Source organism: Watersipora subatra, chromosome 9 (genome assembly GCF_963576615.1).
Source record: "Watersipora subatra chromosome 9, tzWatSuba1.1, whole genome shotgun sequence".
NCBI classification, from domain to species: Eukaryota; Metazoa; Bryozoa; class Gymnolaemata; order Cheilostomatida; family Watersiporidae; genus Watersipora; species Watersipora subatra.
Genome location: NC_088716.1, coordinates 59,171,752 through 59,230,571, shown reverse-complemented (window position 1 = coordinate 59,230,571; position 58,820 = coordinate 59,171,752). Strand labels below are relative to the sequence as shown.

The window sequence follows — 58,820 nt, the reverse complement described above, 5'->3', positions numbered from 1 at the left end:
TTAATGTCACTACTACCAACTCTTGACTAGTCAGTGCGTAGGTAAATAGACTAGCTGAAACAAGGACTTCAATCCTTTGTTTGGTTTATCGACTTTCTTTGTTCATTATTGCTTGCAAGATCATATGAGGGTGATTATTGAAATTGTAATACATAATTGGGCAGAATTTGACACACTACTCAGCCGAGTCAGTTGCTCTTCCTTTTTATGAAACAATTTTGGTTTTATTAGATCATTTTTCCCAGAATCCATTGACACATGTTTTTATTCCTGCAAGAGCCAGGATGATCAACATATACTAAAATTTGTTGTTATCTCCCTTGAATCGCTGTGACAACTCCAAAATACTTCATGGACCCTAATTACTTGCCGTTTAGTGCACTATGATACAGCATTACAATTAAAGAAACTACATGTAACAGCTTTGAAAGTCCACAGTTACAAGTTTATAAGAAGTAACAAAGTAGAGCAGTGTTACCAATTAAGTCAAAAATATTAAAAAGTTGTTATATGTATCGTTAGTACCACTTCATAAAAACCTGTAGAAGACATAATAAAAAAAATCTAAAATACCCTTACAGTTGACTTGAAAATAAGCTTATTAAACTTATAGAAAACTGTGCACATTTTTGTTGACCACCAGAGGTGTTATTTGCTTGTATGAATAATAATGATGATAGAAGTATAATAAATGTAGTTTATTTACTCTCAAGTATTCAATGAACTGTCAATCTAAAACCTTAATTTATATACCCATAATTTAAGTTGCTGAACCAAGCTTAGCAAAACCAAGTAATGATTGTCATGTAATGTAGCATAATGTTGGCGTTCAACTCTATCGCGATTTTTTTAGCAATATGTCAAGAAGCCTATTTCAATATTTAATAGAATCTTTTGTATTTTGCTAGCTTAATATGACTCATTGATTTTATTTACTGTATGTTTCAAAGTGTGACTTTCACAAGGTGTGAACTGTGTTTGTGATTTGAAACTGACAAATAGTGTTTGAGTGCGACACTTCGACTAATCATATAACATGAGAGTTTGTCTTTCATGCAAGCAATGAGATGCACAAAGTTATAGAGTAGGAGTAATGATAGTTCCGTGTATTTATATATTTACAAAATTAGTCATGCTGAGCCTTAAAGCTGCTACCCTGAACATTGATGCCATATTTGTGGACTGTTTGTTAGAGTTTCAATTACTATTCTCTATTTCTTGTCAAATGAGTTCACAACTCTGATCAACTCTCCTTTGCAAACTACGTAAACTATTAGACTACACAACAGCGGTGACAGTGCACAATGTAGTAGTATAGACTATAGGCGCACTTGCCTTAGTAGTAGGACAACTCCAATTTTCAAATACAGTAGTAGCCAAGCCGTGTAGACGACTATTGCTAGCTATCGCGACCAATTATACAAGCGGATTTCAGAATCGATCCAATGAACGCATATAACCAGCGATCTTTCGCAGCTAGCAGTAAGCCGCCCGAACCAAGTCATATTCTCTTTGGCGCGATCACCATTCGTGAATAATGTACAATAATCGTCGGTAGATGGATTTTAATGCTTTTATTAGTTTCTTATATGCTTCAGATATCCTCTTGAAAATAGCATGTCAGACTCGTTAGTTTCTGCGGACTGGGAGTTAATAGATCCTACACCAAACCCAGTAGCGTTATTTGCTGCGTATAACAACAGATTCTTTTGGGGAAAGCTCAACAGTGTCGTAGTCTCATGGAGTCCCAGAATGACATCGTAAGTATTTCATGAACGAAAGTAAAAGCACTTTCTAGCAAACTAGAAATTGTGGAAAAATTATGTTTATTTAACAAAAAATTAGCAGCATCTTGAAGATTGAATTTTTAATGAGCCAGCGCATTGAATAACATTAACAATTGTTAGAGTTATAATATACAAATATATTACATGAAACCGCTTTTAAACTACTTCTTTCTTGAATGAGCAGAATGACTGACCAGAGTGTGTACATCATTGAGCAACCTTGCTTTCGTATCACTGTGATTATGACCTTTGTTATTAAATAGGCAAGTAGAGAAAAAGGTAAGACCACAAAGTTATTCTACATTTCTAACCTCTGACATGCAACATTTTAGATGTGCTGGAATATGCTGCTACGAAGGGAGGGGAGGACTTTGTTCTATTAAGCTCAGCACTCCTTTGCTAAAGCTTCGGCCACGAAAAGATCTGGTTGAAACATTGCTACATGAAATGATTCATGCTTATCTCTTCATAACACAAAACAATAAGGACAGAGAAGGACATGGACCAGAGTTTCAAAAGCATATGCGCAGGATTAACGCTGAGGCTAAAACTAACATCACAGTAATTAGTCTTGATAATATTTATAACTACCACCTAAGAGAGAATTACTTTTCCATAAAGATATGCTGCCACAAATATACTCATGGCTACTGATTATTAAGGAGTGAAAATAAGTCTTAGAATAAAAATAAATTATTATTTAAAAAAATGTTCTTGTGCTGCTAGTAAATCAATAAATGTAATATCATTTAGCATAAAAACACGACAAATTATTTCAAACGCTCGACTCCTTTACTGCATGTGGTCTGTGTACACGACTGTACATTCTGTGAAACCGAAACCCCGATGTAGACAATATACATGTATATCAAAATATCTGCTCAATAGTGAATATATATGTGAACGAGTTGCATGCGCTATACAATAAGACGGTGCTGTGGAAAACAAAATCTTTTTAATTTACTACTCAAGGCGGGCGGTGCGATCGACTCGCCTTCTCTGTTGACTGACATGAGAGGATTAAAAATTATTTTTTTTTTTATTTACTGTCTGGTATGCCCAAAGACACCATTTATCAGTAATCATCTGACAAATGGTTTTATTGAAGGAATTTACATATTTGTAAACAACATTTTTCCGATTAAGAACAATCTTCAAATTGTAGCATAAATATGCACTTATACTTTCAAGGTCAAAGGGACCAAAATAGACTTAGAATAACGGTATAAGCTCTTGTGAACAGCTCAGGCTAAGAGACCTGGTCAGCATCATTTATAATTTTTACCTTGGTTTGCAATATGTAGCTCTGTAATTTTTGCTGTAGATTTATCACTCCTTCCATAATGAAGTGCGGCATTATCAAAATCATGTCTGGAAATGTAACGGACCATGTCGAAATCGAAAGCCCTTCTTTGGAATGCTTAGAAGGGCGACGAATAGAGCTCCTGGTCCTAATGACTTCTGTACGTGTTCTACTCTGTCTCACCCAATCTGGTAGCTTGACCGCTCGATCAATATTAGTGAAAATTGCATTCTTACAAAATATATAGTCTCAAATACTTCATAGAAAGTATGTTAAAGAGTGTACAGAGTTTAAGGCGTAGTTGTGCGGACTGTTTCAGGGTGGAAGGAGCATCAGTCATCTTGTGGAGGCACCTATATCAAAGTTGCAGAACCGACAGAGTTTACTGAGCGACAAAACAAAAAAAGTATGTGTCAAAAGAACACTAGCACAACTTGACCATTGTTCTTGTGACTGCCTCCTGTCCCTCAGGCCTATGTAAATATATAAATATGATAGCGAATATAGATGTACACAGTTTTAAAGGAGATGTGACATGAGCGTTTATGGAACTATACAATAATAACTTCTTGTGTTTGATTTTTCAAAAGGAATTCAGTTGTGCCTCACTTGATCTGGCTTCTGTGCGATGCTGCGTTCAAATGCATTTTGAAGTACGAAAACCATGCCTAAATGCAGAGCTATGGATACTGCGAGCAATTAAAAAATCAAAAGTAAAGTGATCCTTTTTTACAAATACTTTAAAATTGAAAAATTATTTTGAGAGGCCTCATACTTCATGGAAAGCCCACTGATATCAACCACTTTGCCAACCCATGCTTTAGAGTCTAAATGTTGAAGTTTTGTTTAAATTTTCACGTAGTCTGTATACATCTGGTTCTACAGGAACTTGGAGACTTGAAGATAATATTTTGAGTGGTTGGACACCTTCAAAATCGAGAACTAACATATTTTACTTATGTTTAAAATACTGCAGACAAGGAGCAGACTATTTTGTAGTCATTCATACCGGAAGAAACTAGGTTTCTAGTCATGCATACTGGAAGAAACTAGGTTCATGTTAGTTGAAGGATTTGTTCATCCGATTAATAATAGACTAACATAGACATCGTTTACCAGAAACCTTTTGTAAAACAATACTGCACAGCGATAATATATTAATACACTTATAGTGACAATCATTATATTTTTCGCTAACCTGCATGATGAATGAATACAAATTATTCTGTGAGGAGCTTACTCCAGATTGAATTAAGTTGCCAATAGGAGCTTACTCGAGATTAAAATTAGGTTGTCAGGAGGAGCTTACTCCAGATTGAATTAAGTTGCCAATAGGAGCTTACTCCAGATTAAAATTAGGTTGTCAGGAGGAGCTTACTCCAGATTGAATTAAGTTGCCAGAAGGAGCTTACTCCAGGTTAAAATTAGGTTGTCAGTCCTATAATTGACTCTCTCAAATGCTTAGGATATCTCACGTAACTTGAACAGAAATTTGTGCACATTTGCTGACACAACAGGGACTTACTAACTCTTGGATCAGTTCTTTTATCATTTACATGTATGTTGATCTTATCCCTCCTCTTTGAAAGACATGCATGAATGTTTCAATTAATTTCAGATGCATTATAGTGAATTAAGAGTGATTTTTAGTTGCTCTATGTTGTGTGGTAGGAGTGGAGACATAGACATGTGATGCGCTTGTACATAGATCTTACAAACTGAAACAATGTTTTTGAAGAAAAGCAAGAAGCAAAGAAAAAGAAAGAGGAATCTAAGAGTACATCTCTGATAACCAACTACTTCAAGAGCCCCAAACATACAAGTTCTCAGGTCTCATTTACATGTTGTGTCTTACTTCAGAACTTTTAAGTTAAATCAGACATTACTGTCATCACTCAAGTATAATGCTTAAAGCATAACTGTCACGTCCAACTTTTATTGTATTTCTTAAATAAATCAGACACGCGATTCCGATTTTGTATTCAAAATAAAGATTGGTCCACTAACCTTCAAGGCCATGAAGGCTTTTTTAAAGCGCTTCAGTATCCGTCTCGAAAGCAACACAATCGGCACAACAAGCTCCGTCCATAAATATGTGACGTAGCCTAGCTTTTTAGGAGCAGAAGTTAGGGATGTTTAGTCCGATTTAGAATAATAGAGGTGGGTGTCTTAAAACCCATTATTACCTAAATTCAGCCTGTACAATAATCTCAGTCTTTTATGAAAGGTAGACAAACTATTTAAAATTGCTCGTAACTTGTTACATGATGTTTAATAGGCTGAATGCCGAGAAAAATGAGCTCAAAAGAGCGCGATTTTATCACAAGCTAGCTTTGTTATCGCGCTTTTTTGAGCTCATTTCTAAATATGTAATGTTAAATAGCTTATCTACCTCTCAGAAAAGACAGATTATTTTGAAGGCTGAATTTGGATAATAATGGATAATAGAGACACCCATCTCTATCATTCTAAATTGGATTGAACATCTCTAACTTGCGTTCCTAAAAAGCTAGGCTACGGCACACATTTATGGGCGGTGCTTGTTGTGCCGATCGTGTTGTTTTCGAGACGGATATTAAAACACTGTCAAAAGCCTTCATTACTCTGAAAGTTGGTAGACCAATCTTTATTTTGAGTACAAAATCGGAATCAGCGTGTCTGATTTACCTAGTAAATACGATAAAAATTGTACTTGACATTTATGGTTTAATCTCTGTAAATCTTAATGTTTGTTGGTCTGTCATTTGTGTGACCAGTTATAGTGATAAAGTTATAGTGATAAAGTTATAGTGATAAAGTTATAGTGATAAAGTTATAGTGATAAAGTTATAGTGATAAAGTTATAGTGATAAAGTTATAGTGATAAAGTTATAGTGATAAAGTTATAGTGATAAAGTTATAGTGATAAAGTTATATGAACAAAAACTCCACTCTGCGCTGGAATTGAACTCGGAACATCCAGGTCTGTAGGCAGATGTGTTATCCACTAGGCTATGCGGCTATATTGCCATACAAAGAACAATTGTAATCATACTCATAACGCCTGTCAAAATGTGCACACTTGAAGCGCTTCCAAAAATTCTATTGATTACTACTAGCTCGCTTGAAGATCGTGGCTGATTGAGTGAGAATTCATTATGCAACAAGTACAAGCACAACGTATAAGCAGAATTATAAGCACAGTTATAGACACAGCTTTTATTGTAGTAAGTTAATTTACTAACTTAAGTTACTCAAGTTCATTCGGTAAAAAAATTAGCTATTGACAACTACAGTACCTGCCACTGTTTATAAACTGTAAGTTTTTATTACTCGCAACGCTGGACATTCATCTAGTCAAGTATAATACTCCCCCACTTTCAATTTGAAAAAACTGGTCTTTTTTTGACATGTTGAAGCATAATGCTCACTTAAGTTTTTAGATTTTGTTTGGTATGCTGGGCTAATTACGCTACTATCTACCAATGTATCGCGGATGTCTGGGCTAAGTTATCAGTCTCTAGTATCATTCGAGCTTTTACTGAACAGGTTGGTAACAATGGTAAATCTGACTCTGATAACGACAAGAGGGATCTACTCTACATCGATCTTGCATGTCGGCTGAAGATGAAGTTTGAAAGATACATGGATGAGGAATGAATAAAAAAAGAAAATGACCTTATTGATTTTTTGCGTGTGTGTTAAAACTGTGCAACGATTTCGTATTTTCGTGTTGATAGAAGGATCCATGTTGCCAAAAAGGGAGTGCAGCGCACGTATGTTGTATTTTAGTGCTCTAACCAAACAATTGTTTTGCATTTCTTTGTTAGCCTAAAACTGGTCATCGTTAAGAGTTATTATCGATTAGTCGAATAAACTTTGATTTATCCTACCCGCCTTTTGTTCACTTATTGCGTCTTGTCAGCTGAAGCGAAGCGTCTTGTAGGTGGACAATGACTGAAATTGACATATTAATTGATGCTGCACTTTATAAGCCGATGCATCTTATAGCCCGGAAAATATGGTCTGCACGCAGATTTTTTGACTGCTGCAACTTTTCTATGCAACTATTATATTCCTTAATAAAATGCCACAAACACTGCAATGAAGTTTATTCCTTACTCAACTATAATGCTCACCCCGACTGTTGATGTTGCGATTTGCTAAGAAAAAGGGTGGAATATACTTTGGTTATTGCGGTAGTGAAAATCACTCAATTACATTGACTTCTATAGGTATGTATGAAGTATTGTTATTCTGTATGTCTTTGTACTGTAGAATGACAGACCCACAACAAATGCTAGACAAAACAAGCCAAAGTTCACAGGATTCAACACTTTAGGTGGTCATAAAGACAACAACATCAGAGACGCTGGTCTAGTGAGTAGTGACTAACTATTAGAAACGTCTAGAGTTTTAGTACAGTTTGTTGACACACTTCCGAGTCTGATCTCGAGCCATCTCTTCTTCTTGTACGACAATTTAGCGCTTTCAAGTTTAACCTTGTATACACAAGCAGGCCCCCTGATCTTAGACCGCATTAACAACTTTCAATCTACTGTGAAAGTACTTAGAATAACACAATGTTTTTGAGCTGGATTTCATGTTGAAGCTCCACGCTTATAGAGCTAAAAAAAGAATATAGCAAATAACGTTTTTAATACCCTTTCAAAGATGTGATGTTTTAAAGGTAACTGAAGAAACATAATGGTTGATGCAGACTGAGCCTGAGGAATGTGTATGTTTTATGAATAGAAGAACAAATAATTTTAGTGTAAAACTCTTGTCACTGAGGAGAAGCTTTTTTGTTATCTTCGTTATTAAAGGTTGACTTGAAACAAAATTCACATTACAGTTATTTGGTATCAAAAGATTCACCATGTCATACTCTGTTGTGTTGTAGGTGCAAAATATGTGGGAATGTGATTATAAGCTCTGAAAAGCTAAAAAACGAACAGTTAATCGTAGCCACACGAGACCGTCGTAGTTTGGATTTTCTTTCCAAAACGACTCAAGTGTGACCCGGTTGTGGGAGATGGTTTCTGCTTGGGAGATTTTTTGCTTTTAAGAGCTTGTAATCACATTCCCATATATTTGTCACCTACAACACAACAGAGTAAGACATGGTGAATCTTATGATACCAAATAACTGTAATGTGAATTTTGTTGCAAGTCAACCTTTAAGATTTTCAATCAGTATGTCATTAGGAACTAATGTTCTGATGGCAGCAATTTATCATTTCTTTTTAGTTAGAAGTGTCCTCGGTATTTTGGTAATTTTTCTAATGAGAAAAATTCTAGAACTAATGAGTCACTTCATATGAAACGTGTGAATTATGCTGACAGTATATGCCCCATGAAGTCATCAAAGTTTGGTAAAGCTACGTGCACAGGAAGTACAAACAACTTATGGTCAGCCGGCAGCAAATTTCTCCTTTTTCGGTCTGTTAAAAGTGTCCCTCTTATTTTGGCGATATCTCTGGAAATGATGGTTCAATCAATTTGGTACTTTTGAATTACTTTGAAAACATATAATGCGCAAAGCCATTCAAGTTTCTAAATTTTACCTAAGCCAAAAATCCCGAATCGCAAACAGAATTTTAGTTCCGTTGTCATCCATTTTTAATTTATCGCTCATATAAAAGTGTTGTTGGTATTTTTGCTATATCTAAAAAACTAATATTCCCGTCGACTTGAAATTTTTTAATTATGCTACAATCCTATACCACATAAAGCTCTCAATATTTCATAATTTTTTCGTAAACTGAAAGTACGTGAAAGCGAAGCGAAACTACGAATCCGAGTTAACTCGGGTGTAGGATCAGGTGTAAACACATATTCCCAAGTTATCTTGGGCCCAGGATTTGAAGTATTACAAAAGTTACCTACAAAGTTCCTACACCGTGGAACTTTCTCCTTTGGAATGCACTTATCATTTATTAAGACAGTCATTAAAATTGCCGTGTTATGTAGGTAAGAAAGATTCCAGGATTTGGTAAGATCCCAGTGCGAGTGCTGATGCATTCTTCCCTAAACCAACCTTCCTCTAGCGGCACTCAGTTAGCGCTGACATCTTTGAAATGTTCTGATCCACCCGTCAATAATGTATTGGCCACAAACTCTGAGAGGTTAGAAAAAACTTTGCAAGCAAATTCTGCTACACCCTTGAAACCATCAGGCAGCAGTCAATTCCCAGCAACCCATTCAGTCACACGGCAGCCTACTGCAACCCATTCAGTTACACGGCAGCCTACTGCAACCCATTCAGTCACACGGCAGCCTACTGCAACCCATTCAGTCACACGGCAGCCTACTGCAACCCATTCAGTCACACGGCAGCCAACTGATAGTTATTCAGTTATACCTCATAGCCAGTCACCTGTAGAAGCAGCTAATCCCAAACTTGTACGAGAAGTAGGCCTTGAATCTCATGTGTCTGATAATTTTGAGAATAAGAAGACAACTCCGTTTGCTCTAACTCAGTCATGTTCAAACCCTTCACTCGAGAAACTGGAGGACTCGTCAAAAACCCCCAGAAACAAATCAAGTAGCTCTATTTTGGCATCTAGTGTGGATTCATCTATACGGAGAGGAAGTCATAGTTTGAAGAGGCCTGCAGCGAAGTCTTCCAAGGTTCCCCTCACAGCTAGCATATCTTTGAGTGACTCAGATGATGATATCCCATTACTATTGAGACCCAGAAGTGAAACAAATTCTAGTTCATCAGGCATACATCGGACATCTTTGGTCCCCTCAACTCCGAGTATGTTTCTTATTTCTTTTGTTCTCATAACTCTGCCCAGTCCTTTATAGCAGTACACACTGTTGTTAATATGATGTTCTCTTCGTACAAATGTTCTCTGTACGTATGTCTTGATACGATAACTCCGGTTCTTATTTCTGGTTGGTAGAACGAGAGCTGGTAGTCTTGTCCGACTCCGATGAGGAATTTGACTTGCTACTGCAAGAGGTGAAGACAAAGAAAAGAATGTCTACGAGTGGTGGGAGAACCCCTCGTGAGTCTGGTTAGTCTCTTCTGTTTAGAGTGGTAGGAGTAGTTTGCACCTATTCTGAATGTTTGATGGATTATTGATCTGTTTTTCTTCCAGCGATTAGATCAGTCAGTTTCTTGTGGTCGTCCTGTTGATGCGATTGATACTGTATAAGTGTCTGACCAGGTTTAGATGGATTGACAGGTGCAGTAAACAAGGCTGGACTGATGACAGAAAAGATCCATTCAAAGGAACCTGCGTGTCATGACGACTCCTCGCTGGTAGGATATCTTCAACTCTTCCTCATCACTGGCCTTTCCCATTAATCTCTTGCTTCCTTTCTCACAGTTTTTTACACCCCTGTTCGTTTTATGCCCATATCAGGCATTCTCTAGGCCACTCAATATGCTACCTCTGTTCTGTTCCTATTCATACATCTTCACTCTTCTTCTACCTTGGAATTCTCTTGTCTGTACTATTTTATTATGGTTTATATCGTTTGTGTTATTTTCCCGATCTTTTCGCGTCTGACTCAGTTTACGGGGTTACCATCCTCAGTATTATGAATAACTGTAGAATTTTCAGCTATCTATTATCTCATTCTGTGAGCAAAGGGTGCCGTCAGTTAGTGACGTCTTGCGTAAATGATTTGCCTGTCAAAAGTGTGAATGACACTGCTGTATTTCTGCCAGCTTAAACACTTTTAAACACATTAATTCCATCCTCCATCTTCACACTGCAGAATCCGTGTGTCCACTGCAACAAAGAATGTTCTTTTCACTTATTCACCAAGTTCGTATTTTAACATAAAAAATTGCTTATAAATTCAACTCACAGGAATCATGATTTACAAATGGTTAACTCTACATTTGTGTTATCAGATGGGCAACGCCGAGTTGTAGAACCTTTATAGTCTGTGTTCTCTAATATTATGATTACACAGAGACAAGCCTCCTCTGAATTTATAGTCAAGTTCTTGGAATGTAAGCGAAGCTCAAATTTTCTTTGCTTACCAATGTAAACGATCGTACATGTCATGCATTCGTCCTCCGCATCGATAATATTATAGCGATTCCTCTAGCGGATTATTGATGAACTTTTACTCCAGCCCGTAGTATAGCCTTCACTTAATCCTGATGATAGTCTATGATTCATAGCTTACTGTATGTGAGTAGAGTTTGTATCATTTTAATAGTGTCTAATTCATGGAAAGCTTTGGCAGCGACTCGGCAGCGCTTTGGTATCTCCTTTCTTTGCGTCAGCATTCACACTCATGTAAATAACTTTTACTCACTCTCCTTATAGTTGTATGAAAAGTTTATCTGTAGAGGATGACAATGGATAATCTGTTACATCTCCACTTCTCATCCCCTATACTGTTGTTTGTTCATCTATTTCAGATGAACACTGCTGATGTTTTTGATGGCTATGTAGAATGCCCGGCCTGCACCCTCACCATTGCCGCTAGAGAGATCAATGCTCACCTTGACAACTTTTGTTTGTCCTTGAGATGAATGAGGACCCTGTTCACATTTCTACTATTTATTTTTTTGTAGTTTAATATTTTTATTGTTACACAAAAATTAATAATATTTGTAGCAAATAAAGAGAGATATATACCGTAGTTGAAAGATTCCTAGTGTTTATGTTACAGGATGGACATTTTACTCTCTCTGTTCTTTCAACCCCTGCATTAAAACGTAATGACAGCAAATAACTAGTATTATAGCAGCTTTACAGAAATGAGTTTCAATCAAAAACCAGGATTAGGTTCTTGATAATTTTTAATGAAATTTGGTAATATTTTGAGCGATGTTTGCGCCATTGTTCTTGCTACAACAAAAAACTGTATTCTCTCATAGCAATGAGGTTGATCTTACATAAATCAGATACAAGCGGGTAACAATGTAGACTCATTCATATTTTGTACCTTGTTTACATATCATAAGTGTACACTGATAGACTATTTTGGAGTTGCATACACTTGAATAGCTTGAGTGGGCGGAGCTAGGTGATGGTTTCTATGTAGTATGCAGGCTCTATTGTAAGTTTTTATTCAACCGAGTAGAAATATAGTAGCAAACATACAGTTAGCTTTGCAGATCAGGTGTGGAGCGAGTCCAGTGTGTGACTTTATATTTGAGACTTTATTGCAGATGGATTTCCCTTGGGTACGTCTGTCTGATCAATAACCAGGAAACAGGTAAGTTTGCTACGATGTCTAATGCAACAATAACATAACATCGCTATCAAGGAAAAGGTTTCTGAACTTTTCTCTCAGAAGATGAACTAGCAAGAAATTTCAGGAGCTTGTACATTGCAATTCATTTTTCTAGTTGGAATGTACAGAATATTTAGTGCAATTCACAGATTTACAAGGTGAAGGTTAACATAGAACTATTGACCGCTCGCTTATCAATACCTTAATGTTGGGCTGCAGTGGTGGCTTAAAAGATATGAAAGCGATCTACTGAGTGTAATTCTACTCTAGTTTTTACACCGTGTTTTAAGAGACAGTTAAGCCAGCATAACATTGATGACTTCTTTTTAAATAATTTCTTACGTACTTAACACGATATCCGCTGACTATGACTCCGAATTATTTAGCGTCAGCAAGTTTTAGAACAACATGAGATAGCAACAAGATAATTGAATTCATAAAAGGAATTAACTGAAACTTTATTATTCAACAGTTTCCAAAAGCATTGATTTTTGACCGTGCTATATTTGAACGGAAGCAAAGATGCGTTCAGACATGCTCATGACAATGGTTTGCTCAAGAAACTACAGTAAGATTGTTGACACAAGCGGGTGTAGGCAAATCCGTGTCTTCTCTAAAGAGGAGATAGCTTGTTGACTTTGCATTGTTTAGCGTTGATGTAAGGAGCACACTTGAGAATTAAACGCTTTGTTATCGTCCAATATGTGAGTCTAATCCATGGATATATGATCCATTATTGATGAACGAATGTGTAGAACAATACAAAATTGTTCATCACTTTTCATGGATATCTGTTTTTTGGAGGAAGCTTATCAACCATGCCATCTTGTGTTGAGAGGCATTGTTATTACGAAAGATGTTTAATGGCTCTACAATGTAGATGACCACCTACGGCTCCTCGAGGACAACTTTGTAGACCAATTGTTCTTGCCTACCTCTTTAGATTATTGACAGACCTCCGCAATATTTCTGTACATAACTCGGTAATTTGGCCATAATGGCATCTTGTGTCTGTAAGCAGTCAAGAGCTGTCCACCCTAACTGCAGTCTGCAAATAAAACTTGGAATTTATTTTTTGCATGGGAATAATTTCTGGAGTCTTGCGATTATTGCTTCTAACAACATCACTGCTTGTCGCAATGAAAGCGTAACACAAGAAGATAAAAGCATTATTATGCCGTGACAGCCTGTGCCCTGGTAGCCTTCAATCGTGTGTAATGAGTGAACTGGGCTGTTAGACCTATTGTTACACCGATATTGATAGCAATAATGCTAAGTATGGAAATAGTTTAGATTAGCTTGTGATTCTATCGGTTTTGTTGTAAACATTCGACTAGATTACCACTATTTGTATTGGTGCAAGTACGCAAAAAGAATTTAAAGACAATTTATTCATCAGTCAGATTGTAGAATAATTTTTCAGATATTTAATGCTCTATATGTTGCAGGTTGACATCTCTTCTTTTTCCTCTTGTAGTCGGAAAGATCTTATGTGACTCATCCACAGCGCCTCATGAGGGAAATGTGAACTTTCTGCTACATTTATAAAAATGGAAGCGTTTTTCTCTATCGCTGTGATACTTGTGTTAGCCTTAGGTAAGGTAGAGGGGCAGTACTATTACGGAGAAAAATGTTACCTCACAGACGATCCCCTAGACGTGAGGGAAGCCATAGCTGACGTAGTATTTACTGGTCGGGTGCTCTCGCTACACAAAAACCCTTACAACTCTACCTACTACTGTTCAATATCGATATACCGAGTCATCAAAGGTAGCGGCATCGTAGCTGGTCTGCTGGAGCAGCCGAGCTCAGCTCTAAACAACAAGGCTATTGAAGTCGCTGGATTCGGCAGTGACCAGATTTGTGACAGCGATGTAGAGATCGATGACACTAGGATATTCTTGGCATCTTATCATCGACTCACCAATCTCACGCTTAACTCGAGTCTGACCCGTGTCAGCGTACGGTCTCTTCAAAAGTCTCTCGCCGGTAAGCCATAATTATGTGTGATACACCCTTCTGCAAAAAAATCACCTAACTTAATGTTTCATATTAAGGTTTGAGTATTTTTCAGTTTACAATATCTGAAAAACCCTACACCATTTCCTTTTCATTGACTAAAATTTCTGCGGAAATTTTGTAGTTTAAAACTATCAGTGAGATGCGATAAAATATCTCTGTCATCTGTCAGTTATTATATCTATCGCCCTCTCTATCTTCTCGTGAAGTCGTTACATTGTTTTCCCACTCAGCTCTTAGACATGTCAGCCCATGTTCAGTCTCGGTTCATCTCTCTCATTTGTCATGGGGACTTACCCCTAGTCCCCCTGTCTCCAAATCTACTCAAGCGTAGACCCTCATGCTAAGATACGGTTGATCTCTGATGAAATATTGATAAGAACCTGATCTTAAGGAATGAGGAAATTTATCATAAACTATATTACGATCATCACCATAATTTGTGGTTCATAACATGAGAGTTATGCATTGCCCAGCTCTCATTTTTCTTAAAAATTGATACCTGTTAAATATATCCTTGACACATTGGTAATTTCCATTGGTCATTGCCACTGCTGTCACGCTCAGTTAATTCAATTAAGCATAATCCATGTCGGAAGTGGGCGGTATCCTAAAACGCTAATATATAGACACGGTGTTCAGTTGCTCGTTCACTTGGATTAGGCGAAGACAGTGTCAAGAATACTTGATTTAATCGCTGATGACGGGCCTAATCCGATGGTATCTGCTGTCATCGGCACATGACTCCTAATAAAAACTCTTTTATTCTTGGGATAAACAAAAAAAAACATTTCAAGGTGAAAATGGTTGACCTATTTGTTACATAGCGACTCAGGGAGTTTATCGACATAACATCCTAGTCATAACTAATATCGCATATGGATTGCAAATGCATTACTTGACTGTTGAGGATTGTTAAAAAAGAAACCGTTTAAGGTCCTTTGTGTATATTTACACTGGCACAAGCCTGATCTCGTCTGGATACCCCCGAGCTATCGTAGAACTGTAGATATCAGTACAGTTATTGTAAGGATAAGTTTACGTATGAATTGATTTACACCTAGCCGTCTATTGAGGTCCGTTTGTCTATGTCATGGATCGTCTGCTAGTATCCCGTTTATGTTTGCATTTAGATATGAGCTTTGCATGCTTTGTCCATTCACAAGGCTTCAGATACAAATCTGTTCCCTAAATTCCAAAATTGGGCTTTGTGTAAAATGCTCGCTTTATAAGACCTCGATGGCTCTGTCTATCGTAGAAATGCAATCATGATGACCTGTACTATCACATCTGCTCAACAATTTATGTCTTCTGATTGCTTTCAAGATAAGCTTGTCTATTTACTGGAGTATTTTTGCCTACTCAATGCTGTTTAGCACCCAACCATGCAAAATATTTGTCACTACTCGAATCATGTATACGCTAAACAGAAAATTAGTGCTAACTGCTGCCAAGGGGTATCGCTGCTCTTAAAGATAAACAGACACAAGATTTTAGTAGATTTAATCAAAAAGTGTCGGTATTTTTCTATCATTTTCGATCGTTTTTGACATTTGAGATGGTCTGACTGTCAGGATGCTTCAAGGTTAAAATCGGCAAAGCTTGATCGCGGTTAAAGCTTTCAGAAAAAAAAAATGTTTTGTACTATTTCTTTATATAGAAAATCGCTAGTAGCTACAATTGTGATAGTTGGTATCGGTAATTGCGTTCAAGTTACTGCATGATGTGTTTGTATTCTGTCCTCCTTGCAACTATAGACGTCCTGATCGTACTTTTGCTTGATTTGAGCGTTTTAATCGCAATCAAGTTTTGTCAATTTTAATCTTGAAACATCTTGACATTCAGATCACCTCAAATACTATAAACAATCGCAAATAATAGAAAAATACCAATACTTTCTGATATAATCTACTAAAATTTTGTGTAAGATCGTCTTTAATCTCTTCGCAAATCCTTCGGAACAGGAGACTCGGCAATGAGTAACAATTTAATTCTCAGCGTGACTGTCTGTAATAGAAGACAGAATGTGTACATCACTGACCAGGAGCACCCTGTCCTTGGAATAGCGAAAATGATCTAACGATGTTGTAACTATTTCTTAATGCAACAGTAACAGAATATGTTTGTGGGTAGTCGTAGTACTTGAAATCATATGACCCTCTGCTGCGGTTTGTTTACGATCTGCTGTCGGCGGTAATGAAAAGATACTTCTAGCTTCAATGTTATGCTGCCGAGAGATTTCAGTGCGTGTGGGGAGCCAATTAAATCATAGGCTTCTTTCATGAGATGATCCGTCGCCTATGTAATATTAAACTGCAGCTCTCAACTGAAGTTATCCGCAGCCGGAAATCTCGAGAGCAAAAATCATTTATCTGTTAATAAAATAAATAGGCTAGAATTTTAAAGTTTATGACAGTATGTATTTTCAGAATTAATTTTTTCTTTAAATATGAACTTGTACAAAATTTTAGTAAATCTTACCAGAAAGTATCGGTATTTTTCTAGCATTCGCGATTGTTTTTGATGTTTGATGTGATCTTACTGCCAGGATGTTTCGCGATTAAAATTGACAAAACTTGATCCCAATTAAAACGCTCAAATCAAGCAAAGGTACGATTATGGCGTCTATAATTGCAAAGAGAGGACAGAATAGAGACGTGTATATTTCAACTTGAACGCAATAGCTGATATCAACTATTGCAACGATAACAACAAGTGGCGTATTTTTGCACATATCTTTTGCTGAACATTTTAATCCGTGATCAAGTTTTGTTGATTTTAATCTTAAAATATCCGGACAGTCAGATTAACTCAAACATAAAAAACAATTGCAAATGATAGAAAAATATCGATACATTCTGGTAAAATCTACTAAAATTTGGTGTCTGTTCATCTTTAAAAGCGGCGACCAGCCAGGGCAGACAAAGTGATTCCAAATCATCCTTACATAAAAAGGTTGTTAACTTGGCATGCGTCGATTGCTGACAAGCATTTCCGTTCAAAATGGCCGAGTGCTACTCCACGATGATCTTATTGGTTTATGTGACCACTCATAAACTTGAGATAAGCACTTGATGGTTCAAGTGAGAAACAGAAGATGTGAACTTGTGTCAACATACCTTATCTCAATGGGGCACAAAGTATCACCTAAACACGCATACATACGTCTGCGGAGAACAGAATGCAGCTAACCTACTACTTCACGGATTCCTGAACATCACTGCCTCAAGTACGACCGTTTATTATGCTTCTCCCACTCCTTCTTTTCTTCTTTGCACTAGGTATGTGTGAATGTTCTCATACCCATACCCATTTACGATGCAGCCATCTTTCACATATTTACCAGAAAACAACATTGCATATGATAACGTGATATCGTCAAGACAGTTTCTGTTCAGGTTTAGATCGACTGACCGTATACTCGACTTTCCAAACTAGTTATGACATTTCAATTTTTTAAAAAGCGTTTCTTGCAGTGATTTTATTTTTGCAAAATTTTGTTAGCTTTCACTTCATGAGTTTGTTAGAAGCCTGTCATGGTTTTATATATAGAGTTACCGACCTTTACTATCGGAATTTGTAGCTGGACATTTTGCCGCGATCAAAGTGGGTAATAGCTTAACGAACTTTGTATCAATATCTTATCACGCGTTGGGGCAGTGCAGACAAAGGCTTATCAGTATTTGAACAGAAAAAGTCAACTGGGCCCAATACACAAATCATTAGAAAATATAGACGACGGTGGACCTAATTAAACCTCAGTGTGTGCCAACTGCCAATTGTCATGCTTGTCAAGTGTATAAATAACCCTTCTCTCTCGCTCTAAAGAGCTTGTCTAGCTAAGGAGGCTATTGTTCGCGTTAGGCGTGCGTTCTTCTGTACCAAGCCTGAGCTGACCATGAATTGGGCTAGTTCCCTCTCGCTTAGCTAACTATTTCATGGGAAAAGTTGTTGTACTCCTTTATTGACAGCTTCTGCAATAATCTTTGGGTAGCTAATTTTTTGCTATAAACTAAACGTCACGTTATCTACCTTCTATCTTTACTAATACATGCCAGTTTGTCAGTGGGCGTGTCTGCATAGACGCTATGTGCGCTTCTATAATTTATGGCTGATTTCATCCATCTTACCACAAGTTGTCTCCGTGCTTTTCACCGTGTCGCTCAAAAATTGGTTTCAAAACTCCGTCTGGTTCCCGAGAACGTTTAAACGCCCACCTACAGTCTATCGGAGAAAAACCCCAGGCATCGTCGGGCTCGCCGCTAGTTACAGATATCTAATCTACTTTGGGTTCTCTCTGCTGCTGCTAGGAACATCAAGGTCAGCCTAGTTTAATCACATTTTACTTTTTGAGCAGCTAGAACGACAACCGATGTTAGGTAGAGAATTTATGCCTGGAGGCAGCTCTAAATAAGCAAATAACTGCAAGATTTATACCATGATAAGATTATAAAGAGCGGGTAACTCATATTGCAACCAGATATTTCAAACAGTTTACGACCATCAGCTAATACCGGTCCGCTAGCGAGCTGAGTCACTTTCACTTAGTTTATGCACCTTCTATCTTACCTTTAAAAGCTGTTGCCCTGTGAGAGTTTAAAATTGTGTACATACTGAGTAAATACTGGTAGGTGAGACTTGGAATATCGTTTTGATGAAGATTACCGTATTTGTCCGCTCTCCATGACTCTATTTCCTGTAAATAATCACTGAGATAGTGTTCTACAGTGATTATACAAACTCACACGGAAATCTCTACTATATGTTTCATCGAGCATCGCAAGTCGTTTCAGCCAACAGAGAGAAGGTTTTGTTAGTTTCATAGAATTTTCTAAGCGGGATAAACATCTGCAATACACCTATATACACACCATGAGCTCCAATGCAGACCACATTTTTGTTTAGTCTTTACTAAAGGACAACTTTGTTGTTCGAAGAACCAGGCACACAGTTCATCCTTTTTAAACTGAATTGGCGAGATTCAATAGCAAGAACTTTCGGCACATATCTAACTGTTTGATGCTTGGTTAGCCGAAGTACTGTGGCATTGCCTCGCATTGTGCGCCTCTATAATGATAGAGCTGGTAATTACGCCTGCATTCTTCTTTTTGAAAAATGTTTTGGTTATTATTTCTGAAACAATTGAAATCACAATCACAGTTTGCTTTCTGTTGTGGCCTTCACTTATGCGAGCTGAACGAACGGTGTGAACTCGGTGCAATTGAATGTCGCCTAATCCATTCACTAAACCTCCTCTCAGTTCCCTCCAGTCTGTTTGCAAAGTCAACAAGTGTGATTGTTTGAGGGTGGGCGCCGTCGTCTGAGAAACACTTTTTGCAAAGGTTGATTGCAAAAATACAGTTTGAGTGAAAGAGATCATTTATGTAATTGTGATGGCGGTGAGTGACAACTGTAGCATTAGACGAGCTCACCTCACCTTCTGCATGGAGAGGTGTGGGGCATTAAGCCAATTGGATATTTGACCTAATAAGTAATTATATAGGAAATGTTCCCAGCAGCCATTCTGTCTTCCCTTAGCTCCATGCTCATGTATACATAGTCTTAAAGCTTACACAAAATTTTAGTAGATTTTATCAGAAAGTATCGATATTTTTCTACTAATTGCAATTGTTTTTGATGTTTGAGGTGATCTGACTGTCAGGATGTTTTAAGATTAAAATCAACAAAACTTTATTGCGGTTAAAACTCTCAGATCAAGCGAAAGTGCGAGTTGGACGTTTAAAACTGCAAAGATTCTTCCAGAATAGAGACACGTAACGCTGCAACTTGAATGTAATAGCCGATATCAACGATAACAACGATAACAACTAGTGATGTCATTTCGGCTTGTAACTTACTTCTGAGTATTTCAACCGCAATCAAGTTACAATCATAATCTCGATCAAGATTTTAATCTTGAAACATCCTGACAGTCAGATTGTCTCAAACATTAAAAACAATCACAAATGATAAAAAATACTGATACTTTTTGATAAAATCTACTAAAATTTTGTGTGAGTTCATCTTTGAATGCCTTGCATATACTTTGTTCCTCTTTGTAAAGAATTGAATTGTTTAACGCCATTTGAGCAGCATGCATACTAGACGCTCGTACTCCGAGTGAACGTTGGTTATCTTTTCAGGAGACCGTCTTTAGACTTAAAGCACATATAAAATATTGAGCTGTATAGATAAACCATACAATATTATAATACAAAGAATCGATATGTTTTCCTATCAGTGTCATGTTGGTAATATTTCCCAGCGCTTGCTTTCATACTTACCAGGAGGTGTTAGCATTGGTCATTACCGCTGGTCATTACCACTTTCTGAATCAGTAAAATTATCTAGCATCAAGCGTGACATCTTCTCTAAAGAATTATCTATTAAAAGACACACAATTAGGCATTATTATGCTATTATGTATTGAGTATGCAGTTTCTCTAGTTGAGGCGTGTGCTGGTCGTTGGGGCGGTTATCCTACTCTACTAAAAGGACAGAAGTTGTGAATAAAATCATACTTGTTGACACGTAGCTCCCTATCAAGATAGATTACTGTGATATGCATTGTAAGCCAAGGGTATTATTATTACTATTATAGCATAACGTAATGTTTCTTTTGTGAGTCGTATCGGGCTGTGGTTACCCGGTGTTTGCTATTAGATGTATTTGTTGACATTGTTGAAACGGGGCTTCGAAAATTTTAAGAACTTTTCATCTAAGCTGAGTTATAATCGCTTTTTTGAGCTCATTTCTAAATATGTAATGTTAAATAGCTTATCTACCTCTCAGAAAAGACTGAGATTATTTTGAAGGCTGAATTTGGATAATAATGGATAATAGAGACACCCATCTCTATCATTCTAAATTGGATTAAACATCTCTAACTTGCGTTCCTAAAAAGCTAGGCTACGGCACACATTTATGGGCGGTGCTTGTTGTGCCGATCGTGTTGTTTTCGAGACGGATATTAAAACACTGTCAAAAGCCTTCATTACTCTGAAAGTTGGTAGACCAATCTTTATTTTGAGTACAAAATCGGAATCAGCGTGTCTGATTTACCTAGTAAATACGATAAAAATTGTACTCGGCATTTATGGTTTAATCTCTGTAAATCTTAATGTTTGTTGGTCTGTCATTTGTGTGACCAGTTATAGTGATAAAGTTATAGTGATAAAGTTATAGTGATAAAGTTATAGTGATAAAGTTATAGTGATAAAGTTATAGTGATAAAGTTATAGTAATAAAGTTATAGTGATAAAGTTATAGTGATAAAGTTATAGTGATAAAGTTATAGTGATAAAGTTATAGTGATAAAGTTATAGTGATAAAGTTATAGTGATAAAGTTATAGTGATAAAGTTATAGTGATAAAGTTATAGTGATAAAGTTATAGTGATAAAGTTATAGTGATAAAGTTATAGTGATAAAGTTATAGTGATAAAGTTATATGAACAAAAACTCTACTCTGCGCTGGAATTGAACTCGGAACATCCAGGTCTGTAGGCAGATGTGTTATTCACTAGGCTATGCGGCTATATTGCCATACAAAGAACAATTGTAATCATACTCATAACTCCTGTCAAAATGTGCACACTTGAAGCGCTTCCAAAAATTCTATTGATTACTACTAGCTCGCTTGAAGATCGTGGCTGATTGAGTGAGAATTCATTATGCAACAAGTACAAGCACAACGTATAAGCCGAATTATAAGCACAGTTATAGACAGCTTTTATTGTAGTAAGTTAATTTACTAACTTAAGTTACTCAAGTTCATTCGGTAAAAAAATTAGCTATTGACAACTACAGTACCTGCCACTGTTTATAAACTGTAAGTTTTTATTACTCGCAACGCTGGACATTCATCTAGTCAAGTATAATACTCCCCCACTTTCAATTTGAAAAAACTGGTCTTTTTTTGACATGCTGAAGCATAATGCTCACCTAAGTTTTTAGATTTTGTGTGGTATGCTGGGCTAATTACGCTACTATCTACCAATGTATCGCGGATGTCTAGGCTAAGTTATCAGTCTCTAGTATCATTCGAGCTTCTACTGAACAGGTCGGTAACAGTGGTAAGTCCGACTCTGATAACGACAAGAGGGATCTACTCTACATCGATCTTGCATGTCGGCTGAAGATGAAGTTTGAAAGATACATGGATGAGGAATGAATAAAAAAAGAAAATGACCTTATTGATTTTTGCGTGTGTGTTAAAACTGTGCAACGATTTCGTATTTTCGTGTTGATGGAAGGATCCATGTTGCCAAAACGGGAGTGCAGCGCACGTATGTTGTATTTTTGTGCTCTAACCAAACAATTGTTTTGCATTTCTTTGTTAGCCTAAAACTGGTCATCGTTAAGAGTTATTATCGATTAGTCGAATAAACTTTGATTTATCCTACCCGCCTTTTGTTCACTTATTGCGTCTTGTCAGCTGAAGCGAAGCGTCTTGTAGGGGGACAATGACTGAAATTGACATATTAATTGATGCTGCACTTTATAAGCCGATGCATCTTATAGCCTGGAAAATATGGTCCGCACGCAGATTTTTTGACTGCTGCAACTTTTCTATGCAACTATTATATTCCTTAATAAAATGCCACAATAGGGTTGGGTTACGGCCAGGGTTACGGCAAATAATAAATGATCTTTATTATTTGCCGTAACCCTTCAACCCTTCGCCGCCTCCCTTCACCACTAAATTGGTATGCGTTAAGTTATCAGGTGTTGAAGTTATCCTCTCTTATTGCCGCGAGCACGCAACTCTAAATTGTTTTAATTTCGTTGCCTGCACTTTCACTATACAGTATTCACTATTCAAAATCAAGATATTTTGCTCAAACTAGGTTTTCTCATAGAGGTTCTAGAAGTTTGTAAATTTGACAAAATCATCAAAACCAACAACCTTTCACCTTACTCAATTTTGAGCTACTAACAACGTTTAACGTTAAACCAAAAATATTTATCATTAGTGATGTAAGAATGCAGATGAATTTAATAAATCTAAATGTATAAATGTGTGATTGCTGCTTATAGAGTCATGCTGTTTCCTGACTACATTTGTTGAGAGTGACCTCATTTGAAAATCACTCATATGTAAACGAACTCATACTGTCAAGTTTTACTTTAATAAAACGAATAAATTTTTGTTCAAAGCTACAATATAAAAACAGCTATATGCATAAAAACCCATTAAGGCATAAAATACTTTTCCAAGTTTGTTTAGTTCACTTTATGTTTATTGCTCTAATGGTTCACTTTATGTTTATTGCTCTAATGGTTTCTACGCATTTTTGTAGAGAAGCTGAAACAAGATGAGACAATAAGTAAGTACTATCCAAATAATGTTAGCAGTTTTTCCAAGCGCAAGAGTGTGACAGTCAATATTCAAATAATGCTAACAGTCTTCACAAATTTGAGAGTATGGCAGTGAGTATCCAGATAATGTTAACAATCTACAAACTTGAGAGTATGATAGTGAGCATTCAAATAATGCTGGTGATCTTTACTAACTTGAGAGCATGTCATTAAATATCTCGATAATTCTTATGGTCTTTGCCAAGTTGCGAGTGTGACAGTAAATATCTAGATAATGCTAGCAGTCTTTACAAACGCAAAATTAGGAAAATCAATATCCAGATAATGCTAACAATCTACAAACTAGAGAGTATGAAAGTGAATATCTAGATAATGCTGGGGGTCTTTACCAACTTGAGAGCATGTCAGTTAATATCTAGATAATGCTGGGGGTCTTTACCAACTTGAGAGCATGTCAGTTAATATCCCGATAATGCTGGTGGTCTTTACCAACTAGAGAGCATGTCAGTTAATATCTAGATAATGCTGGTGGTCTTTACCAACTAGAGATCATATCAGTGAATATCCCGATAATGTCGGTGGTCTTTACCAATGTGAGAGAATGTCAGTGAATATCCCGATAATGCTGGTGGTCTTTGTCAAATTGAGTATGATAGTGTACATTCAAATAATGCTGGTGATCTTTACCAAATTTAAAGTGTAATCTACTCCGGGCAACTTTCTGACTAGGGTAGATTCACTTTTACTCTGCTTCCACTTTAGGTTTTTGTTGCTTGTTATTTACAGATAAACAATGCCTAGTAGATACTGGTGGAGATGCTTGCGTTATATTGTATATATTTATTGTAAAACCAGTTTAACAGTAACTAGGGTCAGAACTCCTAGTAAGAATATTAATATTTGAATAACTAGCTTTAAAAGCTACTCAAAAGATCACAATACCTAGTGTCACTATTATCCGTAGGTGAGTGCAAGTTCTTCTTCTGCGCTTTCTATGCTGAATGTAAGTTGGGGCCACTAACTGGAGACCCGTACTGCGAGTGCCCCAGCTGTGAAGGTGAACCAGCAAGTCAGGTATGATGATTATTATTACATATTACTGGGTGCTGCCTATACTTTGTAGCCAACAACTCTTTCTCTCTCTAAGTGCCATGGTTTGTGAGGTCATGCGGGTTCATGCTTCTCCACCACTTTCTATCCCTCGTTCTTTTCAACAATGCTTACTTTGATATTTCTTCTCTCTTTTTCGGTAGGTGCCCCTCCATCCACTTGCCTAGGTTTCCCATGTAGGTCAGCCGCTGTCTGCTCTTCTCCGTTTTCTTTCAATTTTTCCTGTTACCGTCCTTTCGCACTATGTGCCCAAAAACTCGAACTGTTTTTTCCTGATAATTTTTTAAAAGTTCCTTTGCCTTTCCGAGCCAGCAACTAGTTTTAATAAAACTTTTCAATGTTTGTATGCATATTTGGTACATACGAAAATTAGTTGCTAAATGAAAGCAACTCTTTTTGGATATTTTTGACATTTTGTTGTATCTGGAAAGAGCTTATTGATGGAACTACGATACCAAACTATATTCAAATGATGTTATCTAATACACACATTGTAGTTGATTTTATTTCCAGAACAGATAATTTTCGGCACTTCGTAAGGTTGGAGAGCAAAAATATATATTGTAAGGAACAGTTGAGATGATAGTGAAACTTTCACATTTATTAAATTTATTACTTTATGAGGTCTTCAAAACGGTTACAAAGTTCTTTACTTGTTGAAATAAACCATCCTATGTACGTAGATGCAGCATTGAAAAGCCCAACGGTGTTTACAAATTATTTTCTACAGCATATAACAACTCCTCTTACTGGCGAGTGGTTTCCAACACACATATTCACTATTTTCCTTGTTTAACAGGTTTGTGGAACAGATCGTAAGTGGTATAACAACGTTTGTGAGACGCGAAGAGAATCGTGCTTACGCAAGCGTAGAGTCAAACCTCAAAATGCTGACAGATGTCCGGCTAAAGACAGCAGAGACACCACCACCAAATCTCTTCCGGCATCCACAGAGATCAGTCAACCGTCATCAGAAACCAGTCAACCGTCAACGGAAGGTAAGCGCTTGTATAAAGATTCAGAGAGCTGAAAGATAAGAGCTGACAATTCATAATCCACGAGGAAGGCAACTTACTCAACTTTAATTAGAAAAGCTTTGCTGCAAGTGTAGCTGCTGGTAATTTAATGAGAAACAATATTTAGTAGTAAGCTAGTAGAGGAACGTAAGTGTTAAGCTCTTTAAATGTGTAAGTCAAGAAGTTCAAGGAACTGAAATATAGGAGACCGGGAGGCAAAGGATGTAGGGCTGGGTAACAGGTAGGTAGGAAATGGGAAACCAAGAATGAGAAACTAGGGAGTACATACAGTGACAAGAGATTCAAAAGATTGTGATGTGGAGGCAACGAATAACAAGGTAGAACATGATAGAGCAGGAAATGAGAATATGATGGGTGTAATGCAGAGTAACGGTGGGTGTAATGCAGAGTAACAGTGGATATAATGGGGAGTAACAGTGGGTGTAATGCAGAGTAACAGTGGATATAATGCGGAGTAACAGTGGGTGTAATGCAGAGTAACGGTGGGTGTAATGCAGAGTAACGGTGGGTGTAATGCGGAGTAACGGTGGGTGTAATGCGGAGTAACAGTGGATATAATGGAGAGTAACGGTGGGTGTAATGCAGAGTAACAGTGGATATAATGCGGAGTAACAGTGGGTGTAATGCAGAGTAACGGTGGGTGTAATGCGGAGTAACGGTGGGTGTAATGCGGAGTAACAGTGGATATAATGGGGAGTAACAGTGGGTGTAATGCGGAGTAACAGTGGATATAATGCGGAGTAGCAGTGGGTGTAATGCAAAGTAACGGTGGGTGTAATGCAGAGTAACGGTGGGTGTAATGCAGGGTAACAGTGGATATAATGGGGAGTAACAGTGGATATAATGGGGAGTAACAGTGGATATAATGGGGAGTAACAGTGGATATAATGGGGAGTAACAGTGGATATAATGGGGAGTAACAGTGGATATAATGGGGAGTAACAGTGGATATAATGGGGAGTAACAGTGGGTGTAATGCAGAGTACGAGAAGAAAAGAATTAGTAACTAGGCACTTTATTTCACAACCTGTTCTAGATGAATATATTGAGATGCGCTGATTTATACTTACGAAGCAAAACACTGACCGCAGCCGAGTTGTGCCAATTTTTAGCTAGATCAGTGAGACCTTCCTTAACACTTTGATTCCTGGGCCGAAAAAATGTGATGATTTGTTTTTCCACCTGATCCTACGCCTGACTCAAATTGGCTGCGTCATTTTGCTTTGCTTTTTTGGAATTTTGGTTTTCGTAATATTATGAAATTTTGGTCGCTTTGTGCGTAATATGTTTACAGTCTAATTTCAGTAGACAAGTCGATTGGAATATTAGTTCTAGAAATATTGCTGAAATACCGAGGGCACTTCTAACCAACTGAGAAATGAAAAATGGCTGCCAACAGAACACTAGTTTCTAGTGAAACACTGATTGATATTCTTAGGAGGATTCAAAATAGACAAGCTTCTTCTCAGCAATTAGAGCTGAAACTATTCATTTTTCTAATAACAAATATACAGAAGCTATATAGTAGCATAAAACAAGCACCTGCTATAGATATCTCTACAGCGCGCATCATGAAATAAGCATCCGTTCTGGTTTCTCTGCACAGTGTAGTTTAGAACACCTTCATGAAGTTCAATAAGCGTCTTTGTATAGTTTAGTCCATTTTCAGATTACCTCAGACTTTAAAACTAAAAAAGTATGTACAAATCTGATGGCTCTATCTGATGAGCCAGATCTGATCTGGCTCATCAGACTTGGTGTACTGCAATCATTATGCTTCTTCCGTTACCTCTGAAACATCACTTCTTTGAAAATGTGAAAGAGACTATTTACTCTGTTTGATTTTTTGTTGTTGTTTTCTACAAGCTTGGAGCTTCAAAATAATATTTAGTTCATAAGGAGTTGTGCTATCCTAAGTTCTTTCACAGGCAATGGAAAGTTCTTCATATGATCTAGGATCAGGGGGCTTCCTTGCGCATACAAGATTAGACTTCAAAGTGTTGAGCAAAACCATAAAAGATAATTAACAAGTTAACAAATGACTTATAATGCTTCTCAGTGCCTCTAGTAAACGTTTTACTGCTACAAATGGCCATTAAGAAAGTGAGTTCACAGTGCTGCATAATTTTGATCTTTGACCTTAATTTGACCAGGCAAACAAATTTTGCTTGTAGATGCATTTGCAAATGCAAACTTTGGCTAAGCATCAAAATTTGTAAAATAATTTTCTTCAATTGTTCTATTTTGATGACTGTACCAGTAGTAATATACTAACAAGACAGTTGTGCTGTGGCATGCTAAACAGGCGCAAAGTAATACACTTGCCATCAATGTTGTTGTGTGAACTTACACTGTTTATAAACAGAATTTTTTTAACCACGATTTGTGATAAAACAATATTTTTTGTCCAACAGCTTAAAACCTTGTTGTAGTTATTATGCGTACTTATAGTACTACTGATTAGCTTTGGATCTTTAATCTTTATTACGGGGTTTACTGCGAATATCCTCATTTATAAACCGTATTCTAGCTGAATAGTTGGACCAAAGATTAATGAAATTTAGGATACAAACAAAATCTGTTGTTGCATCTGCGCCTATACTGGTTACCGGTGACTGTCTCAGTCTCGTAGACATCGCCCAACATATGGCTCCTGTTTATAATCTCTAGCGACAATGAAAATTTTGTACTGCTTATGAATTGGGCTGGGTGTATTGTGTGATGAGTGTCTGACTATTGGCTACATTTTGACCAATTGTATTACTAGCGAGCTTTACATACATGTGAGATACAACTTCACAAACCATGTTCCAAAATGGAGGCTATTGCGGACTCAATGCACTATCGACCTGATCAGACGGAATGACTTGATTGCATCCCCTGGGTTTATCTTATTAGATTAGCAGAGCATTAGTTCTCTCTTATCACTTTTCTCTTACCATATAAGGATTAATCTCTTGTTTATCAGGCAGAAGACGCTGTCTTGTTTCCACAAATATTTGACACCTACGAATAGCAGCTGAGAACTATGGCAAATTATTTTTCATATAATGAAATATCATTGATATAAGTGGATTGTTAGAAGACAATTAAAAAACTTCAGCTAGGAATTTAATCTTAGTTTTTATGCTGAATTGCTTATTTTTGATTAACACCCAAAAAATATTTAAATCTTTGTTATATTTACTTATAAATACAGCCTGCAATAGTTTATTTACCTACTATGTTATTTCAGTCTAAAACTGTTCAAAGAATTAGCCGTGAGCTAATATTCATAAATAACATGCCCTAAAATTAAATTTTAATATAGAGCATCATAAACAACCGCTTCACAGAGCAAGGAAATCAGAAAAGAAACAGATGTCTAACTCGTTGATGATTGATCAAAACCGTCATTTAATTCAATTTGCAATCAAGAGTATAGCATTGCAAACAACTGATTGCATGGTAAACACTTGTGTCAAAGACCCTAATACCTTCTAAGTCACATTCTCTCGTCATAATTGCTTCCTCTTCTGTTAATCAAATCACTGAGACGATTTAAATTCAGAACCTGAACACGAATACTCTTGCTAGAGAGATTAAGAATAGAGCACTTGAAGCTGGACTATATTAGCGCTGTATCTCTGGTTATTAGATATGCCCGGCTTAATTGTATCGATTTCTGCTCTGATAATCAGCTTTCTGAACACATGCTGTTCTTAGCTTAGACTCTTCACGTCTGCTGACTCCAGCCATGCTGTTGGCTTTTATATATCTTTTTGCTAGTCCAGCTCTAGCGTGCTACCAGTTCCCTGATGGTAGGTGTATTTTCTCTCATCTGCTGCTTTTGTATTGTCTGAGTTGGATTGTGACATGCAGTTGACATAACCGCTTTCTTCAGATTTGAACCTTACCTTTATGTGTGCTCTATTTACACATTCAATTTCTGGTTGTGTTCATAGATGTTTGCATTGATAGAAACTAGGCAAAGGCTAGGCTTCAGGTAGCTTATTATTGTAAATATGAGAATGAATACTGTATGCTCATGTGTATCAATTATACCATACCACAGTTTCATCCTTTTGTGTCACACTGACAGTTCTATAAGCAGAGCATCTGCATTGATTTGTGTATAGAACATTTTCCTGCTGTGGATGTCTCTGTATAATACAGTATAAGACAAGCACCTGCTATAAATGTCTCTGTATAACACAGTATAGGACAAGCACCTGCTATAAATGTTTCTATATAATCCAGTATAAGACAAACATCTGCTATAGATACCTTTGTATTATTTAGTATCCAACCAGCACCAGACATAGATAACTACATTATACAGTATCGGACAAGCACCTGCTATAAATGTCTCAGTATAATACAGCATGAGACAAGCATCTGCTTTAGATGTCTCTGTAAATGCAGCATGAGACAAGCACCTGCTGTAGATGTCTCTGTATAATACAGTATCGGACAAGCATTAAATGTTTCTGTATTATGTAGTATCAACAAGCAACTGACATAGCTACCTCCATATATAATACAGTGGGAAACCCGAACCTGTTGTAGATATTTGTACAATTTAATATGGAACCAACTCTTCCTATCATGAATGGATCATAATGGATGTCTACATATTATGTAGCATAAAACAAGCACCTGCTATAGATATCTCTACAGCGCGCATCATGAAATAAGCACCCGTTCTGGTTTCTCTGCATAGTGTAGTTTAGAACACTTTCATGAAGTTCAATAAGTGTCTCTGCATAGTTTAGTCCATTTTCAGATTACCTCAGACTTTAAAACTAAAAAAGTATGTACAAATCTGATGTGGTATTATTTTAGGAAAAGAGAACCCGTGTCTAAAGGAAAACTGCAAGTACGGGGCAATTTGTCAAGTCTCAATAGATGGCCAAACAGCCCAGTGTATATGCCCTACCACGTGCGATACCTATGGTGATGCAGACAGCGATCAACCAGTGTGTGGCACTGATGGACGTGACTATGCCAACGAATGTGAGTTAAGGAAGGAGTCATGTGAAACCTTCTCTGACACGACAGTCGCCTACACAGGAAGCTGCGGTAAGTTGGAGACTAAACACGCTTAATTTGGTTGACAAATTTGACTAGAGACAACAAGTTTCATTCCAAATAATTAGGTGCTGCAGCACATCTTTGATGCACACTGATGATGAACATAGCTATATTATTGGCCAGTTGTTTCTAATGTTTGCTGCCCGCTGCGAATAACATCACATAACTCATATGGCTATCTGTACTGTCACATAACTCATATGGCTATCTGTAGTGTCACATAACTCATATGGCTATCTGTAGTATCACATAACTCGTATGGCTATCTGTAGTGACACCTAACTCATGTGGCTATCTGTAGTATCACATTACTCGTATGGCTATCTGTAGTGTCACATAACTCATATGGCTATCTGTAGTGTCACATAACTCATACGGCTATCTGTAGTATCGCATTACTCCTGTGGCTATCTGCGGTATCACATTACTCATATGGCTATCTGTAGTGTCACACAACTCATATGGTTATCTGTAGTATCACATTACTCCTGTGGCTATTTGCGGTATCACATTACTCATATGGCTATCTGTAGTGTCACATAACTCATATGGCTATCTGGAGTGTCACATATCTCATATGGCTATCTGTAATACCGCATAACTCATATGGCTATCTGTAGTATCACATAACTCATATGGCTATCTGTAATGTCACATAACTCATATGGCTATCTGTAGTATCACATTACTCATGTGACTATCTGTAGTATCACATAACACATAAGGCTATCTGTAGTATCACATAACTCATATGGCTATCTGTAGTGTCACATAACTCATATGGCTATCTGTAGTATCACATAACTCATATGGCTATCTGTAGTATCACATTACTCATGTGACTATCTGTAGTATCACATAATACATAAGGCTATCTGTAGTATCACATAACTCATATGGCTATCTGTAATGTCACATAACTCACACGGCTATTTGATTTTCAGATCCGTGTGCCGACGTGATTTGTGGCTTAGGACAGACATGCAAAGTGGAGGAGTCTAATGCCCCAGAATGTCACTGTATTGACCAGTGTCCAACGGCAACAGATTACGTGTGTGGTACAGATGGCAGCACATATGACAACGAGTGTATGCTACAATACGCCGCGTGTCAGCTTCCAGAGTCACCTATTTCAGTTGCTTACAAAGGGAAATGTAACCCGAGTGAGTCTTATTTGAATGAGAATTAAAAAACCTTTATAGCAAACTTTTAATATTCTATGTGGCGTGCTTACGGTAGAGATGCTTTAGGCTGACCACCATAATCAATAAAGGTACACATTAACCTAGCCCTGTCTCTATGTTGATATTGCTAGAGTTCATATGTTTAGTGTCTAGAATGATCTCTAATTCTTCACACTACACACTCAAGCGTGTCTGGATCAAAGTCTAGGAAATGTCTAGCAATGCTCGCTTATAGTAACAACCATAACATCAGTGAGTCTAAAATGCGAACATCCTGAAATTTATGTGTCTGCCAATGGGAAGACGTTATTTTGAATGTTTCGCATTTATCAAGGTTGTAAAACTATTAGCCAACCAGGTTTTAGTGAAACAGAAAGCAGAAGTTATTTCCAACCTTTTTCAGTGGACAACCCATGTGAGAATGTGAAATGTGAGAACTACGCTACTTGCCGAGTTGATACGGATGGGTTGGCGACCTGTCGCTGCCCCGATGTCTGCACTTTTGAGGTTGCCAAGGTCTGTGGCTCTAACAGGAAGGAATATATTAATCTGTGCCGACTACAGCAAGATGCATGCGCTGAAGGGATCAATGTCACGGTGGCCTCAGTAGGACCTTGTCGTAAGTCTGCAGCATCGATCTCTAGTTTTCTACTAGTTAGCCTATACTAAACACGAGAGATGAGCGAGTTAAAAATGTTTAGGAGGGCCTGATAAATAGCAACAACTAGTTGTACTACCCGGCGTTGCCCGGGTAATAAAACAGTCTTTGGACAGAAAATTGATTGGTATTTAACATACAACAACATTTGCCATTCTAACTTTCCAACTACATATCATGAGAGAAGTGTTTTGTGGCCTTTGTATAGTTGGAATAAATTAAGAGAGAAAATAAAAAGAACTGTAAAGGTTTTCAAACTTTGTCAAACAACTGCAACTTTCAAACTTCATATCACGAGGAAAAGGTTTTGTGCAGGTCAACTAAATTAAAAATAAATAAAATAGCTGTAAAGGTTTTCAAACAACTGTACATGTAAAATTTCATTACTTGAAAGAAGTGTTTCGTTGAAATAAATTTAAAGGAAAAATAAAACTGTAAAGGTGTTTAAATGTGAATGTAAAATAATTAGTAAGTAATGACTAAATCTAGTCTATTTCGCTACGATTACAATCAAGAATTATTTGGTATACAGTTATATGATTTTAGTTCGTTTCAGTGTTGGCATGCAAAATTTGGCATGTAGGCTAATATCGTAGGCTATAGATGTACATAGAGTGGTATAGAAACTCATAGCCATTAATAGTCATTAGTCTAATGATATCACCTCTTGGTAAAAACCATCATCATTAAAAATAGTACCAACCTTAGTAACTATAGGTACCTACAATGACTTTAGTGCATTTGGTGGTTATGATCTGCAAGATAATATAACATTACGATGTACTACATTGAGAATTTTTACCTTCGAGACAGACGTGTAACATGAATACTGAATCTAACTTAAATGAATTTAGTTTACTAAACACATACTTGAAAGAAGTTTTAGTATGTATTTCAGTAAACCTTAAACTTTAAACATTAATTTTATCCTTGCAAAACATTTTAATTTTAACCGATACCGCATACACCGTATAAAAGATAGGGATAACTCGCTATGGCAAGTTCAGCGACGTATATCTTTTAATAGCGCATATAATCAGTACAAAAATCGCCAAAATTAAGTTTGAGATAAATTATTGTCGATATCGTGGGGCGGAATAAATTAGGCCTAACGAAAAAAAATGAAGAAGCATCGTGTCGCATAAACTTAGGTCCCAACAGTAAAATCGGAGCGCGCAAGGTTAAAATAATTAGCATGAGCATGGGATATGGGGTATATGAAAATTATTTTGATCTATATGCCGTTCTAGCTCAGTGGTAGAGCGCCCGGATAGGAAACTTGGTGGTGCATTTATCATGAGTTCAAATCCATTAACATGCGGAGTTTTAATATCAAGATTCTAATATCTATAGTTGGACATACAGAAAACAGACTTTGAGAAATATATGTATAGATTGGGTTGTTGAGCTTTATTGGGTGAAGCTGCATTTTTGTATTAGTTTTCGGTATTACTCAAACTTGCTTAGACGAGGTGGTGTGCTCATGCGCATTACTCAGTTGTTTTCTTGTTTTGCTCTGTATACATCAATCATGAACATTCTGAAATTAGTAATAATGAAGAAGAGAAACAGATACATAAATAAATATCTTACATTTTTCATCACTTTGCGAATTAAAATATGACTCTTGTGATAAGGCCTGATGATCTATGATTGGTCAATAAATAGATCTATCATTTCTCTAGTATTCTATAGCCACTAATCATAAGTTTTGTTTAATTCACACTAATTATGAACAATCTGTAATTAATAATAATGAATGAAAGAAACAAATACATATGTAAATATATAATCATTATTAGCCATGAAAGTAGTGATGCAGGTCCCAAGGCGCAATAGCATGGCTAATCAAAGTGCTGGCCTGAGAGACATCAAGCGAGTAAGCCCTAGGGTGGGCTATCCCAGATTATCCAGAGTTGTTATATTATGGTAGAAGTTCTGTGGCTTCCATAAGAGAGATCATAAGAAAACTAAGAATTCCTCCCAACATTCTCTGATAGCGACCAATAGACAGTAGACAAGGTGTAGACTGTCCGGTGAACGGCTTTTTTTGTAAATATTATCACTAAACTTATGTTCTTTATTCTATGAACTTATAAATATAAAATGATTTGAAAAATAGTTCTATGCCGAACAGATTATAGCAGTGAAAGACAGTTTAAATTTGTTTATAAAATTTAATTGATCATTTCACACGCTTCAAGGCCTGTAACCTTTACCTCGGAGTCTCTCAAGGTCATGAGCTCAGGTTTAGAGTGGTCGCAACTTTTTCCTGATTATATAAGTGTTTAATATACAAACACACATAGCACTATAATTATACACATGCAAACTAGTGTTTTTATTAATTATTTTAATACGAGTTCAGGAATCAGGTGGGACAGAAGTGAAAACCCAGCGACTACCTTTTACAATGTTGAAAGGTCCAGATTTAGGAATCTTCGATGCTGTTTGCCGATACCGATACCCTTTAGGGAGGACAATTATTTATTCTACTGTTTCAGCTACAGATGCGTGTGCAGATGTCAACTGCCCATATGACGGGGTGTGTACGATTAAGTTTAATCCAGCTCCACTAGGATCAGTGATGGTTGTGAGCTGTGAATGCCCCGTATGCTCGGCTGCCATGCAACCCGTGAGTAGGTCAAGGCTGAACTGTTTGTGCTCTCCACTCATCGCCTCTATTTCTCATAGTTGTTTACTACCTGCTGCCATCTAAAGATAAACTTACACAAAGCTTCAGTAGATTCTATCAGAAAGTATCCGTATTTTTCTATCATTTGTCATTGTTTTTGATATTTGAGATGATCTGAATGTTTCAAGATTAAAATTGACAAAAATTGATCACGTTAAAGCACTCAGAAGAAAAATATGCGCTGCAATGATGTCATTAGTTGTGAGACTCACTGTCGCTCTCGATATTGATATCAGCTATTGGGTTCGCTGGGTCACTTTGCTTAAGCGCAATTATAGATGTCATGATCATAATTTTGCTTGAATCTGAGGGTATTAACTGCCGATCAGATTTTGTCCATTTTAATCTTGAAATCGTCTCAGATTATCTCAAACGTCAAAAACAATCCGCGGGTGACAGAGAAATATCGATACTGAGAAATTTTGTGTAACTTCATGTTTAAGGATAGTGGAGGTAATACTAACAGGTGAGGTATACGGTATTATAGCAACTTTGCTGCCTTGCTTTGCTGGTTGCCGCCCTTTTATGAGACTATGAGCATGTGTTACAGGTGTGTGGTGATGATGGCATGACATATGCCAGTGAGTGCTACCTCAAACAGACCAATTGTGAGGAGAAGCAAACTGTGAAACTTGCTAATCTTGGTGCCTGCAGTAAGTTCAGTCAATAACTAGATACTTTGCATGTTAGCCATTGTCAATGGTTCTTATCAGACGCTGTGTTGTGTACCCATACACCAACTTTGTAAAACATGAATGCTTTTATGCTAAGATAACTGAACACCCGCCTTATAACTTGTTATAGCAAATGCATTGGGTGTACTCTTAGAACCGTTTGTGGGTCATTGATGGAGTAATTATTGTCCGGTCACATTTGGCTGAAAGCCGCAAGTAGAAGATAGCTCTCTAGTATTTAGTCTGTATGAATAAACGAATGCTTATCGAATAGCTCATTACATGATAAATATTTTTTGATATTTTGTCATCCATGCTTCCTTAGAGAGTATGGGTAACGAATATGAAAGTGGTATAAGCGCAAGGCAGCAAAACATTCTTAAATCATCTCTGTCCAAGCAGCCATTAAATGATTCATGCTGAGCTGGGGTGCCCATACAATGAGGCTTACACCGGGCAGGGTGCCCAGACAATAAGGTTTACACCGAGCAGGGTGCCCATACAATAAGGTTTACACAGGGCAGGGTGCCCATACAATAAGGTTTACATCGGGCAGGGTGTCCATACAATAAGGTTTACACCGGGCAGGGTGCCCATACAATATGGTTTACACCGAGCAGGGTGCCTATACAATCAGGTTGACATCGGGCAGGGTACCCATACAATAAGGTTTACACCGAATAGAGTGCCTATACAATAAGGTTTACACCGGGCAGGGTGCCCATACAATAAGGTTTACACTGGGCAGGGTGCCTATACAATAAGGTTTACACCGGGCAGGGTGCCCATACAATAAGGTTTACACCAGATAAGGTGCCCATAAAATAAGGTTTACACCGGGCAGGGTGCCCATACAATAAGGTTTACACAGGGCAGGGTGCCCATACAATAAGGTTTACACCGGGCAGGATTCCCATACAATAAGGTTCACACCGGGCAAGGTGCCCATACAATAAGGTTTACACCAGGCAGGGTGCCCATACAATAAGGTTTACATCGGGCAGGGTGCCCATACAATAAGGTTTACACCGGGCAGGGTGCCCATACAATATGACTCTCAAGAACCTGAATTTAATTCTCATATGCTGACATCTTCTTTCTCATAAAAATGCAGTTGCAGAACAAAATAGCAGACGAACTTGCGAATAAAAACTGTCAATATACTTTCTTGTTCTCTTAACACCTGAAGTTGCTGGATCAATGGGAACAATTACCGTATACTGCAGCATAAATCATTTCCCTAATATGAAGATTCTTTATGAACGTTCACTGCCTACGAAGTACATAGTACCACCTACTAACTAAAGAACACAACTCTGTCTTTTGCAGATAGTTGTGAAGACTTTTATTGTGAGTTTGGCTACTGTCAAAGTGTTAATGGAACACCGTCGTGCGTCTGTGCTGCCAAGGAGGCGTGTGTTGATGCCAATACCCCGATCTGCGCAGATGATGGAGTAACTTACAACAATGTTTGTGAAATGACAGTTGAGGTATGCATGTCGGTGTGATGGCCTCCCCATTCTTACAGCTGTATAAGAGTTCATGCACAATAAATATAGCGTGAGGTATTATGATATATTACAGTATATTATAGTATATTCTGATATAGTATAATGTGTCCTTTTATAATTAGGGGACTTTCTATAAATGTACCATATCAAGCTTTTATGCTAAAATTTAAATGCATGACCAGAGTAATTTTGCGACATACTGTGTCATGCTATAACAAACTTGGAAGTCATGTTCTCATATCCTACAAAAGGTACATTCAGTTCCCTAAACATAAAGAGTGTGACATTCAGATTCTAAGCCTGCACTCTTCAAAATTGTAGAATTATAGTAGCTTTGCTATGATTGAGGTACACTTTGGTATATGTTAAATGAGTTGGTCAGACCTTGGCAGAGGGTAAATGAAACCTTCTTGATGCATGTTTAAAAACTGTAGCTTGAGATCTTTGTAAATACTACAACTGACAACTTGCAATTTAACAGATGTGTTAACTGTACACAAACATTTATTAATTTGGTTCATCCATGAGTCATTCTCTAATCAACTGAGCAGTTACCTGGCCTATCGCATATCATTGAAAGTGATGTGGGGAGAATAACTCCAAGCCTATAGATAAATGTAGGCGTCCACAGTTTCTCTTCGCTGGCTTCACACTTCAATGATAGATATGTTTTATGCTTACCCTAGTTTTTAATTTAGAATGAAAGCAGTTTTGCGTCAGGTATTAATCCTGAATCCCTAATACATCAATAATGACTGCATTTATTTATTATTATTTACTAGTACCAAGGCAGTCCAGTGCACTGTGAGAGATGATTACATGTAATAAGTTTTCACCGTGTTATGAAGACGGAGTGGTAAAGATGGTAGCGAGCTTGATTAGGAGGCAGAATGCCCGGGTTCAATTCCAGTGCGGTGCAATCTATTTTTCTTAGTGCTCTTAGCGTGGTTTCGGACAGACGAATAAACAAACAAACAGGCATGGCTCTTACATAATAGTAAGGAAGATAATAGTAATGATTGACCATAAAGTAATAAAGGATTATGTATTGCAGTCATGCATACAGAAGAAGAAGATCGTCAGAGTGTCTGATGGCAGATGTGATGGAAAGCAGTGTGACCGCGCTACACCATGTTTGTACGGAGGCACATGCATCGGTATGCTCCTATTTATAGCCCTCTACCACTACTAGAGCATCGCTATTATTGATAACATAGAATACTGACTCGGAGTTATGACTGATGCAGAGCCATAACTTCACATCAGACTGTCATGAGTTGTTATCTACATTTTAGCTTGGCATTTAGATAAATGAGATATTAATGTCAGATATGCATGTAAGTAACATTGTTTTTCTTTGGTATTTTATATGTAGTTTTAACAGTTGTTCTGTCGAGTTGATATCGTAAACCGTAGAACTTGCCTATAAACACATAAACCTGTGATTTTGAGGTGACATCACAACAAACAACAACTGCTTGGCGAGTTGATTAGACAGACCAATAGAATGCTCTTATCATGCATACACAGTACAGCCCACGAGCCTTTTTATATCTCATATCGCAGCTGTTCACTATCGTAGCCTTTGTTCCCATTAACAGGAGCGAGTTGCATATGTGATTGGACATGTGACACAGAAGATTATGTATGTGGCACAGATAGGAAGACCTACAGGAGTGAGTGTGCGCTGCAGAAGATGTCTTGTAATCTAGATACCCTTATTACTGTCGCTAAGACAGGTCAATGCAGTGAGTTCCAGTCGGGCTCTAAAGATGGTGAGTTAGTAAAGACGACTCCAAACAGTCGAGTTGAATTCTATCAAGTCATGCCCACTACAATACACATATGCAATGAAAATTAGTGGCGCAACAGTAGTTTAGCTGTACTCATTTGCAACATTGTAAGTTATGTGAATAAGATTCCAATTTTATGATGTATGAAATGATGAATTATATGATTTATGATGTTTTGCAGAAAATGTGACCTCCGACAGTTTTGAAACACGGAATACTGATCCTCCAATGGTAATTATCTTCCTTGTCATGTAAATTAACGAATGACTTATGGTTTTGCAATGCTGTACACCCTGAGGTGCGAGTCCACCACAGCTAGACAAACGAGAGAACTAATGATTATTACTGACTAACTACAGTTTTAGTTAGCTAGTAGCGGTTGACTTTATGTCATATACTAAAAATACATAAAAACTTGCATTTTTTAGGTAGAGACAACTCCTGCACTAGTAAGCTGCGATATGGACACAAATTGCAAGTTTGAAGGGATCTGTGATTTTAAGGAAGGTGCTCCTGGTATCTGCAGATGTGATGAAATATTAGTACATTGTGAGGGCAGGTAATGTTAATAAGGGATATATTTGGACTTACCTGTAGGCTGGTCGATTTTAAAACGTAATTATAGTAATATGAATAGCTATACTGTAAGTTTGGAGTTTTTTTAGAGACAGCAGCTTTTCAATAAGCTTCATGTCAGCTGCTACTGAGAGCTAAAAATTTGTAGGTTTACTTTCAGCTGCCAGCTCCTTATTGGCCAGTGACCTTGAAACAGATTTCAGCTTAAGGATTTATCAACAAACATTAATGCTTGACCTTGACCTCACCGCTGTTTAAATCATAACAAGAGAGCATGTTTTGGGCTGACCTCCTGCAATGGTTTCAGTTAGGTTTACCATTAATAATATATATAATATAATCATTTACCATTAAGAAATTTAAATTATATAATCATTCATCTTCTATAAAAGCAACAGCTAAGTTTTCTAATTTCGTGTTCATTAATTTAATTTTTAGATTCTGAGTGAAAACAATGATTAATTCGGATATAAATTTTCATATGTATGAACACGCCATGTGTAGTTGTCTCCTCAACAGAGTAGCTCAATTGAATCGATACAATAAACTAGCTTTTGTCAACGAAGCAAATCTATCAAAAAACTTCCACAAGCGATATGAACTGATTGAGAAAATGACTGAGCAAATCTATATGTGCCATCATCATAGTTAAACATACGATGGTGATATAACATTGTACACTGAATAACTGCTATGAACCAGAGATAATCAATGAGCCATGATCAATGTAGAATCGTTACAACTCATCAGTTAAACACTGATATCGGTGCTGATACCACCTGCAGTATTGTATCAGCACATCAGTTTCCCACCATTGTTTTGTAGATGGAGGTCACTGGCCTGTCATGCCACCCAGTCAGTTTCTCTTTTGTCTTCATCCTCACCTTAAAGATTAACACAAAATTGTAGTAGATTTTACCAAAAAGTATTAGTCTTTTTTATAATGTGTCATTGTTTTTAATGTTTGAGGTGTTCTGACTGCCAGGATGTTTCAAGATTAAAATCGACAAAACTTGATCGCGGTTAAAACGCACAGATCAAGCTAAAGTGCGATTATGATGTCTATTGTTGCAAAAGACCGTATGAATAGAGACGCGTAACACTGCAAAGTTCTTGAAAGCAATAGCTGATATTAACTATAGCAATGATAGCAACTAGTGACATCATTTCGTACATACTTTTCTGGAGTGGTTTAACAGCGATCAGGTTTTTTGGATTTTAATCTTGAACTTTTAATCTAGTACTAAAATTGACAAAATTTATCTTGATTAAAACGCGCCAAAGGAAATTACGTGCGAAAAGATGTTACTAGTTGGTATCGTTGCGATTGGTAGTCGATTTCGAGTATTGTGTTCAAGTCGAAGCGTTACGTGTCTCTATTTTGTCAGTCTCTTTGCAACTATAGACGTCATAATCGCACTTTCGCTTGATCTGAGCGTTTCGTAATTACGATCAAGTTTTGAACAATCGCAAATGATAGGAAAATACTTATAGTTTCTGATAAAATCTACTAAAATTTTGTACAAGTTGCTTTTTAAGACTAAAACAGATAATATTCAGCATGAATTCATAGTTTATAATGAATTTGAGCTTTTGCAAAAGTATGTTCATATATATTACTTTATTGGCAATAATTTAGTTTTAAACAGAAAATGTTTTCCAAATCACGCCATACAAAAATCAAAAAACAAAAAGGGCAACAGTTAGCTAGTCAGTGTTTAAACAATTTCTCTACTAAAAGAACAGATATTAGGTGTAAGATAGTTAAAGAAGCTAGCAATAATATCTTCAAAATAGTTGTTATTGGCAGTATGCAGTTTGTTCATATCGCGTAAGGTGAAAAGCGTTGAAAACATGTAACTGCCATGTAAAAATGAGGCCACAAACCATGAAATATCTTGAAACCTATAATTGACATAAAATAAACATTCAGCATCGCTGATGGTAATATAACAATAATAGCTTGATCCTGTCTCATCTAATCTTTTTTATAAATTTTATTTTGTGAAAACTTCACATTTTAGATAGTGAACTAAAGTTGCTTGTTTATAAAAATAACAGAAGTTTTTCACGGAAATTGACATGTTTTACATAAAATAATTGTAATAATGAATCTAGCAGATTGACCTACAAAGGACAAAGTGTACTGCCAATTTACAGTAACTATATAATACCATTTATCTGTGTTTGCATCACTTCCTAATGTATTATGTAGTGAGGACAGAGCCGTATGCGGAGGCGACGGAGTTACCTACAAAAACTACTGCGAAGTTCGGCAGGCTCAGTGTCTCACTCAAAGAAATATATTTGAAAAGCCACTTGCTTTCTGCCAAGGTAAAACGACTCTAAATTTGCTTGTCATTTGATAATATAACCACTTGTTGTCACCGTGAAAGTTCTATTTATCAAAATATTTTACTATATTTATTATTTACTTTTTATTTATTTCTGTTTTATTATCTATCATATTTGACCGACTGCTTGTCTAGACGAGGAGACTACAGAGAATACAACCGATGCCCTGTGTAATGATGAACAACTGCCTCTAATGGTTGATGGGATATACCTGAGCTGCTCGAGCTGCTTAGAGAAAGATGAAGGCAAATGCGAGATCTGTGGATCAGATGCAAACTACTGCAGTTTTGATGGTGTTTGCTGCGCTAAAGGTAAAACTACACTTTTGACATGTGAAATAGAGCTGACAGCTCCTAGGCCTGTCATGACTCAAAGTTCTCATGTTATATCAAGCCGCTGTGAAATCAGACTCACCATTAAAATTTGTGGCAGCGTTAATAATTGATTTCAAGGTAAAGTTTATACAGAATTAAAAAAAGAGTGTATCTAATCATCGTCTGATACGAATTTACTGTTATACAATGCAAACTTGCTGATTGGTTGACTGTTTGGTCATGTCGTCAATACTCTAACAAAATTACAAAGTACCAGAATATATTCACTCTGGGTTAGCTCTCATTGATGTACAATTATGGCACACTTCACACAGAATATTTCTACCTTCTGACTAATATACATGTAAATAATAATAGCACCTCTATTTATGTTAATTCACAAATTAACTTCAACTCAGAAAAGCATTTGTTGGAGTTTTCTACTCAGCACTATAATGAAACAATCAAACATGAATGTAAATACAAACTTGATACCGTTCAAGCTTTATTGTTAGAACTTTATACGTTACATATAAATCATAAAATAATATAATATATATTTGCTATAATATCATAAAACACTAAAACTTCTACTTATACTGTTAACATGATTATGTTGTCGCTGATATCATATTATATGTTCACAAGAGTTTGTGTCAGGTTTAGACAACATCTAATATGATATTTATAAAGTGTGAGCTTTAGGGGAACACACTATTTGTTAGCTACATACAAAAACTTTTGATTTATTCAATTGTTAATTTCATGTTCATAAATCTCTGCTATCATTTGTGTCAGTTGTCAAACTTCAAGTATCACTTAGAGTTCATCACCTACACCGCTAGCAATCCTGGTATCCTATTGCAGATCCTGCCCTCCCCGCCTGTACATACTCCAGGTTTGGTTGCTGCCCGTACAACAGCACTTTGGCATCACCCGGGCCCGAGAAAAGGGGCTGTCCATGTAAGTGCAAGTACACGCCAATTCTGATCCGGTTGTGAAAGGTATTTTGAGAGACACATATGCGTATACTAGCTCGGCTTACTTGCCATTTACAAGGCTTGCTTTTCACACTCTTGACAAGCTGCTGTTCGCGGCAGCAAGTTTAACGATGAACTTACACAACATTTTAGTTAATTTTGTCAGAAAGTATCGATATATTTCTATCATTTGTGAATGTCTTTGATGTTTGAGATGATCCGACTGCCAGGATGCTTCAAGATTAAATTCAACAAAACTTTATCACGATTAGAACACTCTGAAGAAGATTACATGCTACAATAATGTCACTAGTATTGCGGCTGCATGTCTTCCTGGTTATTGATATCAGTTATTGCATTCAAATTGTAGTGTTATGGGTCTCTACCCTGTCAGTCTCTTTGCCTAAGTGCAACTATAAACGTCATAATCACACTTTCCCTTAAATCTGAGTGTTCCAAGAATGTATCTCATTCAAACGATTGTATCTCTGGACTGGGTTGGGCTACAAAAACAACAATTACATCAAATTTAAACTTGCTGATTCAGCTTTATATTGATATTATGTTCATTTGCATCACTTCAATGGTGTGAATTCACCTTTACGAAACATCATGTAAGTCATTCAGCAGTTGAAATTTAAAAACATAGAGTTTTAATCTGCGTGACCTTGAAGGTAACTGTCTAGTAAAAATAGAGACGAGCCTTCGCTGCTGGATGTAATATAAATAGGAAAAGTTTTTTCACTCTACGCCAAGAAAGTTTAAATCTGTTTTAAAACTGTCTTTAGAAATGCTTGAAACTATTTGTGTTCTGATGTTGCTGTGCTGATATTCTAGACTTGCGCTAAGCCAGGTCTGTTAGCATTTCATGACCTTTACATGACCTTTACAGCGAGTGATTCATTTGAAACAACGACAAGTGAGTCTGCAGAACGTTTTTTAGTGTGACAATTTGCATTATGGCTTGTTTTCTGTTGGCTAGAGCACCAAATTTCCTAAGTTATCCTTTTAAACCACCATCCTCACCCGCTCACCTTGATTCCTGCAAAATTCTTCCGTGACCCTGTGACCCCGTGACCCCTTACATCACTGCTTGTATCTTTTGTACCAATATTTTAAGTTCTTTACTTGTGGAGAAATAAGCTGTTGTTCTGCAACCAATACATTAGTATCACCCGTATGATAATTTGTTCTCGCATGAAGTATAAGGTCTGGGCCCTAAAAGTGATGAAATAGCTTGTGCTCCCTCAAACACCTGCTGGCATCATTGGTGCTTGAGAACTGCTTTCTGTAATCTTAAATTGCTTTAGAGGTCAATTTGCTTATGCAATTCGTTTTATAGAGCTTTTTTCATTATGTTGATGTACGGCTAACCAGCTATTCACGCCATATTTGGTTGCTATGGTTTCCTGGCAACGCCCGTGTGTCCTTTATAGATACATGCCAGTGCCACAGCATAGGGTCAAATGGACAGCTCTGTGATCCAACTAACTTCCAGTGTGACTGTAAGCCGGGCGTGTATGGTAAAACCTGTGACCAATGTAAGACTGGCTGGTGGGGCCTGAGGCTTGTTGAGACTCAAAGTAATGAAGGCTGCATTCGTAAGTACTGGCAGCTGTCAAAGTTCACGTCGCTGTCTTTAGAAGAGACAGCTTTTAGTACCAAAATTAAGCTCACATCACTCCTCAGTTGTGCTGTTTCTGCATAGCCGCTAACCCCATCTCATAAGATAGATTTATAAAGTTATAACAAGGGCTGCTGTTGTTTTTCTGACAACAGTTATTACATACTATCATCACTTTAAAAGAGCATTGTAGGAAACTGATGCTATTGTGAAAAGGCTAACTTGAAACCCGCTGAATGACAGGTGCCTGTTAGGTATTGATTGGGCGTCGAGTTGATTGAAGCAGAGGCTAACAGTTGTGTGGATTTTGCGTAGTATTAAGCACTACATGTAGATCAAAGTTCTGAAATGTTCAGCAGGCGAAAAAATTGCTCTTTTGCTGATGTATTGAAGAGAATACCCATGATTCTCTGCTTATTGCTGTGTCAGTAAATCAGCACATTCCCTCATACAATGATACATGAATGATACATGTAACTGATTTGTTGAATGAACTCAGGCTACGGTAAATAGCTGACCAATGCTTTCACTCTCTTCCATCGAAGTGTGTTCAAGAGCCACACTGATAAATAGAATTCTCTACTTTTGTATTCACCACATTTCAAAAATTTTATAAAATCTCATGAACTGGAGGTATGCAATTAGCACACAAAAAGCGTTAAAAGAAGTGAAACCGCTAGTATAAGTTTTTTTTGGTGGTTGAGCTCCCCAGCGTGTCCTTGACAGCTCCCCAGCGTGTCCTTGACAGCTCCCCTGCATGTCCTTGACAGCTCCCCTGCATGTCCTTGACAGCTCCCCTGCGTGTCCTTGACAGCTCCCCAGCGTGTCCTTGACAGCTCCCCAGCATGTCCTTGACAGCTCCCCAGGGTGTCCTTGACAGCTCCTCAGCGTGTCCTTGACAGCTCCCCAGCGTGTCCTTGACAGCTCCCCAGCGTGTCCTTGACAGCTCCCCAGCGTGTCCTTGACAGCTCCCCAGCGTGTCCTTGACAGCTCCCCAGCGTGTCTTTGACAGCTCCCCAGCGTGTCCTTGACAGCTCCCCAGCGTGTCCTTGACAGCGAAGTCGCCTTTCAAGAACCAATCATAATGCTTCATCTAAATCTCGACTAACTTAGAAAGTAAAATTGTAAGATAGCCGTTCACACACTATTTCATGAACTTCTCATTAATGTAAATAAGACGGCTATGAGAAAACATGCTAGTTTCATATGCAGATCTAAAAGAGCGTATTATATACTACATATGCAGACGCTAGATAGGTGACTGAAATTATCTGCAGCTTATCTAATGAGGTCGTAGAAATTTTACTGCTGTTGATTGACTTTGTGCTAATCTGCAGCTTGTCAATGCAACACTTTCGGTTCTGTGCGGACAGACTGTGACCAGAACACCGGCCGCTGCCAGTGCATAGAAAAGGTCGAAGGTAAGAAAGAGAAAATGTAAACATAAATATTAAATAATCATTTCATAGAAATCAGTATTTAAATTCCAACCACTCAGCTAAATTTCTACTGTATCTGTCAGGGCTTAAGTGTGATAAATGTGTGGAGCCAGGAATGATACTTACATCACAAGGCTGCCAGAAAATTAGTGAGCTTCCATTTAGTGAGCAGGAAACATGCGACACTAAGAATTGTGGGAATGGACAATGCGTGGTGGACGAAAACTCAAAGCCTCTGTGCACCTGCGACTACACTTGCCCTGACGATCTCGTAAGATTGCTAATTTTTTTTTCGACATCAATGTTGAGACATCAATGTTTAGACATCACATTTAGGCATCAATGTTTAGACATCAACATTTAGACATCAACATTTAGACATCAATGTTTAGACATCAATGTTTAGACATCAATGTTTAGACATCAACATTTAGACATCAAAATTTTGACATCAATCTTTAGACATCAATGTTTAGACATCATTATTTAGACATAAATGTTTAGACATCAATGTTTAGACATCAATATTTAGACATCAATGTGTAGTCGTCAATGTTTTGAATATTTTTTTCAATATGACAGGATAAAGAGATGTTTTTTTAGGACTACGTCTGCGCATCTGATGGACAAACGTATCCAAACCCTTGTAATCTTAGACGGCAAGCTTGCATAGACGGTGGATTAATGGCCATTCGTAAAGGGCCATGTGAGGAGACAACTACCAAAATGGAAACTTCAACATCAACGGCAATGACCACAACAGCAAAAACAAAGGCATCTACAGCTGCTGGCTGGGGTGGTCAGTTGCAACCATAGTTGTCCGATCTTGTCCAATAATAATAATTAGGAATTCTTTAATAGTGAGCAAGTTTGCTGAGGTCAACATTCTGAGTTTGGAATAAGGCTGAGTTTAATAAATTAGTCAAAATATTATACAGAAAGTATGGTACAAAAGTGTATACATATGCAGGTAGATCTGTTTATAGGGTCGAATCTCAGCAAAGTGGCAGCATGACTGTAGTTTCCTGACTGACTGATTGTTTGGTAGCATGAATACGTAGCAGTGTGGCTGACTTACTTTTGTGGTTATTAACAGCCTCCTTGCTGACATCTAGTCAAAGGTCTTACCCAGCTGCTTGCGCCTTGCACGTGTAATTATGTTCGTTACGCCTTTACGGCTGTATTTGTTGTTGAACCAGCATGTCGCAACTCCCATTTAGTTATCTACTTCCAGTAACTGTCTTTTGAAAATGGGAAAAACCTGGAGTGTTTTCACTCTACTGTTGCTTTGCTGCATGCCAATGATCTGCAGAAACTGTCTGGCATGCTGTATTTTCTTCCACAGGGTTCTGGTGGGGAGGAGGCGCTGGAATGGCTTTTGGTAGGCTGTTTACCTTCCTCATTTGCGACTCACCAGCTTTACTTAACAATTATTTGCTGCTAGTAGCCATTTAGTTTGATTTATTCAGCTACTCATAGCTGAGTGTGTGAAATTAAATGCCTAGTAGTAGGACTCGTCTTCTCATGCATCTCGTTGTACTACCTTGTCATTTTAAACAGTTGGCATCTAGCGAGCATTGTCTTCTTTCTGAATAGTTATACTTTTGGTGTGGCTGTCAGCTGAATTTGCCAAAATTGATGTACATGTAGGTTGCTAAACTGTATTTGAAGTTTTAATCATTTCTGTTAACTCCATTTGAACTTTTAGCTTATAAATATAACATCTGCTATGCTGTAGATGCCATACACTTTATAATTTTTATAATGTTTGCAAATTAAGTGTGAATGAAGCTTTAAAACAAATAGTTTGTTACTAAATGGAGGGAATCAGGGTAAATGTTATTGATTATGGTGCACACAAGCTGTAGTAAGTACAACAGCTTCGGAAATCAATGACAACGGCTTATTGCGTAATGATAATATTGTAGCTGATGAGGGAGCAGATGATGAAGAGGAGATAATTTCTCCCTATGTGAATGGTAAGTGCGTGATTCAGTGAATGAGTTGACCTGATAAATGAATGACGTATGACCTAATGAGTGGTTGTGGCCTGGTAAGCATGGTCTATTTGATTAGTGGGCATGATTACTTGATTACTTGACGAATCTATGGGTGGGTGTGGCATAGTAAGCATTTTTTACTTGATGAGTGGATGTGGCTGTATGAGTCCATGGGTAGGTGTGGCCTAGTAAGCAGGATCTACTTGATGAGTGGGCGTGGCTTAGTGACGGCAGGATAGAACAGATGTTGGACAGATATTGAGACACGCGAGCTTGCAAAAGATCTACCTTGTATTAACTATATTTATATAAAGATCTAGAGCATCTTTTTGTATGCATGTTTATCTTATCTACCCGCTTAACAGATAGAGTGACGTGTGAAGACGACCCGTGTGCAAATGGAGGAACTTGTTCTAATGATGCTAATCTAGGCTTCCACTGTCTCTGCACGGTACATTGGAAAGGAAGCAAGTGTCAGACAGGTACACATAATATATTTCTCCATGTATACAAATCCTTGCATTTGTTCCTTCTTCGACTGTCATGGCGCAGCGGATTAGTCCTAGCGTACCTACTAGCATCAGCAATGTGTCTTTACTGCTCAGCTGTGGTGCAACGGTGTAGCGGAGGTCTTGCTAGTGTAACGCTTCTTCTTCGAGGTCTATACCACTTTATAAAATACGCTGTCGACATACAGTCTCTTCTTCATCATGAAATGCTATTTCAAGTTGTCCTCTAAAATTCTGAATATGGCAGTTAAACCATCAACTTACTCTGTTTTATTAAAAGCTAATGACCAGATGATTAAATTGACATCACGTTTAACATGAAGTCAGCTCCTGTACGCATAAATGTATCAATTACATTCAGTGTGTAGTTTCATTCAATATGTAGGTAAGACGATTTCTTATACTTAGATCTTTAGCTTACAGTTCCTTATTAATGCTAGCATGCTTTAATCTAGTAGTACTGGATGGTACAACAGAACACCCTTGCTCTGTAGCACCTTTATGCCTCACTGTCTTTTGCAGCTAATGACTTCACAGTACCGAGGTTCGACGGAAACAGTTTTTTGGCTTACCTTTGGGACAGACAAAAAGAATTTTTTGACATCCACCTTACTATTATTCCAACACACGCATCTGGAATCCTGCTTTACTCTGGCTCAGATCGGTGGTCTGGTGACTTTATGTCTCTCGTTCTCAATGATGGATTCCTACAGTATAGGTGAGCGACTCACACGTTAGCCATACATCGGGTTATCATTTTAACACAGTGCTCTTTTGCGATTGGAGCATCGCTGGTACTGAATATTATATGTAGTAGGTTTTTGGTACGGCGAAGTTATTGTTCTTTGCATTCTCACATTGCTCACATTCTCACCCTCGTTATTCTTCATGACATGCTCATGTTTTCGCATGTCGCTCTCATTTTTTTGATTCTCTTCCCTTGAACATTCATCGAGGTCTGCCTCTATCATCATTCTACGTTCATTTATATCATAATAAAATCATATCTGTTGAGGCAATAGAATAGTATCTGTTGCCTTGCCTCCTAAATGCAGCTCCTACACCTTTTATCTGTGCATCACGTCTGCCAACTCCGTTACCAGTTACCAATTCTACATTTAGTGTCTCTATCTTTACTAGTTTGCATTCCAACTTATTCTTTTTGACGTTTTATCACAAGCATTCTCTTTCTTTGAGTAGTAGCGTATCTTTCTTTGCAATGGCAGTCGTTGTCAAACCGAGCCTCAACTGATCTGAAATAAAGTTCTTTTTTATTTTCACTCTCATGAATTTGTTCAGTTTATCTTGCCAGATGTCCTTCGTATCACAAACCTTTCACTCACATCTTACACTCTCTGCGACCTATCTGTGTTGTGAAGCTGCTAAATCTTAAAGTTCTACCCGCAGACCACACCTACTAAGAGCATAACTAATTATACATATTCTGGTGTGCAGAACCAGTAAGTTCCGGCATACACGTATTCTTATAGATTTAATCTCGGAGAAGGGAGCACTCTTTTGCAATCAGAAGAACGGTTAGTAACCAACAGAAAGTATTTTGTGAGGATAAAGCAAGTGAAGAATAAAGGTCATCTCATGGTAACTGGACAACCTACGGTGGCCAGAAAAGGCCCCAAGAAGGCCTATGACCTTAACTCAGACCCCATACTTTATATAGGACATGTGATGCCAGACCTCCATCTCTTTATGCCTAAAAGGTATTTAATGAACTGTTCTTCAAATTGATTGAATGATGTTAAACTGTGTGCTGAGGAAATATGACTGGTATTCTCTTTTAAAATGTCTATAGAGGATGTTGCTTTATCATTGCCAGCTCCTTTAACAATCTTCCACCTAATATTCATTCTCTTAACAGAGAAAAGTATTTTAAACACCTTGTCAAACCGTTTATTGGCTAACTGTTGCCCTTTTTTATTTTTGACATTTGTTTTGGCATAATTATGGCATAATTTGTAAACATTCCTGTTTGCAAGGAAATTATTGCCAATAAAATAATGTACATGTATGTGGCTGTTTCAGATTACTGCAAAACCTTGGCCAAGTTTCGAATGGGTTCCGTGGATGTATATCAGAAATCCATGATTCGACTGCCAAGTTTTTGCTGCAAAATACTCGAGAGGCTCAAATCTTTGACGGCCAAAATATCGGTAGGTATAGCAGCGGTTAGCTTTTACCTTCAGAGCCAAAGTCAACAACCTTTTTGTTTTTATGTCCTCCATTATAGCCGGAGGGTTTATCCCCTTGCTCTTGCTCTGTTCATAGCCAAAAGCTTTTAACGGAATTTTAAGTTCTTTAGCATTCGTAGCATTTACATCATTATCCTTCACTCTCTGTTCTTTCTACAGCATTTACCGTAAAACCTCTTATTGAACGCCATGGCGCTCTATTTTTCAACCCTTCCTCTATAGGGGCGGTCAATTAGAGGCGGTGTTCAAATAGAGGCTGACCGTGTATTTTTCAAATGACTCGTCACAATTTTCGGAAGATAAATTTAGCCCTCTTACAGGCGAAGCGAATGTCGCCTATATTCTGCTCTCTTTTTCTAGTGAAGCGATATTAACCCTTTTGGATGCAATACATCTGCTAACTTACCTCTAAGTCGTCAAAGATCTCTTAATAAACATGCATCGAGAAACTGAAAAAATATCTCGACTAGTTGATATCTATTGCTTGCAATTGACCTGCAATGATATTATAGCCTGTGTCCTTTTTTGCAGTTTGTTGGCATTCTTTATTTCATTCTAAATTTGAAGACATATTTTTATTTTATATCTATATTTAACAATATTGCATAAAAGCTCATTGTGCTCATTGATATGTTTGCTACAGATTGCAGTGAAAAATAGCTTTTTATGTGCAATAGAAGTAGAGTTATGAGCATCGATTCATTGTAAGCTGTGTTAAAATAGCCGCTCGGATGCTATTAAGTAATACACTTTAAATCTATCAAATAATACAAATATATATTCATGAACAAGTGCCATAAATGAACCATACTTATATTACATGCAGAAACAAAAATTAACATTTTTAAAATAAAAATATTTCCATCCTTTTCTCGGATAGCGGTGTTCTGATTGTTGCTTTCAATAGAACGAACATCTTCTAGTTGTTCAATATCTTCCACAATATCTTCTGGCCTCAACTCTTCTTTTGCACTGCTGAACTAGTCGAAATTAGCGTACAAACATTTTTTTAGCAGATTAAAACTTTTACGCGCTGCATTTAGCACTAATGCAATGCATAAAAGTTTGCTGAGTAAACGTAACCTATGGTCCAAAATTTGTGAACAGGTTTTATATACATGTCCTTCGAAGTATTAGGACCGCGTTAAAAAGGAACTACTATTAGCCTAAGACAGTTAGTAATTGTTTCTATGGCGTTGCTTTTAAAGTTCATCTACCATTGTAAATTTAAACCGCTTTTTTATGTATATAGGCTACTTCGAAATAGAAAGACCGCGTTAAACAAGGAACTATTATTAGCCTGAAACTGTTCCTGATTAGTTCTATGGTGTTGCTTTCAAAGTTTTAATGAAAATAAAGCGAAAAGCTTTGAAATTGGACAATGAGAGGATTGATTGTTGATAATGTAAACGATTTATTATTAATACGATTTTGTAGACACTTTTCTACTGATCATTTAATATTATGGATTTATAAAGATCAAAAGTAGTCAAAGTGGCAGTCAAATAGAGGTGGCGTTTGAATAGAGGTGGCGTTTAATTAGAGGTTTTATGGTATACTCTCTTGCGGCTTTTAGCACTTCTATAAACTCCATACTGTCTTTATATTTATAAAATTGTGGCACATTTGTTGGAGAAGGTAGAGGTAACCGCAGTTCCCTTAATGTTAGAGGGACTGTAGTACCTTTGATGATATAGGTAGATGTAGTACCCTTGTTGGTAGAGGTAGATGTAGTACCGTTGATGGTAGAGGTAGATGTAGTACCCTTGATGGTAGAAGTAGCTGTAGTACTCTTGACGGTAGAGGTAGATGTAGTACCCTTAATGGTAGAGGTAGATGTAGTACCCTTGATGATAGAGGTAGATGTAGTACCCTTGACAGTAGAGGTAACTGTAGTACCTTTGATGCTGTGTATCTTGCAGGGCAGTGCTCAAGCGATCCTTGCCTGATGAAACCCTGCCTAAATAATGGCACCTGCAGCATGCTAAATGCAGCAAACTTCAAATGCACTTGCAAAGCCTCATTTGGGGGTGAGTTTGGCACAGATTCAACAAAACCTGAGTACAAAAACTACTGGTTCCTTTTAGCACACAATGAAATGTAGCCAGAATTACATGTAAAGTTTTGTATTGTATAAAGTTGTAGGAGCCCAATTTTTCAATCTTGACAAGCTGTTGCTTTGGTCGGGAGAACACTATTTTAAAATGAATAAATTCCACTACTTCAAATACACTGATTGGTACCCAACTGCTCATCCTATAGCGTGGAAACCTAAAAGGAAAACTTATTCAATGTATCGAACTTAGAGTACATGTTGAAAGTAGCAGCATAAACACAAAAAAACTTCCGATTTCATGTGAACCAGTTAATGACAACTTTAAAAACTAACAACGATTTCAAACCTTCTGATTTGAAGCAATTTGTGGAGCTGCATCACATTGATGGTAGCTTGAAATCTATAAATATGCTTTCTGATGTTACCTTCAGCTTTTTATCAGAAGAGACATTTTGTCAGGTGAGAGGTGTGAGAAACAATTGAAACGAGCTCGTGACATTCTACGACCAACAGGAAGTAGTGTATTGGATGTGCCAAGATTTACAGGCAACAGTTACCTGCAGTATAGAATTCCCAAGCTATCGAGTTATAGACTGTCCATAGGCCTAGTCATCTACACTACGCACGCAGATGGTCAGTATTAAAGTATTATTGTTGAACCAATTGTGCAGACAATGTTTAGCTTCACTCACTGCATACTGTATATGTAATTGATAAGTATTAACAAATGTTTAGGAGTTTTCCTACCAATCTTTTATTAATGAAATCATTGATTTTGCTGCATAAACATATAGTAGATATGTGATTATATCTTTTGTGGCAAAAACAAAAAATTATAAAATTTAAATTTTAAAATTGATTGAAATTTAAATTTATAACTTATTAAATCCCTCAATTGTTTGAGTTTTATCTCCGATTTCAGGATTACTTTTCTTTGCGAGCCAGCATGCCGATGGTACAGGAGATTTCCTTTTGCTCTCTCTCGAAGATCTGGTTCCAGTTCTTAGGTTTGACCTTGGTTCAGGAGTGACAACTTTAAGGTAAACCTCATTATGCGCCTAAATTATACAGGCTGCTTTAAGTGTCAAATTGTATAATGGGTTGTTCTATAATATTTGCGTGTTTTTCTAGGCTTAATAAGAAAGTCTCTATAACTCAATGGACGATGCTGTCACTGAACCGAACAGGAAAAACAGCTTCATTGTCCATAAATGGAGAAACATCTCAGACTATCAATAGTATGGTAAGTGCTGAGAGAACGCATTTTATATTTCTTTGACTCCTATTTGTCTTCTGCAACTATCTCCTTGCGTGTCTGTTTTGTTTTAGAGTCTCTCTGGTTACATACGTAGATACTTACGTGTAAATTACATTCGTTTTATCCGGAAATACTAAATCCTCGAAACGTCTAGTTACTCTGTACTTGAAGTGTTCTAAACAATTTCTAATCTTTTTTAATTACAAATCATGCTTCAACATATATCCATTGTTGAAAATATATATATCCAGCAAATGCTCAGTTCATATTCACATGCAAATAGAAATTATGAAAGCAATCAGAAGGAGAATGACAATGGGTATTTGTTAAACCTACTAGTAACAGCATAAGGTTATAACTGGTTTTTGCTGACTATAAGAGAATCTGAACAGATGGCATTTCCTTACTACTACTGTTGTTACTACTATTACTATTGTTGCTAGTGTTACAATAGTAATAGTAGCAACAACAGTAGTAGTAAGGAAATGCCATCTGTTCAGATTCTCTTATAGTCAGCAAAAACCAGTTATAACCTTATGCTGTTACTAGTAGGTTTAACAAATACCCATTGTCATTCTCCTTCTGATTGCTTTCTGATACAGTGTTACTTTCTGATACAGATCCTTCTGATATAGTGTTACTATTGTAATACTATATAACCAACGAGTATAAAGTTAAAGCCTGTAAATTTGGTGTAGCGAAATTGGAGTTATTTATTGAAGAAGTTGTGTGCTCGTGAAATGCAAAGCAACGATTCTGGTTGTCCAACATGGAATGACAACTTCCATGAAAATTTTGCATATTCAACAGAAAGCTTGCTATTTGGACACCTTTTACTTGATTCATTCATGTTTGTGTTCAAAGTCTGCATGAACCTACCATCTTTGTCTTCCCCTATGTAATAATGCATAGCCAAATTATCTTGCGCTTTTCTTAGCATTTGTTACTGGTATGCCGGAATAATTGTAGGGGGACATGACCCACCTCAACATAAAGGATGAGGTAACTCTAGGAGCATTGCCTCCCAAAGTAGCGCATGACAAAGATTTCTTGCATAACCCTGGTTTTCAAGGAGTTATTCAATGGGTGAGCGCTTTGAGGCTGTTCTTCTCAGTTTGTTCTATAAAGAAACATGATTCTTAGCTTTTATGTTTAGAGGTAGATGCTTTGTAAGAGTTTAGTATGCTACCCTGTCACCTTTACCCGCTGTTGGCTCACTTATTAAGTTGATAAGACCTCAGTCTAACTGATGACTATTTAATATTTTAGGCGTCTTTTAACGGAGAAGAAATAACTGATCTGTACTATAGCGCCAGCAACAAGCACGGCGTGAGAGTGTATAGCGGACCTCCTTGCCACCCAAACCCATGCGATGAAAACTTCCTCTGTATACCCGTGTTTGACAGCTACAGGTGTGACATAAGGTTGTAGAGTCTGGGGAAGTCAGGCTATTTCACAAATGCTCTAACTATAATCATCATTATTAAAAGCTACTGGCAGAGATTCCTCGATGCACTCTTTAAAATCCGCTCCACCGAATCTTTGAAGTATTAATAGGCTATGAGAATGCATTTGCTTTTAGCAAGTGACCCAATTTTTAAATTTCACTAGTATTTATTACCATCCAATGTTGTACATATGTGGGTGACTAACACGAGCTGATAACTCTTTAAAAAATTTTAAAGTCTTTCCATAATTCCACAAACCTACATAGATTCTGCTTTATTTGTAATGTACTGAGTTTTAGCTAACCCATGACACAGAATTACATTCGAAAAGCTCATCTGAGTTTTTATAGCCGCTGTTTATAATTATTTTTATATTTTTGGGTGCCTTTTTGTTTTCGTAATGTCTTTAATTTTTGGCATCGAAATAACATGCAACTTAATTTTGATTTTTTATATATTGTTGGTTATCTATCATTTATTGTTTCTTCTGAAAGTTTTTAGCACGCCAAAATATATAATTATACTCGTGTGAAAGAAAGAAATTCATGTCTATTACCTTTTCTTTGTGAATGATTTGATGACAGTATCAGTTACTTTCTTAATAACTACTACTATTACCTACTACTATACCTACTGCTATTACCTACTACTATACCCACTACTATACCCACTACTATACCCACTACTATACCCACTACTATACCTACTACTATACCCACTACTATACCTACTACTATACCTACTACTATACCTACTACTATACCTACTGCTATACCTACTACTATACCCACTACTAAACCTACTACTATACCTACTACTATACCCACTACTATACCCACTACTATACCCACTACTATACCTACTACTATACTCACTACTATACCCATTACTATACCTACCGCTATACCCACTACTATACCTACTACTATACTCACTACTATACCTACTACTATACCTACCGCTATACCCACTACTATACCTACTACTATACCTACTGCTATTACCTACTACTATACCTACTACTCTGCCCACTACTATACCTACTACTATACTCACTACTATACCCAATACTATACCCACTACTATACCCACTACTATGTATACCTACCGCTATACCTACTGCTATACCTACTACTATACTCACTGCTATACCCAATATTTTGCACTGATAAACAGTTGTAGATACTGCAATGTAAAAGGTGTAAGATCCATGGAAGACTAAAGAGAGTTTTCTCTCCAGTATTTTCACTCCTTTACTTCTTGTTTAGTGCGATGAACTAGGCTAATAATAATAATTTTATCACTAGTGTCACTTATTTGTGACAGAACTACATTTTTATAACTTCTCATGATAATCTGCTGAGGAAGTCGCAAAATCTTCACAACGATTTTAATGAATACACGTAACAACTAACTATCCTTCATAATTTGAAACCATTAACAACATTTATCATATAATCTTCAGATCTGTAGTGGAATCAATATATAATTATTGGATTGGCAGAGATCTTACATTACAGTGGAAGCCCGAACAGCCATCTATTGGAAAACCTTCAGATAACCAGTGCATTTAGATTTAGGTCAGATATTGATAGCGAGTGGTTAACAGGACAAACAGTTGAGTCAACGCGCAGCGACCTTGAACTATGACTTCACGCAGCGCAGCAGCTAAATATAACAACCATAGAATCTGAGCTACATTTGTACTTAAAATATTAACGTTTGTCACCGCATATAATGCCATTAACAATATGTTAGCTCAGTTACTCACGGCGTTCTAGCTATCAGAGACCACAAAAGGAAATAAGCTATGTGTATTTTTAATATTCTCACACATTTTCATGCTTTCAAACTTGCTATCAATAATAGTTTACAACTTGCTGTATAAACACATTTTAGAAGCTCTAAAACACCAAACGGTGCCAAAATGGTTGAAACGGGTGTGAAAGAAAGTTGCTCCAAATTGAGCAGTTTAATTGACAAGACTAGTGAATTGGTGTGCAACTAGGGAGAATCTTGTTCTATTGCGAGGAAACCACCAGATGACTTGCATGGTTTCCTTGCTGGCATATAATAAATCACCCACAACCAACTAGGGGTTTCATATTTTGCCACCAATCTCAAATGAGTTTAATTATACAAGAAGGTTTTAAACATCAAAAGTATCTTTGACCATATTTTTGTGGCAAGAAATACAGCTTAAAATTCATACAGAAACCAAGAAATATCCCTCATGGTTATGTATGAATACATAAAACATAGCAAATTATGTAGTTCTATTTGTATCCGCTCCAGCAATATCCTAAACACCACCAAAGGAATGTCAACGTTGACAACAGTACCCAAATATTGCATGAGGCAGTTGTTATCTATGATTGTGGTCCGGCAAACTACATTTGGGGTAATTGAAAACTTCCTCTCCTTTAATGAACCAACTTTGGTCTGTGGCTAAATGGTAAAGGTTTGAAAACAGATCTATAAGGCTTGCCTAGCAATAATCTGTTACTACTTTGTTAGATTCGTGGCAAAGACAGTTATTTTCACGACTGGCTTAAACAATTAAGCCAGCGCTTCCCCATTCGTGTTCATCGCTGCATCCCTTACGACTGAGGAGGGGGTTCTTGCACCCCTTGTTTTGAAAGAAACAAAAATGGCTCAGAACATAGTGGAAAACAGACATATACGGAAAATATGAAAA

The 58,820-nt window shown here is 37.2% G+C and overlaps 3 protein-coding genes across 5 annotated transcripts; all 3 read left to right on the top strand.

Moving 5' to 3' along the window:
• Window positions 1-1,548: 1,548 nt before the first annotated feature.
• LOC137405290 (DNA-dependent metalloprotease SPRTN-like) lies at window positions 1,549-11,575 on the top strand. Its single transcript, XM_068091519.1, has 10 exons — window positions 1,549-1,760; window positions 2,120-2,348; window positions 3,112-3,250; window positions 3,410-3,496; window positions 4,829-4,920; window positions 7,348-7,449; window positions 9,043-9,832; window positions 9,981-10,094; window positions 10,266-10,342; window positions 11,462-11,575. Exons 1-10 carry the CDS (start codon window positions 1,618-1,620, stop codon window positions 11,573-11,575), a joined length of 1,887 nt encoding a protein of 628 aa, XP_067947620.1. The 5' UTR covers window positions 1,549-1,617.
• A 1,704-nt stretch (window positions 11,576-13,279) lies between these two features.
• Window positions 13,280-33,944, top strand: LOC137405289 (agrin-like). Its single transcript, XM_068091518.1, has 9 exons — window positions 13,280-13,295; window positions 13,801-14,271; window positions 23,603-23,629; window positions 24,586-24,695; window positions 25,531-25,729; window positions 30,593-30,829; window positions 31,786-32,004; window positions 32,429-32,644; window positions 33,934-33,944. The coding sequence occupies exons 1-9, from the start codon at window positions 13,280-13,282 to the stop codon at window positions 33,942-33,944; spliced, it is 1,506 nt and encodes a 501-aa protein (XP_067947619.1).
• Window positions 32,633-56,663, top strand: LOC137405441 (agrin-like). Of its 3 annotated transcripts, XM_068091703.1 has the most exons (28): window positions 32,633-32,644; window positions 35,188-35,318; window positions 35,929-36,031; window positions 37,382-37,542; window positions 38,618-38,720; window positions 39,165-39,338; window positions 39,538-39,587; window positions 39,785-39,915; window positions 42,148-42,266; window positions 42,422-42,598; window positions 43,469-43,568; window positions 44,478-44,500; window positions 45,018-45,182; window positions 46,543-46,626; window positions 46,728-46,915; window positions 47,248-47,443; window positions 47,990-48,025; window positions 48,573-48,623; window positions 49,010-49,126; window positions 49,676-49,871; window positions 50,644-50,871; window positions 51,194-51,321; window positions 53,283-53,390; window positions 53,876-54,049; window positions 54,339-54,456; window positions 54,548-54,659; window positions 55,644-55,760; window positions 55,944-56,663. In XM_068091703.1, the coding sequence occupies exons 2-28, from the start codon at window positions 35,271-35,273 to the stop codon at window positions 56,103-56,105; spliced, it is 3,369 nt and encodes a 1,122-aa protein (XP_067947804.1). In that variant the 5' UTR covers window positions 32,633-32,644; window positions 35,188-35,270; the 3' UTR covers window positions 56,106-56,663. The 3 variants fall into 3 exon arrangements, with proteins under 3 accessions (XP_067947804.1, XP_067947805.1, XP_067947806.1); XM_068091704.1 differs by lacking the exon at window positions 44,478-44,500 and having other exon boundaries at window positions 43,469-43,564; XM_068091705.1 differs by lacking the exon at window positions 47,990-48,025.
• Window positions 56,664-58,820: the final 2,157 nt, after the last annotated feature.

Excerpts from the sequence above, each read along its gene's own strand:
- LOC137405289 (XM_068091518.1), top strand. Across the intron at positions 24,696-25,530 it reads AAGGTGAACCAGCAAGTCAG|GTTTGTGGAACAGATCGTAA; the intron begins GTATGATGATTA and ends CTTGTTTAACAG. Across the intron at positions 32,005-32,428 it reads CAAAGGGAAATGTAACCCGA|TGGACAACCCATGTGAGAAT; the intron begins GTGAGTCTTATT and ends AACCTTTTTCAG.
- LOC137405441 (XM_068091703.1), top strand. The coding sequence starts at position 35,271 with ATGGTTGTGAGCTGTGAATGCCCCGTATGCTCGGCTGCCATGCAACCC. Across the intron at positions 50,872-51,193 it reads CATCTCTTTATGCCTAAAAG|ATTACTGCAAAACCTTGGCC; the intron begins GTATTTAATGAA and ends TGGCTGTTTCAG. Across the intron at positions 54,660-55,643 it reads CTCAGACTATCAATAGTATG|GGGGACATGACCCACCTCAA; the intron begins GTAAGTGCTGAG and ends GAATAATTGTAG.
- LOC137405290 (XM_068091519.1), top strand. The coding sequence starts at position 1,618 with ATGTCAGACTCGTTAGTTTCTGCGGACTGGGAGTTAATAGATCCTACA. Across the intron at positions 3,497-4,828 it reads TGAGCGACAAAACAAAAAAA|AAAAGCAAGAAGCAAAGAAA; the intron begins GTATGTGTCAAA and ends ATGTTTTTGAAG. Across the intron at positions 10,095-10,265 it reads GAGAACCCCTCGTGAGTCTG|GTGCAGTAAACAAGGCTGGA; the intron begins GTTAGTCTCTTC and ends ATGGATTGACAG.